Genomic DNA, 72,089 nt, shown 5'->3' on the forward strand with positions numbered 1-72,089 from the left:
AACTTGCTATCCTCTGCCTACCACTGTAAGTGAGCCAAACAGGGCACATGCTTACCAGGGCATATTTTTTATGCAATAAAGGAAGTAAAGCATCCCCTGTGAACTTAAACTGCAGGTTTTGGGAGATAGGATAAAAGTCTGGGAAAGTGAAATGAGAATATGCTTGAAACACAGAGTGAATATCCATACTGCAAAATGACTGTAGAATATATAATTAAAAGTTCTTGGCTGCTCAGTGTTTTGTCTCATCCCCCTTAAAAGCTGCATTGTGACACAGGAGCCAGCAGCAACTCTAATTTTGTCACCAGTTACAATGACAGTTATTATTATTTTTTATTATATGCAAATTCTCCATTTGTTCCTGCAGCTAATATGGCCTTTGGTACAGCATAGGTGAATTCTGTTTTTACTGGCAACAACATATTCCCTGCTGGGAAAATGTGACCCATCATGGAAAAGGCTTAATCTTGAAATTCATCTATTTTTTGTTTCTTGGTGGCCTCTAATTGCAAGCTTGAGGCAGTGCACAATAATTATCAGTCTGCAAGCATGAAAAGGAGTAAATGCCAGTCAGGCTATATGGTTGCTTTGTGCACACAACATGTAAAGAACTCTGCCATGTCAGTGGTGGGCTGGCAGCTTTCTTCTTCAGTGTAATGGCAGCGATTCAGCTGGTAAGTGGATGAAAAATTGCAGCAGGTTTCCCTGTTATGATTCTTTCATGTATCTCTGTCAATGACAGTTTACATTCTGGGATTGAGATCATTTGTTTCCTGTTTGCTCACAGCTTCAGGCTTTTCTTGTTTGCCACCATGGATTTACAGCCCTCCCCCCCAGCAAACCACATCTAAGGGGTTGAGGGATTACAAGGCTTAATACTTTACAGCTCAGCACATGTACAGAAAGTTGGAACTACTGTAAAAGGAATGATGACTAGATATTCCTGTGAAATAGATACATACATGTGTGCAAATATATATGTCTATGTAGAAAGAAGCCCACAGAGCAGCCACCAGAGTAGTGAGATTCTAGACTAAAAGGTTCATTAGCAGACTGTGTTCTCATTTTCTCATAAACTAACAGGCCAAACCTCAGAAAATAAAAAAAAAAAAAAATACAAATAATATTTTTAATATGTTTTTCCCCTAACACTACTTGGAAAATGATAGCAAAGTAAAATGCAACTTCAGAAGACTTCAAAAAGTCAGACCTTTCTGTAGTTTGATGAAAAAGACTTTGCTTTAGATCCATTAAAAAAAAAAGAGGGCATAGGCACAAGCATGAACACCTTGACACAGTGCTAATCATACCTGCCTAGTAGGAGAGCTTACACCCCATGTGCCACATCTGAAATATTTTACTCCCATGCTGCTCCACCACGGACCCTCCCACTGCCTAGCTGATGCAGGGAACTGCTGCTACCTACATGAACCAATGTGTAAATATGGGCACAGACAGGAATGCAAGTGTTTGCATTTAACTCCTGCTAAGATTAACTGGAGTTGATTTCAGCCTTGAAAAATGCAACCCTAAGATCTCAGAATAAAACATGAGGGTAAAGTAGTGAGACTAGAACAGAATGGTGCATGTGCAATTAAACGGGGACCTGAATACAAGTTGCCCAGTCTAGCATCTTTCATCTTTCCTTTTTCTTTATCTACGAAAGGAAGTATTATTTGTCTTTTTCAATCTTGTCATGGTCAGGAAAACTGGCTGAAATGAAGAGTTTATTTGGTAAATGCCACCTGTTTTTTGTTTTGTTGTTTTTTTTGTTTGGTTGGTTTTTTTTAATTCACTAGCTGCTCAGAAGCAGTTCAGCTTTTCCTTGAAAGAGTATTTGTACTCAGAGAATTATTTGTGATTGCCAGCTTATTCTCAAGCACCTCATTACAAGCGTTCACTCTGTAAGTACTTGGTTAATTTTGATTAGATAAATGGCTATAGGGTATGTTTCTGTCCCTAACTAAATCTCTAAGTGTTCAGTTTCTTGATTAAGTACTCTTTGTAAACTTAATGTTTACAAATTTACAACTCTGCTTCTAAGACTAAGATTATTAAATATTTAGTTAATATACACTCTTTCAAACATTACTGCCATAAGAAAATAAGCTTTGTTACAGCAGTTCAAGCAACAGCCTCTGGTGAGTGAAGTTTCAGAAGGGACATCACTTGTTTGAAAGAGTACAACTAATGTCATTCTACTTGAAAAGGCAAACATGATGTATTATACAGGCTAGCTGTAAGAAAACCAGTCTTATAGTCACAGTGTATTATATGAACCCCTCTGAACTCACTAGAATATTTTTAAATAAGATAGCATAGTCAGGTTTTTATAGATGTTTCTGGATATAGACCACAGAATCAAATCCACTGACCTGTCCTTGTTCCTTTGCATGGTTCCAGAGTTGCAAAACAGTTGTGAAACTGGGTTCATCAGCAAGTTTATTACAGCTTACGTCATCAGAATGGTTCAAAGAAGCTTTTTAGAAGTAGTCCTAGGGACCTAAACTGAGACAAACCACTGCTATATTAGCCCCTTGTGTCTATCAGATTCACCCACATTTACTGTCAGTTGTATATAGGAATTCTAAGAATGAAGATGTGACCTCTGGGAGGAAACAGTATTAAAAGATCTCAGGATCAAGTCCTGAATTAGACTGGACTTTAAATATCAGTTCTTTATGTCAGATGAAATTGAGAAGAAGAACCAAAAGGAGGCAAAGGCCACACTATAGCCTAGCAGAGGTGGGCCAGCCGAGGCAGCCAGGGAACACAAGTAGCAAGAAAAGAAACTAAACTCCTTCACAGCAACTGTGTTAAATTTCTGTTTGAAATTCCCACCCTGAGCAGATTCTCCTGAAAAGAAAGGCAGGAAAAGGATAACCCACTTTGCCAACTGAGTCAAGCCAGTCTCCATGCAAAACTGACACTAAGTATTTTACTCTTTACAAATAGTCTTTATAATTGGGATTTTTAAATAATCCTTCTTAAAAGGGATTGCAGCTGTAATCAATTTGTGGAGGGCTGTTTTAATAAGAAGCTGCTCGAATAGGATTAACTATGAGACCCTAGACCTCTTTCCTCCAGTCCTTAAACTCCTATTTGAAACATTTAGATACCCCATAAATTATTTATTGGTCTTACAAGGTGTCATCAAGCTAAGAAAATGATGCTTGACAAGTTGAAAACCGTAACCATTTCCACCAATTTGTTAACAGCCTCTCCCACATGGCATGTAATGTCTCACTTCTGCCTTGTCTTACAGAAACAGTAGTTACATTCACCCATTGCACCAAAAGCACATGTGGAGAGCTGTCAGACCTTGTGCATTCTGTTTATTTCAGGAAATGTTCCAGAAAATAATTTATAGATAGCTTGAAAATAGAATGTCAAAGTGGATTTCCTTTTCCTTGTAAGGTTCTTAAACAACAAGGGAACAGAAAAAACAGAGTTTTTCACTACCTCTGTCTACCAAAAATCTCCCTTTGTGATTTCTGAGCTGCACAGATCAACATACATATAGGTATGCTGTAGAAAGAAATACAGGGAAAATCTGTGAGGGCTTTGGCCAAGAAAAGAGGACTTATCCCTTCACATCTCTCAACAGTTCTGTCAGCTAAGGTTGGAAAAAGGCTACTAGAATTTTTTTTTTTTTTTTTTTTTTGCAGGGCTTCTCCAGCAACACTAGTTAGTGATGACTGTTAAAAAGAAAACGAGATGAGGACATATCTTTTCTGCAAGGGATCTGGCTTAAGGATCACTTCAAGCATGGGACAATCTGCATTTAGCAAATATAATTTAAACCAGTCTTTGTAATTCTGATTATCTGAGAAGGGTAGAAACTAGCACCTGAAAATAGGTTTTTGCTCATCACTGCTTATTGTGGGAATGTAATACAAGGTTTCATGCTTGCCTTCCTGTGTAGGGTCTTAAAACACTAACTCCCATGCTGGCAATGTTCAATCATTAGTTACAGCAGTTTTGTGGGGATCCTAGGCCATAAGCACTTTGTTTAAATAGTTTGTTAGTTTGTTTTACTTGTTTTTATTTATTTAGGTATTTACTTTTTACAACCAGCATGAGATTATAGATTTGATCCATGGTGCAACCAATCTTTGTACCATGAAGCCATCTGTGCCAGTGTATCACATAAAGCAATTTAAAAACTGGTTAAACAAAGACTTCAAAGTGAGAAGCTCTAATTTATTACATGCTGTTTATTTACTGTATTATTCCACTAATACCTGATCAGTCAGCCTTCCACAGCAATCATAAAACTGTCCATGGGACCAAGGCTCACGGGGGAGTGACCTGTAGTTTTGCAAGTGTACAATTTCCACAGACAGAATATCTGAAACTAAATCCACTTAAAAGCACAGAACTGGGGAAACTACAGATGCACACAAATAAGGTTTTGTCTGATCTACTTCCTGATATAATTTCAAGTTCACTGAGCTTCTTTGATGTTTGCTCATTTTAAGAGACAGTGACTGCTGAAAGCTTTTCTTCCGTTCAGTCGAGGTACATGGACACAAAGGACAGCAACAACTGCCACCATTACTTATGGACAGTCATGTACATCTGACTGTATCAGCTATGTAAACATTGGGAATGGTGTGGTCATTTAATAGAAAATCCCTCTGTGTCTTAAAAATGGAGAAAACTGAATATGAAGTGAAAAAAAATAGGAAAAAATTATTTTTACTTTCAAAAATATTTAAGCTGTTTGTTTCTGACTCCTTATAGACACCATGAGATTGTGGTTTGATTCTTTCTACAACCCATCTGTTTAGTATGAAGCAGTGTTAGTGTATCATGTAAAGCAATTAGACAAACTGGCTAAACAACGACTTCAAAATGTGAAGTGTCTGGCAGTCCTGGCTAAAATATTTAAAATACACTACAGTGCCTTTTCCACAAACTGCTCTATGAAATAGATAACTCCCAGCAGACTGAAAACATTAGCAGAGACGTCACTGAAAACACAAGCTTAGATTTAATGCAAGAAAATTGCTGCTGTCTTCCATCTGATTTTTAGATGCTTGTATATGATTTTTAAGCCACTTTAGTACTTTAAAAACATGTACTTCTACTTCATATTTACAAACTTGGACATAATTAACTGAGATTTTGGGTGAAAGCAAATAGTGTTTTCCCATTTTCCTTTGAAAATCTTGACTTTGACTGTTAAAGCACACTGTCAGCCATAAAGCTACTGTAAATCACAACAGGAAAACACAACTTTGTAAGGCTGCACTTTACAGGTGTGAAACATTTTATAAGAAATGCTTGAATATGCAAAAATATTTGAATATGAGTTTTTCCTTGTTCAAGGTAATTTGTAGAGCTTTTATGATTGTACAGCCCTGCTCATTCATGATCAAACTATGTTTGTAGTTTTAGGCAGACGCACAGAAGCAAATGAGTTTAAAAGACACATAATTTAGCAAAGGGAAAATGAAGAAATTCTTGAGCTGCTAATAGAAAAGAAGCATATTGCCCTAGAAACTCCTTTTTGTTTATAATTTCATAAACGGAGTCAGTAGCCTGAGACAAGCCTGTCACATCTTTGGCACTGAACAAGGGTCAGTGATGGATAACTGACCTCCTTTCTCACTTTTATCAACAAATGTCAAAAAAGGCAAACAACAGCAATGACATCCTGCCCAAACAGCCAAGAGTGTTTCATTTTCTTTGCACTTCTGTTTCCTCTGTGCCTTTAATCAGGGCTGGGGGATGTAATTGCTCTGTCTGGGCACAGCTTAAGGCATGCTGTGCAACTAACAATTAGTTTAGAGACTGAGATCTATAAATTTTGAGAAAAGAGTAAGAGGATTTGGTGTGCTTGAGCTATCCTTTCTAATGAAGAAAAATATCACACCGGAAGGGACCCAGAGTGTTATCAAAGCAACTTAATATCATCTGGTAGTGATTTGTAGGCCCTCATAATCTATTGTGATCATGTTGAAGGGGAGGAAAAAGTCCACGTGTTCCACCATTTATGAGATTTCCCAAACGATGGCCGCCATCTGTGCAAACGGCACTAATCTCAGCCACCGTCTTCATGGCAAATGGCAAATGGGATTGTCCGAGGGAAGGGAAACACTGCAGGAATGTTGGGCTATTTATTGTTTATAAAAATAAACCAAGGGGACTAAGACATATGCGAGGAATTTATATCAAACAGCTGCAAAAGCAAGTTGCCTCAATAGGCAGGGTGCATCGATGATGCAATCGGACCACACCGAAAGATTTTCCTATTAATCTTAGAATATACATGGCATGCTTGAGATACTGATTTGTCCCCATCTACACCCAAACTCACCTTACATGGATATTCTTAAAGTAATTTCTGAAAACAGTTTATGTAGACAGAAACTGTTTTATTATGTGAGTTTATTAACTAAATAAATATAAACAATGTCTAAGGACAGTCTGTCCCCATAGAATCTTACCTCTCTCAAACATTCCCTCATTACTCTCTCAGCTAAACAAGCACAATGCAGATACTAATACAGTGTTAGTGAACCATGCACACCAAGTTCCTAAGATTTGAAAATTCCTTGTTTTATGCTTAGCATAAAGCACTAAAGTCCTTTCCTAATTTCTTAATGAAGAAGACCAAATCCGTCACAATAAGAAACAACACTCAGTGAGCACAGAGTCAAGGAGTAACTAGATAACACCAAAATTACAAACGGTGTCACAACAACCCCACAAAGTACAATATTTTAGTGTTGAGCCTGCATGACAGCATCAGACAAAGGGGAAAAGAGAGTTGATCAGAGACAAGCTTCTTGCCTTTGTCAAGCTGGTTTAGCAGACATGCTTGACACTGGAGAGACTCTTACTTTTTTAACTGTTAATGCATTAGTATATGTACAGCAGCCTCTGGGAAATTATCTTTCTAGGTCTACATGCTTGAAAACAGCTATCTTCATTTTTCATTAAAACTGCATGCACTTTGAAACACCTGCCTTCAGGAAAACTCCCAAGCTGATTGACTTTAACATGAGAATTAATTCAGGCTGCTTCAGTGTGTGGAAAAGGCTACACAGAACAGTGCGTCAGAATTAGGCTTTTCCATAATACAAACTGGCAAGGATTGCTCTTTTGGGAGTCCTGCTCAGCTGGAATTCAAGCACTTTGTTTGACAACAGATTTTCAAGGTGTGTGTCCTTTTCTTTTAAACAAACACAAGATGCTTGAAAGCCAAGGTACAACAGTGCATATGTACAGATATATGAATGAGAAAAGGACAATTCCTAAGAAACCCTTTGGTCTAACTTGTGAGTGTTACTTACTCATGCTAATGCCAGACCTTTCCAGCTAGAAGAAAGGAAAAATGTTTTGTTTGATCAATTTTTTTCAAAAGAGTGATTATAAATGCCATTAGTAGATAACAATTGTACTTCCTGACTTCTGGAAGACTCTAGAATTTGGGGGGGGGGGGGGGGGAAACATCTCTGCATAGTCATAAGATGGTCTAGCTCAGACACTGTTAATGTATGAGGTACACACTTGAACTGGATGCTTTTTATCAAAAAACCAAAACTGGATGCTTTTTATCAAAAACCTCAAACCCCACTCTTTACTGCAAAACAAAAGGCTTTAATCACTCAAAGAACAGTTTCTTGCTACAGGCACACTGTGCATTGATAGCACTGTGTCAATGAGTGATTTTGCTGAAGCCCAGGCCCCAACAGCTGCACTGGTTAAGGTCCCAGTTTTCCTGCAGTTATAGCTGATCTATAAAACAGCATAAAGGCTGTTTAAAGTAATTAGTGAACCTGACAATAAACTCACTCTTTTACAGGCAAGAGACAGTTGAGAAACAAATTCAAATATATCTGTTGTCTTAATCATCACTGAAATGCAATCTTGGCATTGTTCAAGGTGTAATTACCTGACATTTTTCTCTGACAGTAAGGCATAGAAGTTCTTGTATTTTCTTTAAACACTGACTGTTCATTTCTGTTCCTGTGCTGCAGTTAATCCTCTTCTGTGCTGAAATCTACAGAGTGTGGCCTCACAAAAATCTGTGGAAACACAGTAAAGTCAGGGAACCTTCACAGTTCCCTCCACCTCTAGAGAAAATAGATACTAGAACTGCATCAACAACAGGCTTCATTTCTGATCAGATTTCAAACCAATTTTAGTTAGAGTACATGCAAAGTCCTAAAGCTTACTTTAGGAAAATTTCTGTTTCAAAGAATGCTAAATCTATCTTGTCCTGTAATACAGCCTGAAAAATTAAGCTGGGAACATTTGAATATGCCTCTCTTAGAACTGGACTGAGACATTTCACATGAGCATGTGAAATGATCAGTATTAAAACAATGTGCCTGGTAAAATTTCCTAGTGTCAATGTCTTGTCCTTGACAATTTCCTTGTCTCCCTCCTTGCCAGTATGTGATCATCTATTTGAATACAGAAATATAATTTTATGTTTATTACCAAACACAAAACTGTTCCTAACATAGGTAGGATTGGTATGCATGGACACTCGTGGTTGTCTAGCAGATCAACTAAAGATCAATGTGCATGAGAGAACCCATGTTCAGCCTGCAGGTAGGTGCTCTTATGCACCAGCCCATGATCCAACACTGCAGAAACACCTCCAGCAGCCTTCCTCTGTTTCTGCTGGCAGTGGAAGTAACCAACAGGATGAGTGGGAGCCCATCTTAGCTCAACCTCCTAAAAGGAAGTCTCCTGCACTGGGACACTGCTCCCATCTCCTGCTGCAATTTATTTCATTCTGGAACTGTTTATGAAGTCATACTTTAAAGTTTGTTGTAAACTGATCTGGGTTCAAAAGCTTTTATAAAACGCTGGTGGCAGATGTGAGGTTGGCAACAGTCTCCTCAATCAGTTGTGCTACATGAGAAATAGAGAAACTTTATCTAAGGTTTTCTTTTCCCCACCAGCTTTTGTGTATCTTATGTCACTAAAGTCACAATCATATCACAGAGGCTGATGGGAAGAGTTGCAGAGTTGAACCTTACCAGTGAACACTCTTTCCAGAAGGAAACTTTACACTGGCATTGGTTTGTAAAAATGTATGCAGATGACCGAGATAAACCTAAGTCCCTAGTTTTCAAAGACAGAAACAAAAATAATTTGTGTCCTTGTGTAATGCATGCAAGGAAAGTCCAGTCATGAAGACTGAAATGATGCCTGGCTTTTGCTCCTACTTTCTCAAACACAAAACAATCAGAAAATAAAATTCACTAACTGATTGCTTTTGAGGTTTCACTTAAAACATCTTTATAACTCCAGTGTACTTCCTACTCCTACTTACTCCTGCATCATCAGTCATGCACAGTACTGTAAAATACCATGTTTGTCACTCTTCTGAAATGTAAAGGTATATGCTACCTGAGAGATGTTGTTTGAGGCCTGCTGAGTGATTCATACTATGATGAAGTCTTACTATGATGGGAGGACAACAGGCTATTCAGTAACTAAGTTTTTTCACAAGTTATTTATCAATCTTTCAACACATTACCACATTTGTCCTATTAAAACACACAGAACTATCACCCAGGAGCTAGCAAAAATGGTGACATTTTGCTCCTGTTCACAAAATGTGTTCTAAAGTACCTGCGACCTACAAATATAAAATGCTTTTTACTGCACATAGTAAGCATAAAGGGTTTCAGACTGCAAGATGCACAATTGCTTCATCACAAAATGAGTAGAAACATTTCATTTCTGCAGAGCCTAATCATTATTTGTGAGCTGTGTAACATGAGGAGCCCTACACAGAATTTCCCCCTAATTAGCAGTTGCTATGTATGTCCAAGTCAATTGAGAAATAGGACTTAGAAAGCCTTAAAAACATATTATTTGCAGTGCTATCATTCCCCCTGTTTTAATCAGGAAAAGATTAGGCTGAGAGACACATGTGCACAATGGGGATCTTACCTTTTGCTTATCTGCCTGGATGCAGAATTTGAGAAGCCATCTGTCCTGTAAGACAACAAGCAAATATCTTCACTGGTTTTATGCTGACAATTTATTTTTGTGATCCTAGAGATCCTCTTTTTTTCATCAGGTATTAAATAAAGCACTTTCTGAGGAAGGTGAAGGTTCTAGTCCGGCTCTTAGAGGCTGAATAGGAATTGCAGTTTCAGCAGGGCAAAAGCAGAGCTTGAAGTTCTACATTTCTATTACACACTTCTATAAAAGAGGTACACTCTTCTATCTCTTTATAGAAGTATATCTATATATCTTTAGATATTCTGTACTTTTTAAACACATATGATTCACTCATGAAAAGAATAGTTTTCAAGCCCTGGAATCGGACTTGTTTCCTTTTTTTAAATCTGATATGTTACAAGCTAAGCTGTTGTAAGGAAGCATGAAGGAACTATATTTATTTGCACCAGCTAAATATCTAATTTGTCAGAATTCTGAACAGGAGCACTCTGCAGATCAGTGTCTTTCACCCCCATATTCACAAAATGGAAATTCAAAAAATGTCCCTCCCTCCAAGCCCTCTGTAGCATCACAAGCCAATGCTCCTCAAGGGCCATGTGAGTACCATCAACATAGGATGCAATTTAATTAAACACCATTGGACAAGATCTACATCTTCACAAAAAATCTCATGAGAAAGGAATTTATTTTTTATAAATTAAAGCACATAATTCAGCATTTTTTTATAAGCTACATGGTTTTCATTTTTTTAGTTATATAATTTTGCGTTATATGACTAGATAAAAGAAAGTCTATAATGAAGAAATAACCAGAAATAGACAAGAAAAAATTTTTTACTGTTTTGTATCAAAGCCAGTTGAATCCACTGGAAACTTGAGGATAAACCAAAAAATAGTCTAAACATTAGAGAGACTGAAATTTAAACATGATAAAACTTATGTTACCTGTAAAAGTCCTGCAATGGATAACAAAGGTATTTTTATGCACCTATCATCCTCAGGCTTTGCTTTGATCCTTAATATGCTCCCCTTGTTACTACAATCTGATACCTGAAAAACAACAAAATCTGTGGTGGGGAGGGAAGGGGAATTGCTGCCACAAACCTAAAAATTTAATAAATGCAAAAGCATTTTAAGATTTCAATAATCTTAAGCAGTATGACCGCAATATATATCAGCACATATAATGACAGACTAGACTCAGGGGTCTGTGTCACCCCAAAAGGGGAGAAGAGGATCCTGCAGGGCTGAGCTTTGCCCCAGGAGATGCTGCACTCCAGAGGATGTGGCTGTTCAGGCAGCTGCTCTGGTGTGGGGCTTCCTCAGAGTCCAAAAACTCTGTGGCATTTACCCCAAGACTGGTGAAGTGCAGCAAGAAGCCAAAGCTATTGAGGACATCTGAGGACATTTTCCCTTCTGAGGACATTATTTTCTGCTGGGTTTCACATTCACTGTGGAGAGGATTGCTTTACAAAATCACCTTTCCCTTATGTTGGTTTTCTTGTTGTTTTGCCTTCCTGAGGTTTTGTGGAGTAGAAGGGATCATGTAGTATTGAGCTTACAATAAACAAGACCTAGAAAAGGACTCTGTATGACATTAGGAGGAAGAACATTTTTTAGATCAGGCAGTAAAATTAAAAAAATAGCAGATTAGCCTGATGAAGTGTCTTTTTGTTCATATTTTCCTACTCTTAAAAAATAAAACTATTTTTCAGGTTTCAGAAAAGAAGGAAAAATATCAAAGTAAGGAATGTTCTCAGCATTCTTGAAATGAGTGATTCTTCATATTACTACTTTTTATGGGAGTGACTGTCAATCATCAATCTTCAAAACTGTCATAAACACCCACACATGCTATTCCAAAGATACCTAACGTAGGATATATAATACCATATTTCAAGCTGGATTCAAAGCTTTTCATCTATCTAATAGTTAGGAACAAGGAAAAACACAAACATCAAATGAAATGAAATGTATTTGTTGATGCTAACTGCAAATATTCATTTTATAAAAATTAAGTCTATTACACATCCATTTAAAAATAATTTTTCATGTCTGAATGATGATAGGGATCCTGAAATTACTGCATTCATAAACCACTGATCCAAGCAGCTGATCTGCCAGACAGGACCAATATTAAAGTGCATGCCATGGCTTACAAATTTCCTCATTTCTTAAAGAAATCAATAATCTTTCACAGATTTCATCCCATTGTGACCTGATCTCAGATACCTATTGAGAATTTATAATCAACAGAAGCGGGGAGGGAAAATTCCACAAACTTCTATTTGTGGAATGGACCCCTCCTCCAAAATAACAGAAATATTCATCACAGTTTCTAGATCTTTCCATATTCTGTTAGCTAGGTGTATTGAAGACAGAAAAGATGCACATGACAGATTTTTACCATTTTCAAATTATTAGGAAAAATCGTCAGCAATTATATATTTGGAGGTGCACAATGCAATAAATTATAGCTTGTTCATGCTGTAATTGAACCAATTGAGAAACACAACATCCAAGGGATGGTTGCAAGCAGGTCTATAAAATCCCAGGATGATTGCTTGGAAAGAACTGCAAAGGAACATGGGCAGAATGAAGTAAAGAGAAATTATTAGGACAGAAAAATCTTAAGTGCTTTGCTCCTTGATCGTCTTGGATGCTTAGATGCTTGGATGCTTTCAGCCAATCCAGAAACTTTACACAGTACTGCAGTGACTGTTGGTTGACAACCAAATGGACCACAGCTATGCGTGCAAAGTTCATCAAACAGCACAAGGACAGGGCCACAGGGCACTGAAAGTGTTCAGAGCTTCCCTAGAGGGACTGCTGATCCCTCACTGTGCTTTGCTCCAGCAGGCAAAGGACCTCACAGGATACAACCAAACCTGAGCCTGAGGCAAGCGTGGATACTAAATAAAAGGTGTTGCAGCAAATGCCACAGTCGAGATGGCCACAATACAAGAGCATCATCACACAATTTCAGAAAGCTTTAAGCATTCCCCCAAACAGAGTAACACCAGATAACATCAGAAGGCTGCAAGCATTTGTCCTTCTTGTTCTTTAGCCCAACCTTTTATACTCCTCATGCCCCTGTGTGCCCTCTGCTCCCTTTGGGATTGCTCAGTGCCCCTGGGCACTCCATGGCTCATTGCTGTCAGTGCTGCTCACCTGCTTCTCACAGCTGTGCCCACTGGGGATGAGGCTCAGCCCAGACCCACTCACAATTACCACAAACTGTGTACCTACAAAAAGAAAACACAGATTCAAATAAATTTTAACCTAACATTCTCTTTTTATCAAATCCCTTAGGTTGAAAAGTTCAACGATGGCCAGAGAGTGCAGGAATTGCCAACAAAAATGTGGGAGGAACAGCTGGGCTTGCCTCCCTGTGGCTGGGGCAGGTGGCAGGGCCACACTGGCATCAAGGGCATCTCCCTGCATGGCAGGGAGCTGGTACATTAATGGAATTTCAGGCCCACTAAAAATACTGGATATATTTCCGAGTCTCAACTCCAGCTTTCAAATGAGTGCATTATTAATTCATTAGTACTACATTCAAAGTGCTGTTTCCCTTGTTACTTGGTGAAATAAATGAAAGAATACTGATATCACTCTAAATCCCAATTTACAGCTCTTGCAAGCCCCAGATGACTGTATCATAAAATTCTCCTTACCCTCCCCCTCTCCACTCCTTTCTGTCTTGCTTCTGAGAGAAGAACTGCCCACTGCAAGGAGCTGAAGGCTGACCTGATGGCCTAACCTAAGCAGAGGAAGATATAATAATGATTAACAGATTCCAAATGGGAGTAAGGGCAGGCCTAGACTCAACACTTGGTTTAGAGGATTGGGTTCTACATGTAAGGTGCACCTGCAGATAAGATTTTTTCCTCTGGGGAAAGACTGGACAGAGAAAGTAGGGCGGACTGGACCTTACAGACAGAGTGCACATATGGAGACTATTTTAAATTCCTTGTTTGATCACTTATCTTATGAAAACCAAAATAAATATCTAAAATATGTAGACTTGATTAATTTCTAAATCTTGATTTTGATTTTTTCTTTGGGAGACACACCAAAATATCTTTGGTTCTTATGTGTTGAGCTCCTCATGACTGTATACTGGAGGTATGGGGGTGTAATTTTTCAAAGGGCTGTTGCTGTTAAGCACCCACTTCTGACCAATTTCCGTAGTCACTTAAACTCCAAGGAGCCCTGAGTGTCATGGGAGAGCAATACTTAAAGGCAATATTATCTATCACCTCTCACCTTTCAGTTCCCTTGGAGCTGCTGTTGACTGCTAAGACATTTGAGTTACTTTAGTACCAGGAAACTTAAATTTTTATCTCCCCAAGTATTCAGGCTCCCAGGAAACAGCAGATGCTTGTCCCACACAGATGTGTATGTGTGTAAGGGTATGGGAAAGAGGGAGTGAAGATTTGTGTAAGGGTGTGGCAGACTGGAGATGGCTCCTGCTGTTCACTGAGCTGTCTGAACACACCCAGCTACCTTCAAACAGGCAGGAAAATACCAGCACTGCCTGTTCAGGGGAGGCAGACACCTTACTGTGACTTCAGAGGGGGATCTAGTGGGACAAAAGCAAATTTAGTCCTTTCTGTTTGAAGAGGTAACTCAAAAGAAGCTAAAGTAGGAAGAGTTAAATTAAATCAAGGTCAGAATGTAACCATTCCTAAGACTAAGATTCAGGCAGCAAACCCCAGACTGCTTGAGGACACAAAACCTGGTACTTTATCTTGAAATCTAACATGCACTATCTGGCACAGCATTGTTTCAATTATGAAACAATTCACATCTCAGCTAACACACGTAATGAAGCTTGCTACTTGCCTAGTACATCATTTAAGGTAAAAGAAAATAGGGTATGTTTTATCATGGTCTTTCATATCTTTGTCTATTGTTCGGCAATCCATTTGCATACCTATAGGACCTTTTTAATTTCTTTCCCCTCTCCTAATCATCTGAGGCCTATTTAGAAGTGTTCTGTATCCTGTAATCAGGCAATTTATACAGTGTGCACCCTTAGGCTACAGCCATTACAAACAAGCTGAAAAACTCCTTTACAATAAATGATTTAGCATGGGAAGACACCATTCATAATTAATTTTTTTCAGTTTGCGTTGGCAGATGGTCTCAGACATTGAAACGTGGCCTATTGCCCACATCTTTATCCCAAAGAGAAAAGGGCAGCCTTAGAAGAAAAAGAGAAATGCCTGGAAGACTGCTTCACTTTGGGAATAAACATACTCCCCAGCTTTTCATGAATTTGTGCATGCTAAATACTGGATTCAAAGATTGTGGAAGTCAAAGGAAAATAAATCCCATTAGCTTCTGACCAGGACCTGAATTAAAACCACAAGGATAATATTGACCTGAAGGACTGTGTGACTGTTTTCATTATTTTCCATAAGGGCTATTTCTGAGGCAGCTTAAACAGATATATTGTGAGATGGATTTGAAAATTATCAGCTTTGGATTTCTGAAAACTGTGTACTCACTGAGGCTACTAGCCACATTTTTAAACTTGCATTTTTCTGCTTCCACAGAAGGACAGCTGATGACAACTTCTTTCTCCATTTACTCATGTATTTTCTCACTGTTTACATGTTGCTTTTCAGTACTTTAAAACAACTTCTGATGCTCTTCTGAGTTGCTGGCATCATTGCAAACTCCCCCAGACTGAGACCCAGCCAAGCAGACTGTCATTTTAGTGGCTGGTGCCAGTATTTTGTTGATGGTGATAGGATAGTCCAAACTACTACACAGCAAATCCCTAATTTAAGAGAAAATAGACCTTTCTGTGTCATGACTCAGAGTACAAAGTACTCTGACCCTCCCTTTTGCTCTGTAAAAAAAGAGCAAACTGCATTCCTATATGTGATCTCTAGAATGTGATCTAATCAAGTCTCACTGAAGTCTGCAGTGTGTTGAGTGCTGGTATCACCCCCAGATCCACTGACTGCCCATTCAGGATGGTCTGGCTCGATTTACACATGCACAAATGCAAATTCCTGCACGAGCTCAGAGCCATAGCACAGGGATTACAAGATGCTGTCTGAAAATGCAGTTAGCTTTAGCTGCATCTCATATTTGTATCTAGTCATGCCTTTGCTGCTGGGAAGACACATTTACCATAACCTTGGGCCAGCCCTGGATAACCCAGGAGAGCTGACCCGGCCAAGAAGAGATGGCATGATGGACTTCAGGCAGGGCACTGCAGGGAGCGACTGTACACAGCCAGAGTCTCCACAGGCCTGGTGAAGTTCTTGCTGTTGACCTCAGGAAATCTTCTTCTGAAAATGTAAGAATCAGCTGGTGTTCACACCTACAGGCATTACCTTTTTACCCATTACAGTTTACAAAGGAAAAATAAAATGGGAGCATCCCATCTCCAAACACTTTCCTGCCCTCTGGACGTGACCTCAGCACTGCCTGAGCTCGAGGGCAGAGCCAGGCCCAGGGATCCCCCGGGGTCCTGCACCTCCAGCAGCACCGCTGGGGGAAAGAAACCAATTCACACTTTCCACTGCGCTAAATCTTACTGACTTCTTCTTTAATAGGGTTTTGGGGATCACCAGAGTTGCTTAATGTTGCTTTGGTCTTCTCTTTTTCCCACTGTGCCAAAGCCAACTTGCCTGACAGATGTGTTAAAATGCCAACTCGAAAGCTGTTTTCACTCTAATTTCAACCTGGATCAAACCATCAGTTTTACCACCACACCACAAGGTTTTGTGAAAGTCAAAAGGTTTCATCTGATTTGTAAAAAACAAAGCCTTTGAGTTTTCAAGTTTTGTCATTTAACACGTATCCTATCAGTCCTATGTCAGCCAAGAACTGAGGAAGAAGCTCTCTGAAAATCTCCAAGTCTGAAGAAATAATCAACTGTTGTTAAAATGGCATTGTTCTCTCTGCAATGCAGAACCATCTGGATTCTAGCAGAGAACTAGGAGGCACTGGATATGCCACTGGCCCAGGGAAAAGTACTTTCATAAAACCAGTCTGCTTCCTTCACATGAACACATTGCTCTCACTGTTTCTTGTAGTTTATGCAATGCTTGTTTCTGCCCCTCTATGAAATTTCAGCAGTTTCATAATATTCATAATAATTGACTGCTGTATTCATAATAATTGACTGCTGCTGATCTTCAGAATGAAAACATATTTATTTTATTAATCAGACCAAGTCTTGAGGACATTAAAAGGTTGTTTCCTTAGCCCTTCATTATGTATTCAGTAGAGATGGTAGCCAAGGTGTACTTTTCTCTTTCTTTTCAGCCACAGAATAGGAGCTTTATCTTCTCCCTCTTTCCCTCACTGATAGACACTTAAAATTCAAATTACAATTATACTAGACCATAAAAATATACAGGTAAGGCAGATGTTGTAAGCAAGCTACTTGACAGAACCTCTTTATTTGTTTGGATGACTTAATAAACTGCAGAAGCTGAGGTCATCAAAAGCTCTCAATCATGTTGCAGTCTAGTGCCAACAGCTGTAACAAAAACTGATGATGTAAAACATGTTAAACATGCCAAACCCAAATTTCAGACAAGCCAGTCTGTAATAAGACTATTTTCTACTTGAACATTACATGGCAGTGTGCTCAGGTTTATTTATGCTGTTCTTAATAGGAATAACCAGAAACCCTGTTTCACTTGCTCAAGGCTGAATGCAAAGACTGTTTTGTCATGAAACAGCTTGAGATCTATATTGCTTTCAGATCCGGTTAGGCAGAACACAGGTATTAAAATTGGATTTTAGAAATTGAGTTTCATCATTTGTAGAAAAAATCTTTTCTTATTAAAAATCCTAATTGTTACAATACTGGGGTGAGAAAAAAAAAGTACATTTAGAGCCTTTGCCATTTTCTGCCTCTTACTTTAAAACCCTATTTCAATTAGTCAAGAATTCCATAAATAAAGCATGAATTGTACAAAGAAAAACAAAGATACGAAAATTGACTGATCAGATAAAATAAAAAGGTCTTAGGCAGGATTTCAGGTTGTAAAGAACAATCTACAGGCAGAACACATACAAATTGCTACATAGGTAAACTATATTGCAGAATATTAGGGAAAGAAAGAAAATAGAAAGGAGAGTAGAGGCAACTCTACATGGTTTTCCTGGGACACCACTGTGGCAAAGCCGAAGGGTCAGATTCCAACATCTAACGCACAGCACGTACTGCCACACAAGTTTAAAAAATTCTGCTGACACTCGTAAATTGCCACATGTTTGGATTTCCAACAAGATCGCACAACAAGCTGTGTTACTGCAAGTCATTATTTCCTTTGGGGGAAAAAACGTCTCTAGTGATGTTAAAAGTCGTGGCAGGATGTGCTGTAGTGTCAGGAGAGCTCACCGGGGAGCATTCCTGCCTCAAGGCCAGGAGGTTGGATATAAACTCTGCACCTGGTTATAGGGGCTGGGGGAAATGGGGTAAAGTTTATCTCAAAACTGTAGAGAGTCAGAGGTTGTGGACAATGCCCCACTGGCAAATCCAGAGAGTAAAGGCAGGAGCAGTGCGAGATTCCCATGGTTTATGCATTTCCAAACTCTCCTGTATGGAAAATTCATCTGAAAGATGCTCATGCAGCACTTGCCTTTTCAAAGGTACACACTAAGTTATAATGAGCTTTAGAGATTTTTCTGTCACAGTGAGACCCATGTTAATTAGCAGGTCTGCATTCACCAAAATTGGAGACCGAAGAACTGTTTCCCACAAATACATGTTTTGTATCTGTTGGGTTTTTCTGGAATAAGGAATCAGAGGAAAATGACCAGAAACAGAGTCAGATTGCTATTTTTTTTCCAAACTGATTCAAAAGATGCTTTATATTTTAAGATGTTAAACAAAAATATGATTCTTCCTATACAGAAAAAAATCCCAGTAAGGATTGGAATGGCTTAAAATGAAATATTGATGGCCTAAACAAAGTTAATATCTTGCCTGCTGTCTATGATATTGGCTTAAAAACACATGGATTTGAGACATATTTTTTTTTCATTTCCTGTTGATGTATTGTTTCAATGGCCTAAGGTTAGCAGGCAGCATACAAGACTGTTACTGAATTTTCCCAAGTTTGAACACAGAGAAAAGGGGGAAAGTTTGACTTTATCAACTTATCAGTACCTTTAATAGGTAAGAAGAGGCTGAGTTTCTTATCTGAAATGTTTTTTGAGTTCCTTAATAGAGTAGAAATTAAACATCTTACTCTCTTGAAGCGATTTTTGTCTCTGTAACTCTGCTGAGAGGCAGGAAAGTGCAGTCCCACAGTGGAAAGCTCACAGTCACCAAAGTCTCCTGCCATGGACCCATGGGCTGACCCAGCACTAAACCCAAGCAGATCTGAGTGCCAGCCCTGCAGCCCAAGTTCTGCCAACTTACACGAGGCATTGCTCACAACTGCAGGTGGGAACTGGCTCAAGGATGGGCAGGAACCACCGTAGACAGGTTTTGAGCAATCACTGCAACAGCCAGCAGCAGTCTGTGCACCAAAATCCATTGAAAGAGAGTTAAAAAGTCCCCAAATTGCACAGAGCTTCTCAAATAATGTCCATACATGAATCATCACAAATCAAATGAATAATGTCTTCCATCGCCCCAACACATCTTATTAAAATAAAGTTTTATACACTGACTTGTGACTTCAAGAGGAGGTAGAAGAAATAATATGAAAAAAATGCATTGATTCTCTAGATATATCTTAATTTCAACACTACTTCTTATTTCAGTCACATGATATTGTTGAAGTTTATAAAAAATATTGTCACAAAAATCCACTAAAAAGCAACAATAAAGTCATTAATGAAAAAACTAGAGAAATTTAAATTAATACTTTGTTTATGAATCATATGTTATCTTCTCATATAATGTCACAGTTGACATATATTTATGCGTAATATTTACCATGTAAAACTGAGTTGAACAAAGATTTGTACTAAAAATAAAGTCTTTGTTTCTTAAATTCTTAATTGTGCAACCCGGTAATGGGACATAATTTAACAGGACTGTCTCAGTACAAAAAACTAAAATTATATACTTGGCTAATAAAAACCAGTTTTCCCTAAACAGGCATTCAGAGGTTTGACCTTTAACAACATTGAAAGTAATCCAAAGTATTCTGAATTTATTGGACTTTGGAAGAGCAGTTAAGAGGTCCTGATTTAGAAAAGTCCATTTTAATCTTAATTTGAACCATGATACATGTTTAAACTTTAATCAGGCAAAAGTACAATGCAACCATCAATGGGGTTGAAAATAGGAGGATTTTTGACTCTTAGTGGCATGGCCTGCTCTTCACAACCTAATGCACCATGGTTACTCTGATTTAGTGGTATTTCACACATAGTTCCTCAGCAGATGGAAGTGATGAGAAGAAAAGACAAAGGACAGTCTAACATTTTATGAAGTAACCTTATGAAAGTCTTTAAGGACATTTTGGAAAATAAACATGCACTCTTTTTGTTTTCATAAAAGTGATAATGGCTTTGCAATGGGGAATTTTTTTTAAAGAGGATGGGAGGACACAGTAGATTAACAATATTGTGAAATAATCTGAAATAATACATACATAAATTCCTCAGTTTTTATGAAGACCATAAAATATTGTCGGCAAAATTTTGACTTGAGCCCTGCAGATGTAGATGACGACACTTGTAAAAAGAAGTTAAATAAGATCCTTATAGCTGTCTTATGTTCACAGGAACTAGTGACATGATTATACCATTGTTTGAATGCGGACTAATATAATTTCTTTAAGTTTGCTTGGCTTTTTTTATCTTCTTCAATTGAGAGGTGGAAAAAACCCATGCTTTTTAGCAATAATCCTTACACAAAACCACACACAACTTACATGCAGATATACATAGAACAAATATTATTATTTTTCAAAATGCACCAGACTTACAATCCTAGATCTCAGTCTTCCAGAAACTTGCAACATTAATTATGTTCATGAACTTAGTCAATTAAAGTAGTTATGTCTTTTTTAAAAAAGTAGATGCACAGAAGTAAGTAAGGACTTACTAAAATCAGTGGGGGGAACCCCAAAACCAGAAGCACATCTAATCTTAATTCACCTAATAGAAGTCATAATACAGTGAGTCAACCCCCTGCTCAGTATAAAACAGCACACCTTACTGATGTGAATGGAGCTATGCTGACTTACACCTACTGACACAGCAACCCAAGAAATGTGAAGGGAAATTCTGATCCTTGACACATTCCAGCAACTTCCATCACTCCAGCTCACTGTCATATTGTGATTTCTGAAAATTTAACCATCTGGGGGAGGAATGTGAAAATACTGATTATATTTTCTTGTCAGATGATTTGTTCAAAACACAGAAGTAAAATAAGTTGCAAAAAATTTCTCCATATCAAGGAAGTTCATTTTGGAGAAATTAAGAAAGAAATTATTAGGTACCTAAGGATTTTTACTCAATGATATTCTAAAAGTAACTTATGACTGCTTTTGTTCTTTTTTAGCAAATAACATTTAAATACCCCATACAAAAGAGAAGCCTAAGGATGTTTCATGACAAAGTAGCTGATGCTGTGGTGTAACACAGCTCTTTGATACATCAGAGTCCTCTGCTGAATTCAGGGCATGGGCAAAGATCTGGGCTCTTCTGGCATATGATTGAACCCCTGTGATGTGAGGATTCCTCTCTAGTCAGTGACATACAAGCTGACCATGCAAAGTGAAACATTTCAGGATAAGAATCAGAGCACACATCATCTGGTGGAAGGGCGACAGCACCCTTGGGAGGCAGGAAGACAGGTGTGATTGAGCCAAGGCATCTCCTGACGTTTATTTGGTAAGAGCCCTCAAGTAGCTGGGTGAACTTAGCCTTTTATTTCCTCAGCTTCCATTACAATGCACAAGCCCAAAACATTTTGAAATATCAAACCAGTTCATTTGACATTTTCAAAATGAAGCATTTCAACATTGCGTTGAAAACATTTGTGAATTTTTTTTCTACTCTGACTCTGACTATTCGTCAAATAGTTTCAACCACTCATAACCTTTTCTCAGCAAAAAATGTTACCCTGATTTCCCTCCACTCCTTAGCTTTGTTTTTCAAATGGCTAAGCCACAGTCCTACTGATAGTTGGTAAAATTTTTGTTCTGTTTTATTTCAAATGGTAATTTTCAGTACAAGGCTTCCTGTAATCTGCAATGCAACAGCCTGCTTAGTCAAGACCTGTGAATGCTTAGGAGACCCTATGGTGTTTAGAAGGAAACAGGATATGTAACATTCTGCTAATTAAATAGGACAGCTTTTATTACTAAGCAGCGTCTTTCCATTTCCCACTGAAGTCAAGATATTTACATACACCTAATACTTCAATTTACAGGCTATAAACAGCCAAGTCATTGCAATGCAATTATTAATTGTTAGTGTATTTGCATGGAAATTATTAAGCAGTTAATATTTTAAAGGAAAGAGCAACAGCTAATTTTGGCCTCACAAGACAATTTATCCAATGACATATTTCCTAGACCTCAGAAATAACAGACATAAAAAGACAGGCTTACACTGGTATAAGATGACTAAAACCCAGAATTTTCAATAAGTTATTTCTATATGTTTAGATGTGTAATTTATGTGAACCTTAGCTGTAGGTTTGAATGGACAGTAGAAAAGCATGCTGAAATGAAATGCCTGGATCATTTACACCCACTGAAATGGGCAATACAATTTTCAAGGAATCTGTGATCTTTTAGTCAGTGTTTTCATTTAGAGACCTAGCAGGAAGGCCAGTGTTGTACCATAAAACAGCAGGCAAATTTCTCTAAAATATATATTTTGGGTTATTATCCTGCTTTGAATGTGTTGAAGATGTAATGATATCAAAATATATCTTCCAAGCTTTACTGAAATCTTAGAATGCTATGTAAAAATAAAAAAGGCAGAATCAATATAAATGATGACTTAGGAGTATATATATTTAGGCCACGTAACTATCTGGAAAGACAAATTAAAACTTATCGCGACTTGAATGTTCTCCTGAGTTTAAGGAGAAAGTTTTGGCTAAGCTCAAACACCTGCTTCTAAACACAGAGCTGACTATTTCTGCCTTTTGCCAAAATTAAACATTGTACCATGCACTAACTGTAGTAGAATTGAAAGTGCATTTATTTTTGACTTGTAAACAGAAATGGCATTGATAGCTCTTTAAAGAAATAATGCATGTAAAACTATGAACATTTTAAACCAAAAACTGTCTTCCTAGGGAATAAAGTAAATAATAACTAAAAAGAGGTCATCATTACCTGTCATCATAGGTGTGTGCTAAAGCCAAGTGAAATCAAAAGGCAATTTCACAGTGTTCAAAAGAACTGGGTATTTCAAATCCTACACTTAAGTAACAGTGGCAATTCCCTATCGTCTACCAAAGCCTGAGTGCTTCACGGGGTAAGGAAAATACATTTAATCATATTTACTTTGTTAGTTACCATGCATTTTATTGACTTTTTTCATGCTCAAATCCTATCACCACCCAGCTGTGATGATCTATCCTGTAAGTAAATATTGCAAATATGAGTTGTGCCTGGAAGTCACTGAAGAATACATGAGAAAGGGTAATAAAATCTGATTCTACAGAGGCTCAGCCCCAAGTTGCAGACAACAGGCTTGGAGACCTCACCAGGAACTGCAAATGGGGAGGAAGACATTTTTATGGCTGAATTGTACAGAAACATTGTGATTCTCAAGGTCAGTGTGATTACTCCAGAATTTCAGTGAGACACACACTTTTAGCTGTTTGTGGGATCAGGATCTGACATTGCCATTGGCATTTTCTCCAGAAATTTACACTGCTATGGGTCCTCTAAAGTAATTATTCAGAATATGCACTTTGAAAATAAAATTCAATTTGCTAACAAATTTCAAGGGTCTGTTAGATACTCTCCTAAAGTTTCTATCTTCAAAGAAAATAACTAAAAAGTTCAAAGATTACAAAGAAAGGAAACAAGTTATATTTCAAACGACTTGTGAATGAAATTTAAAGCTTGTTGTTTTTAAATTTTTCTTGTCATCATTCATTAACTCATTTGCTCATTCAAACCCTCAAGAGAGTAAAACTCAAATCTTGACAAAGTCACCACACCAAACATTATTTTAAATTTTGCATGTGCTGCTCAAAGCCTTGTGCTCAGAGCTACAGGAATATGTCTAATCTCAGAGTCAGCCACAGTGCAGCTCCTACCTTGACTGGTAACTGTTAGTAATACGAGTAAAAGACATTGCACTGCTGGTGCCAAAGCTTTGAACAAAATTACTTCCTTTAACACACCACCACCTTAATTATGTGCTGGGGAACATAAAGCAGGTCAGACAATTTGTACTGGGACATCATAATTCCATCAGTATAATGCTGACATTGCTAAAGATTTATGAACGGAATGTCGCAATTATTTTTTTAGTAAACATATCAGGTTTCACTAATGGGGGGGCTGGAAGTACTAATTAGTTTTTGTTTTGGGTGGGTTTTTTTTGCAGTGTATCATATAAGATGTGGGGAGCAGAGGGTGGAAGGGAAGGATCTGTGACAAAAACAAGCACACACAATTTATGTATGGCCTGTAATTCAAGCAGATGTTCTTACATAGGGGCTGCAGGGATTAAAGCCTTTCTGCACATAATTCTATTTGCTAACTACCTTCTTTCTGCACAAACCTTCCAGCCTAGGACAGAATTTTGTTAAGCCACATTTCTTTAAATGCGAAAAGAAACAGTAGACAAACAATATTAAAAAATTCTGTTGTTAAGTCTTAGGGTTTGGCAGTTTGACTACCTTTAAGCAGTTTGACTGGCTTTAAGCTTTAAGCAGCTGCATGATTCCATTGGAATTATTATAACTGCATCCAGCAACAATGACCTTTGTTGGCAGAGTTTCCTTTGGATACCCATTCAAACCAGCACTTAGCTACTGTTAGCACATATGCATTGGTACTGCAGGAAGAAATTATACTCATGCTAAATCTGAAGAATTGATATTTAAATAATATCTAGACAACCCCCCACCCTTAGTGACCATGCTCAAAGGTTTGTCAAGATAAATAGATAGCTCTAGAGAGACAGAGGTAAAACCAGTTGAGTGTTCAGTATTGTACTTCTATAATATGGCAATATCAAAATATGATGGCAATACTGCAAGCTGGGATCAGAACATTGCAAAATGAATGGTTTAACACTTGCCTGGACACACTGCCTCCAGAATAAAAGAACATTGAAGAATCCTAAACTTTCACTGACAATTATTTACCTGTATCTAAACAAAACATTTGCCCAAGCCCATTTTCTCAGACACATCAGTGCAATTCCATCCTGACACCACTGTGGCGACTCAGCATTTGCACCAAGCAATATCCAAGCATGTCTTCAGGAAACATCTTTTCTGCAAGGAAATATAATAGACAAGGATAATTTTTGTAGCAAGTAACTTTTCATAAGCAGATCTCTGTCTTCCTGCTCCTTCTTGAAAACCTGTGTGGTTCATCTCTAGCCAGACTTAAAACCATAACACAAATATGGAAGGAGAAACAGCCATTAACTAATTATTCTTATACTCTATCATTCTTCACAAATGTAAAGACTGTAATGGTCTCTTTTAAACAAATGCTTTTAAATAAAGCTGTATTTATGTGGAAACAGGCAAAAAGGAAGTGGAACAGGATTCAGTTAATGATCTGGAGCTGGAACTGAATTTTCACTGTCCTCTCTGTCATATTTTTAAGTAGCTTAATATCTTTAAAAATGAGAAAAGATTATCCAAAACTTATCTTTTATTTTATAATATAGCTGGTGTAAATTGTGGTTTTGGTGGATTTCATTAAAAATCTAAATTCTGCCCCATCACCCTCTGCAAGTAACTGAAAACATTTAAAATATATCATTTCAAGGACATCTTTACCTATATTTACATGTAACAGACTGACACAATCTAATTCAGGAATATTTTGTATAAACATCTTTTACTGTCTTACAGCTTCATGAAAAGGTTGTTGATTCACAAATGCTGTGGATCCTTAACAGGATGCATGTCAGTGCATTCCACTGTTTCTCAAATTATCTTTGAAATAAAGAACATAAGTCAAGAACATGATCCTATAAATGTGACGGCTAAACATACAATCCTTAAGGCTGTAAAAGACCTGTAGGATCATTGAGTCCAGTTGTAAACCCAGCACCATGTTCAACATTAAACTATATTCCCAAGTGTCACATCCACACACCTTTTGAGCTCTGTAAAGTGGTAGGATGAATTTCTGATCTCAGAATAAAGATAAACATTAAATCTTTATCAAGAGATTTACTTTCAATTATTCTCATGTTAGAGTGCTTCCAAAGAAATTTGGATAGCATCCAAATAGTTTGGGATCACTTATTTTCTTTGAAAAGGCTTTTAATATGATGTTGATCATAGACACTCCCATCTTCTTGTGCTTCAAATATGTGACAGCAATGAAACCTTTTTTTTAATGCCAGCCAGCTGCAGCACCTGCTCTTGTGTTCACTTTTCATATTTCATTCGAGATTTGAAGCTTTGTATAACAGGGCACATTAACTAATTGTAGTCTTCTTATTTAAGCTTTCGTCTTCTCGACACTGAATATAAAATGGAGAATGTTACTGAATCCTCTACTCAGGAGTATCAGTGTGAGTGCTGCACATATAGGAGGGTTTTGTCCCATATCACTCTGGAAGTGCCTTAGAGATTTTGCATACAAAAGATGGGGGAACCCCAACAAATTATTCTATAAACAAAAAGACAAATCATACTTGTCACTGGGTAATATCATACATACTGATTCACTAATTTTTTTCAGCATGTCTCAAATAACTGATCCTCAGAAGTTGTGCTTAGTAAAAAAAGTAACATCATCAGGACCTGACAGTGGAAGCTCCTGAAAACAAGACAGATGTTCAGAGATCACCACTGAGCTGTGACATGTTCTTCAGTGACAAGTGGTGTCCAAGTAAAACCCTGGATAGGAGCTTTCTTCATGATCTTGAGGGAGAAAACAATCCTCAGAGTAATTTAAAAATGAAACAATGTAGTCTGAATACTTTTTATCTTATTCATGTTTCTATTTTTGTTTCTAATCTTTGCATGCTTTTGCATCAGATATTAGAAGGATTATTTTTTTTTTTTGTGCAAAAGCTACACGGAAAATTACATTAAGGTGAAACTACAAGCCCATCTATTTTTGGTAATATAAGACAGAAATTGCTTCCTTATTCATTTTCAGTCTGAAATCTGCACTGAATCCAGTTGTGCCTACACAAAGCATTAGAAAATTTCATATGGCATTTTTGTAGCATTTTCATAATTCTTTCATAATTATTTTTAAGCACATGCTTTAAAAATCTGCACATCTTCACTGAAAGAAAATGAGTGGGAGAAACAGATTTCTTCCTTTTTATATCATAGACTAATATTTTCCTCACACCATTTTAAACACTTCATTGGTGAAGAGCACGTCATTGGTGAAGAGAGATTAAAACATAGGATAAAGACACAATCTGACATGGTGGAAGAGGGAACAGATGGTGACATGCCAACATTGCTGGTAGGAATCAGAAGTGTAAGAGGAAGCAACAATGCAGGGCACAAGAACAGCACCAAATGAAACTTTTCTTCTGTGCAGCTTTAAAGACTATTACATGCCTGGATCAAGGACTTGTGCCACCAGTGGCCTTGATAAGAAACATATGGATGCATTTTATAATGGTGTGAGGATGCGATTCTGGTATTATTAGATCAGTCGGCAGCACTCCCCCAGGCAGTGGGCATATTGTGAGCATAATGGTATTAATTCTACTTCATTTGCTACAGCTTAGTTGTTTCCTTTGCATCAAAATCCTCATAATGAAAGGAGAGAGGTCAAAACATTTTCCAGTGTACTGAAGGTCCACTGTAAGCCTTTTGGATGCACATTCCTAAATCACTGTTACAAAGGAGAAGTTATTAAAACCCAACAGGTAACACACTGGCTTGTGAATATTTTTGCAGTTGAAAGATTGCTCATGAATGGAAGGTTGAATGGGAAGAATCCAATCACATACATGGAGCATGAAGGATTGGTTTCGTGACAAAATCAAATCTCATTCTAAAAATCACATATGTGAAAACCAGATATTTCACCCATTTATAGTTGCTAGACAAAAGGATTCTGAACTTGCTTCAACCTTTCCCATTCTCAGCTACCTCTTTTTCTTAACTGAAAGGATTTTTGCACTCAAAAAATCTATAATGCCTGCTGTGTACAGAGTTTGCAAAGATTTCTAATGAGCACAAACTCTTAAAACCTCTCTTCTTTTTTTAGATAAACATATTTGATCTTTCCAGTCATTATCATTTTAACTTGCAAAGTGACATTATGCCAAAAAGAAGGAATTCATAAATTAGTTCCAATTTAGAAAGTTTTCTTGTCATTGTATAAATGACAGATCTTTAAAAAGACGACTTAAAATGAAATGCAATAAAAAAAAATTCACTTTTGTGTCAGGTTTTTCTTTTCTCTTTCTCTTTTTTTTAAGACTGAAAGAATAAAACAATGTGCTATCAAAAAAAGAAATGAGTGATACAAAAAATCACAAACGTGCATGGACAGGAAGCTCATTTAAATTCTCAGATTGTTTAGGAAAGTTAAATTTAGTTGGGACAGTAAAAAAAATAAAATGTGAGCAGAAAACACTTTGCAAAGTTAAATTCATTTTTCAGCAGAAATTAATAAAGCAGGATTCACATCCGGCTTCTTATTTCCAGCCCTGCTGGTGGCTGGAGCTATTGATATTGATGTTTGGCATCAAATCCATTCTCCTGAAGTCAACTAGAAGTTTGCTAATTATGTAACTGAGCCAACATCACACCTATGCATTTAGTTTTTATTCTCTTTAGGGACTGCAAAATTTAGATGCAGAATTGGATTTGGCCTTCAAATAGCTTTAATGTTTGGGAGCACGAATTCTTTGAGCAGAGTGTATTACTGTAATGAATTGATGATATGTGCAGAAAAAGATCATGAGCACAAGTGATGCCAAGGTGAGAAACAGACCAGAAGCTAATGGAAGACTTCACTCAGTGAAGGGAAGAAAACAAATTTAGGGTTGTGTGTGAAGATTTTCCATACCAGGAAAGGAAAACATCCAAGTGAGACACCACTCCAGGCAGTAACCACAAAAAATTCCTGGGGCTCCTGTAAGCAATTCTTCAGTGGATTCATTACTTCATCTCGTTCTCAACCTAAAATGGGATTTATCAGGGTCCCATGTGCCCGTTCTGGACTTATGGTTGGAAAATAAATCAAAATACTTATCAATGTACTTCAATGGAGTAACTTAACCACACAGTCATTGACCTATAGGAAATAATTTCCTGACATCATCTTGTTTCCTGCTAACTGTCCAGAATTACACACAATTCTTTCACTCTAAGATATACCTGTCATCATAACATTTACTTTCCTTTTTAGTAAGTACATGTTTGTACTTGTTTGTACAGTATTACTCTGTAATACTGAGATTTTACTGCCCTGTTCTTTCATTTCTAGGTGTCTTTGCTGAAAGTTTGGTAACTTCCAAACAAATAATTAAAAGTAAGTTAATGGGAGTTCTGTTTAACACCTCAGGTTTGAGTATTCACTTCTTAGTGAGATTCTATTGCTATTTTTAGCTTCAAGTTTTAGGCAAAAGAATTTTAGATAAGAGATAGCTACTTTTTCTCACTCAAGAAATCACAGCACTGTCTTATATTGTTTGCATCACCACACTCTGTGAAAGGCAAATAAATTAATTTCTGAGGCATTTTCACCTTTGGAAGTTTTGTAGAAGCTTCAGTTGAAAAGCAAGTCTTTAGGCAGCTTAATGATAGCAATGTGCAGGTAGGTATCAAAATACAATAAAAGACTCTGGTGTTTGTATCACAAATAGGAACACAGAGCTCAGAGAAGAACACTTGTGTGCAGATCTACTGCGCTAGTGCTGGTCATTTTAACAGAATCTATTATTTCTATTTGAGACAATAGTGATTGTAGGACACAACTTACAAACCTTCTTCCCTAGTGGGGCATAATTTGTTTTTCAATACCTTTTTTTTTGTAAAAGAAAGTTGAACATACACATTTTCTGGATATAGTGCCAAACTGTATTTCAGAAGGAATTGTTGATTCCTGAGGTGCACTTCTCCCAAGTGGTTCTTGGCTACAAGCAGGTTCCCTGGTTAATTTGACCAAATTTGATCGTGGCAATCATGGCCTTGAGGCACACATTCCCCTTTCAGCATTGCATGTGAAGGGAAGACAGGAATGCCACGGCACTATGAGATCAGCTTCCAGTAAGAGTCAATTCAGTTATTTGAACATTAACAACAGCCAAAATATAAAGAGTTCAAAGCCTTTCATGGGTTGTAACTTCATTCTTCTGTAGGAATACATTCAGAGTATGTCTGACATCTCAAGCAACCAACCTTATTTTGGGGGGGAAATCTGTATCTGAGCCTATCCAGTACAATTTCAAGCTACTGTAACTGCAGCTGATAGAACTCAGCATGATTAGAATGATCACTATCCCCACATGCAACTTTTCTGTTTTTCATTTTTACTTTTGTAGTAGATCTCCTTTTACTACTTTAATGCCTACATTTAAGACAGAAAGTGAAATGATATTTAGGATAATGTTTTAGCGTCTGTTTCACAATGGTTTTTATTGAAGCCGTAAAGCACTTGCATGCATAGAGAAAAGAAGATGCATTTTAGAAATAAAACTATTAAGTAACATTATCTTGCCATGGTTCATTCCCACTGGGATAGAAGAACCATTTGAAAAGCATAACTGAATTCAGTTGAAATATAATAAATTTTTATTTCTATCATACCCACCTTTCCAGCACTGCATGCTGATCAAGAAAGTAATTAACCATGAGTATGTTTAGAAGCTTTTGTATGATCATATGTTGTACAATACCTTTATATTTTCCCCCTACTATGTAGAGCAGAGAATAACTTGAGCATAACAGCTTTCTCCTAGACAGGAGGATGGATATGGATATATGGATATATGTTTCCATATCTAATTTCCAATATACAGTCCACTGGCAGCAATCAATGTCACAAATGGGTGAAGATATGAGGAGAAATGAAAATACGTCTTTACATGTCATGGCAAGAACAAATGGTCTCCAAGCAGCAGAATTAAATGGTTGCTTGTATCCAGCAGAAATACACAAAATACATATCCAAAGTAAAATTTACAGAGACAACTTCATTGTCATTTTCTGGGGGCCAAACCCTAAGTACTGTACATAGCTTGTTTTGGGAAAGCAGACACTTACAGGAACCATAGAGATATGCCTATTAATTATCTTGAAAAGATTCTTTCCAAAGAAGATGGAAACTGTCTTCTTTAATGACTAAATATAGCTATAATAAATTCAATAAAAACATAAATGCGATACTATTAATAAAAATTATCAAATAGTTAATTGAGAATTAAATTAGTATATACTTTGAAATAGGCCCCATATCCATTTTTTAAGTCACTGGATCCATGAGTGAGCTGCAGACTCACTCATCAGTGACTCTGGTCACTGATGATCAAAGATGCCTTTTGAAGTATATTGGTTCTCCTATCACCCTTATGAACACTGCCTCATATAGAAAAGTAATATTAAAACCTGAGTACACAGTAGGGAAGCACCATTTCTGCTTTGCAGATGGCCAGCTGAGACATGAAGAAATTAAGTGATTTTTCCAATGTCAAACAAGAAACCTGCATCAGAATGGAGAAAATCTAGGCCTTCTGAGTCTTGGCTGATTTCCTGAACAATCAAACTATTCTTCTTTTCTGGCATGAATAAACCTCTGGTTGCAGATTGGATTGGTGAAAGCATCAGTTCATCATGGAATGAAAAACAAAAAAGAGAAGAACTATCTGACACAGTACAATATAATCTGTACAGCAGTTTTCTTCTCCAAAATTATACCCCGAAATCTCAAAGTTAAATAACACAGTAATTAAAAAAAAGAAAAAAGAAAGGCAAAAGAAAAATTAAGTATCTTAGACAAAGAGAAAAAGATGTTTCAACTGAGGCATGAAAATAAATGTAGATAATAATTACCACTCATGCAATGCTTTTTATCTTCAAAATGCTGTATAAATATTACTTTAAAAATCCTCACAACACCTCAGGAGGTGGGAAAATATTAAGCATAATGTAATAAGTTATATCCTCATATGATTTAAACCAATTTTCATTCTGGAAAACCAAGCTAAAAGAAGGTTGGGAGGCTAAAAGAGTTTGTTTAAAGCACCTGAGCTGCCCACATTCTACAGAAAAACCTCCAGTACCACCTAAGAGGATTGTGGTTCTCACAGGCATACATGAGTCAGCTTTAATGAATGCAGTTCAGACTCAGCACAGGCTCGGCAGCCAGGGTTCAGCAAGACTTCACAGCCCAGCCCAGACTCCAGGCCAATGCTGCAGGATAGTCAGCCTGGATTGCAGGCAGTGGGATGGGGTCACTCACAGGATATGAGCTGGCTCATTAAAAACCCAGCACTTTGTACAAGAGGCCATCCTATGTGGCACAGGCACACCCAAGGCTGGGGCTGTGCAGCTGCCTCTCAAGTTTTCTGTTTTGGCTCAAAGGCAACCAAGCAGGCACACACAGAGGCTGTTTCACACAGGATGGAACTGCAGTGATGGAGCTTTTCCACCTGCAGAGCCTGTCAAAATAATGCAAAAGGCCAAAAGGGGAGGTGGTAAGTCTAATCAAAGACAATGTTTTGAGCTGAATAAAACACTTAACTGCATGGAAAATTCCATTAGGTTGATTAGATACTTGCCTTAGGGCCCTCTTAAAACACCTGTTAAAAAAAAATAAGATAGCTATTGCAATGCGGCTTAAAAATATTGGGAAAGAAGGAAATGGAGCTTATTAGAGCTCAAATTAGATCCAAGATTTATGTGAAGAACACTTGGCCTCTTTAAAAGGCCTGCTTAATCCCTAGATGCTTTTTATTGTTTCTATTATTATTATTTATTTATACAGTGCCACAGGTATACATGGCACTTTACAGACAAATAAAAGAAAACATGGGTTCTCCCCCAGAGAGTTTACAATACCTGATCCAGCAAAGAGTTAAGTACACAAGTAACTTCATTTGCAGGAGTAACCTCCCTTGAAACCAATGAGATTTTTCCAAGAATCAATTTATTGACATTATTATCTCTTCCAGGTCAGACCCTCTCATCTCAGACATTCAGTCTGAAGCCACAGGTGAAGGGCCCAGTTCACGGGATTACTACTTGAGTTGGGCACTAACTTCTGCTGAGCAAACCTTACAGTAAGATTTAGTTCCAGGTAAAGATATTGTTCCATGATAAAAATAAGCCAAAGCAAGGAACGAGGGAAACTAAGCAGGTTTTGTACTGGTAAATTGGCTTCAGTGAAAGTCTTTTACTGGTATTTGTAATATCTTCTCAATTGAGAGAGAAAAATTAGTCAGTGATTGAGGAATAGCTTCACGACGTGGCTTGGTGCACCCCAGGAAAATGGGATGTTGTGCTCCTTCTTCCTCACCCCGGTGTGACAGGGCTGAGAGGGACAGAGCTCTCCATCTGCACTCTGGGGCTGCTGAATGGGAACTTCACAGCATGTGCATCAGGTGTAAACTCTAATGGCATTCTATGGAAATGTGTTCTTTCTTTGCAAAAGAAGCACTTCTGGCTCCTGTTAAAACCCCACTATTCTGTTGTGTTTTGTCTGGAAGATGAGGGGATCCTGCTCTGCTCTTTACTGTATGATGCCCCTTTTGCTGTGAATGGAAAGCTGGAGCTACCTCAAGCCACTTCTCTTTTGGAGGGTAGTAATGACTACTTCAAATGTGCAACCCTATTTGCCTGCATATAAACTTTTAATAATGTTCATTAAACTTTATTAGAATTGTTCGTGCAGCCAGATCAGGGTTACAAATTAAAACCTCAATCCTGCAAACACTTATGGAGCTTTATTCATGTAACCAAAAGGCAAAATTTCTCTTTCTATAGTCACACACTTAAACTGAATCTGAAATGTAAATACAGTGCTATTTATTTTCTTATCCTCTGGCATTAAGGCTAAAACCATGCAGGCAGGAACGAAATTATATGTTACTGGTGTTTAAAAAAAGAAAATATCTCCACAACCTTTTTGTAACTGCATTTAAAAAAATACCACGTGGAAAAAAAAATTCTATTGCAACAGACTTGGAAAAGTCAATGAAAAAAGTGAACTATGACTGTAGGTACATAATGATACACAAAAGTGCTGGCCAGAAGAGACACTGAAGTCTCTAGAAGTGTTGCAAGGAACTTTATGGGCAAAAAGATCAGATCAAATCAGAGCCTGATACAAGAACCCAGTGAAGCTGGAAAGAATTTTCCCATTGCTATGCTTTGAATCAGATGTAGTGACCAACAAACTGCAGGACTGCAGGTATAGGAGCAGCCATAAAACCCAGACAGAGTTTTTAAAGAAAACAGAAATGAGTGTCATAAAGTCAAGGTCAAATTCCATCACCAGCATAAGTATATGTGTGAGAGAATTATACCTCTTTTAATGCTAAGTACAGTATTTATGATTATTTATTTATCTTGGAACAAAAGGTAGATTAATCCATTTATTTTAAAAAGGGTATTTTTATTCCATTGAGTAATTTCCTTTGAAAAAGAAAAATGTTTCCTAAACCCATTAGCAGTTAAATCTGATTTTTTTTTTTTGCTGTTTCTGAGATGAGGCTGCATATAATTATTCATGCATAATCTGATTTCAACAGATTCATTTTCACAATTTTTTTTGTGCATTTTCTTATATAAGCAAGAATTAATATAGTCAGGCATGAAAGAAATATGCTCTATTGTCTTTTTTTACAATTGTTTGGAATGTGCCATACATCATCTTTAACTCCCAATGGCGTTCAAAACAGCCTGAGGAAAACACAAATAAATAAAGATATAAACAAGGAGAAATACACTAATAGGAAAATCATTTAAGGCTTGCACAGAGGTACATTAAGTATGTGTAATATAAGCAATGCAAATCATGAGCTGAGCCAAATTTTTTGAATAAGCACAAAAAATTACTGAAAGTTCACCCAGCCAGGCTGATAAGTGAAGTCAGAGCAGTGCCCAGAGTCACTGCCTGCTCCCCGACTGCAGCCAGATGCCAAAAGCTCAGCCCTTCATTCGCTGCCTGCCTGCGGGAGTGCCCCAGCACAGGGAGCTCCCTCTTCTCTAAATTCGAGCACCCTCCAGTGTGCACACCCAGTAACATCCACACACCAGCACCAACATCCCCACACCAGTACCTACATCCCCACACCAGCACCAACATCCCCACACCAGTACCAACATCCTACACCAGCACCAACATCCCCACACCAGCACCAACATCCCCACACCAGTACCAACATCCTACACCAGCACCAACATCCCCACACCAGCGCCAACATCCCCACACCGGCACCAACATCCCCACACCAGCACCATCCTCACACCAGCACCAACATCCCCACACCAGCACCATCCTCACACCAGCACCAACATCCCCACACCAGCACCAACATCCCCACACCAGTACCTACATCCCCACACCAGTACCAACATCCTACACCAGCACCAACATCCCCACACCAGCACCAACATCCCCACAGCAGTACCATCATCCCCACACCAGTACCAACATCCTACACCAGCACCAACATCCCCACACCAGCACCAACATCCCCACAGCAGTACCATCATCCCCACACCAGTACCAACATCCTACACCAGCACCAACATCCCCACACCAGCACCAACATCCCCACAGCAGTACCATCATCCCCACACCAGTACCAACATCCTACACCAGCACCAACATCCCCACACCAGCACCAACATCCCCACAGCAGTACCATCATCCCCACACCAGTACCAACATCCTACACCAGCACCAACATCCCCACACCGGCACCAACATCCCCACACCAGCAACAACATCCCCACACCAGTACCTACATCCCCACACCAGCACCAACATCCCCACACCAGTACCTACATCCTCACACCAGCACCAACATCCTCACACCAGCACCAACATCCCCACACCAGCACCAACATCCCCACACCAGCACCAACATCCCCACACCAGTACCTACATCCCCACACCAGCACCAACATCCCCACACCAGTACCTACATCCTCACACCAGCACCAACATCCCCACACCAGCACCAACATCCCCACACCAGCACCAACATCCCCACACCAGCAACAACATCCCCACAGCAGTACCAACATCCCCACACCAGTACCTACATCCCCTCAGCAGTGATGTGCAGTCCATCCCTGGGCACTGAGCCCGGCCCACGCCGAGGGCTGGCAGTGCCCGGGGACCAGAGGCTGTCGCTGCTCCCTGCCAGGGTTCAGGAAACCACAGACCCCTAGAGAGATCTGCTAATCCCGAGAGGATAATTCACAGGAGAAATATGGTGAAATTTTGAGGCTTATCTGCAGATCCATCCTTTCTAACTCTACGGGGTTTCTTGTCCTCACCCTAATTCCCTCCTGCTATTTCTCACACACTTTTCATGGTTCTGTACCAGTGAAGGTCTCAGAACACCTTGAATCAATACAACCTGTTTGATTCTTTTCCTTGTGTCTTTTAATACTTTTTGATCATGGGGAATCACAAAGCCTGCAGCCTTTCACCATGTGTGGGCAGGCAGCTCCCCTGATATGTTAATTATGAGGAAAAAAGGACAAAAACACTTCTCCCTGCTCAAGTACAGAAAAATGTAAGTGAATATGGAGTACAGTAGGACTCAAAAGGCTATGTCCCACGTAACCCATCAACATTTATTCCTGAGCTTCTTATTACAATATAATTTTCTGCTTCTATTTTGAATTTTCTGTACATGGAATGACAGGCAAAAAAAATTAATGTTCAGAATGCTGGGACTATTTATCCTGCAGTAGTTAATAATACTCTTTCTTTCTTGTTTATCCTTCATAATAATTGTCTTCTTCCCAGCAGTTAGATTGCTTTTTATTTATATTTACAATTTAAAAAAAGTTTGCAGTTTTCATTAATTTTTGCCTACATACAATAGTATGTTTTGTGGCATTTTAACAAATTAAATTTCACATGGTCAGTTTTACCAAACTGTAATTCTACAAGAGTAGTTCTCATATTCATGTACTGGAAAGATGAAAGAGATATAATAACTCTGGAGGTAGTGACTAGGTTGTAAAGTTTGACCTTATGAAAGAAGTAATGTGAGGACCATTTAAAACTAAACTGTTGGAGGTCTGTAGTATTTTAGGGCCTGTCACAGTGTCCCTCTCACAAATATAAAAGCTATCTAACCTGTTTTGCAACTAAAATTAAAGTTTATTCCAACTAGTTTGTTCACAGAGCCAGATTCTAAGGGCAACAGTGAGTTGGCAAAACCCAGGTCAAATCCATCTTTTCCATTTAAGAATTTCTCTTTCAATCCAAGGTTTAACAAGAAATAAAAGGTTTCATAGTAAATTTGTTTATAATTTAGAGGATATACTTGCCATCTAAATGTCTGATTTCCATCACTATAGGCTTTGCCAGGAGCACCTCCCAGTGTGCTGAAACTAGTCCTACTTCCCAGTAAATACTCCAGAATTTCAAAGGTATCTGTGTGGCCAGCTTCTGCAGAGTTGCCACCTAACATCCTTCATAATGTTGGCTGAAATCTCAAAAACTGATTTTTTACTAATGAATTAGTTTTGATGCACAGAGCCTCAAGTAGTGCAGCTGCTTTGCAATCTGAACCATGTACTCCATCAAGAACAATGATGTTGACCACACCTTGCAGCCAAATCTAGCCCTGCAGGTGAATCTGAGAGATACAGTGTCTCTGGAGGCAAATCAGTCATATAAAAATCAATATAACCCCACAAAAAGTGTAAGAAGAATATACGCCCAGTGAGCTTATTAATAGGTTTCTGCAACCTGTCTTTTACATTTAGATAATCAATAAATTAAGAAACATCACTGTCATTGTTTAGGCATATAAGCTTGAAGGCTCTATTTCTCAATTACACAATTTTCTTGGATATTATCTCTAATCAAAATACCCTACTTGCTAATTCATGTCCTAAAGAGACATTTTGAAAGAGGGAGTTGGATTCCCTGACTGGTTTAGAATATAATGAAAACTGAATGTTCATGTTTTAACATATTTTCAAAAGGAAAACTCAGCTTACTTTTAACCCTAGAATTGTGACCTGGTCCCTGGTTCACTAAGCCCCTGGCAGGCATTGGGGCTGTTGAGAGCTCCCACCAAAGCCTTGTCCTTTCCAAGTTGAGAAGACCCAAAACCTAAGGCACTCATGGTGGCCCTTTGCTGAACCCTCTCCAGGCTTTCAGTGTCTTACTTATTTTTTTTGCTGTTTACTAATACATTACAGCAGCTCTCCCAAGGTGATTGGCAAAACAGAATCACAGAAGCCAGTGCTGTCTTTTGATTAAAAAGATGTTTTCTGCTGGTAGATTCTAGCCTGAAGTCTATCGGTGACATACTGTATTTATGAATTTTCTCATTCTTACCTTTGATATTTATAGTGTCTCCCCCTCTTCTAGGCATGTAATAACTTATTTACTCACAAGTCACCTGAGAAAAGAAGTTGACATAGTAGTATTGCTGTACTTAGAATTAGTAGAAATAATGGAGAAATGGTCTGTATTAAAATATGATCACTGACTTGAGCTGCATAGAATAATTTCCATTCTTTTTCTCCCAGGAGCAAAGTTGCATATTCACTTTTAGTTTCAGATCCAAATTGCAGGAATGTTCAACTGAATAATGCACCTATTTCCAATTATGGAACTCTTCTGTGCTCCTGACTGCTCTTTTCCTGTGGTTTAACTTAACAGCAGCAGAGAGAGGCTGGATGGGAGCAGTGAGAGATTACATCACATCTGTCTGAATTAAGGTTACAAACAGCTACACTAAATTGAGCTGAATGGATAAACAAATAAGCAGAACTTTCCCATTGCTTCCCAACATAAGTCACAAGAGCTCCAGCCTGTGGCAATTTCTCCTTTAAAGCAAGACTAATTAATTTCACTTTTTTTTTTTTTTTTTTGTACATATTAATACCTTTTATAGGTCCTTAACCTGAACAGTCATTTAACTTTAAGTTTTAATGTGTCATATGTCTTCAATAAATAACTTCTAGTGTTGTTTCTTCCACCTTATTTTTCTCCTCTGCACACCATATATACTTCTACATATACAAATGCTGTGCCTTCTCTCTTTATAAATTATAAAGGATTGTCTATATTAAAGATATTCTACTCTGTTTTATTTAGTTTCACTGATTAATTCTTTTGTTCACTGACCATGCAAATACTTTGAATGCAACCAATGGAAATAATCTCACAACAGAACAACAATTATTTCAGTTTTACATGTACAATGAAAACATTTTCTTAGTATACATCACAAGAAACTGAGTCTGGAAAAATAAGTTCCATCCCTCACTTGGTTAACAACTTATTTTTTTTTGATATTGACTGTATAAAAGACATCAAGCTAAAACTTGATGCTCAGGGTTCTTCACTATTTGGTTCCAATCTGCTGTGTGAGGAACTGAAGCTGCCCTTCAGGGATCCTTAGCCCAGCAATGTGACAATGGCAGAGTGCTTTGCCTCCTGCCTTTGGAGGAGAGGAACTGGAGAAGAGATTTATCCACACTATGCTAAAGAGCCACTGAGGACAGTTAAGAAGCATATTTTCCAGTGTTGAGGTTAAGGAGTTAGCTGGATAAGAGCCAGGATTAAAAGAGCTGCAATAACTCAGGGTTGTAGGTCTCAACTGATTGTCCACAGGTTTGGCTTAGTTCAAAACCACCCTGAATTTTGGCAATACTGAGATTCTGCCTCTTCAAACCTCATTAACAGTGACCTGACTGCTACAGAAACATCACCAAAGCAGCATGAACGAGGAAGGAAATGTGATGTGAGGAAAGATAAAGGACTTTTGACAGATGAGTTTCTTGATCAAGCATATACAAGTAATAAAGGGTAGTTTCAAGACTTGTGTGACCTGGTCTGACAAGAGTTATTGAGTAAATCTCACTGGCATCTCTGAGAGAGGAAACTGTAAGAAACCCCTTATCTGAGATTCGTGGTACTGGGCTGGACGTTTTGAAAGTAGACTAAAAAACTTGTCACAGTCTCAGTTTCTAGCACTAACAAAAAATAAAGAACTTGACCTGCTCCCTGTAGTGTTTTCCTACTTCATTAATTTTCCTTCCAAAGGCTTGGGCTTCAGCTTCCCTCTTTAGACAAACCATAGCAAAACCAGGTGGGAGGACAGATTGCAACAGCAGAGTGCAAACTTGTAGCTACTTTCTGGAGAGAACGGGGTATCAACCATGCTCAGTGCTAAAACCTGGAACATCTCGTTGGACACTCTGGCTTTTGCAAGCCCCTCTGAGGCTACAACATCAGAGGGGAAAGATTTAACATTTACTGATTGATATTTAGTAATTCTTTACCAAATTTAGGTGCAAGTCTGCCAAATCCTCCAGACCATACTTTTCCCTACACTTGTTGCTAAGAAAACTGCACCAGATCTTTGGCTGATACAAATGAAAATAGCATTCATGTCTCCAAGGCAAAGCTACAAATTGAAATTATGGAATAATTAGTTCACAATATTGTGATGGCTCATAAAGAATTCTTACAAATGAAATGAAATCACAAGTTTTCTTACTGCTTCTTTTAATTTTCAAATATTTTTAACAAATTCAATTCCCCAACACTCCTTCTAGGTGCCTTTCCTTGTCCTTAGAATTCCAGTGGATTGTATCAAAAGGGAAAAACTGCAGTAATTTTTCAATGATGTGGTAATAAATCTTGGTATATCTAATGGTGATAACAAGAAATGATGAAACTGAAGGGTATTTTCAGTATTAGTCAATCTAGGACTCAAATTCTATTTTCTACCGCTAATTTTCACAGTTCCACATTGAAGAATGTAGAGAATAGGATTCTTATAAAAACACTTTAGCACATATTGGTATATAATTAATCACACAGTATTTTCATAACTGACCTCTAGGAAAACAGGAACAGATTTTTCATTATTTTTCATTTCTAACAGGCAAACTGAATAAGACAGAATAAAATACTTTTTCCAAGAGTCATAGACTAAACTGGACCAAGAGCAGGGGTTCTTGGATCTGTTATTTCCTTATTTCCTTTAGCTCATATTGCTAAACCTTTTTTTCTGAAGCCAGAGCTGTTGAGTTATTGTGGACTGCTTATTCTGCTTTTTGGCAGCGCTGCTAATCCTGTGCAAAGTGGTAGGATTTAAGTGTATGACTTTCACCACTGCTGCCCATATTTGAAGTCCTTCTTTTCATTTAATATTAGATAACTGAAGATAGCATTCATAAAATCAGCAATACCACATAAAATTACCCCTCTTTGAGAAAAGACTTGTTCTACTAAAATACACAAATGGACTCTAATGACATAATTTTGTTAAAGAGCCCTCTCAGTGTTAGAGTGCAAATGACCAAGAAATTAGAATTCTTTAATACAAACCTTTCTGTGCTTTACTGGTGCCATTAATGCCCCCCTCTGTTCTCAGAGGTGACAGAGAGAGGGGAGGGAGAGAGTGGCACATCCTGGTCCTGTGGCACTCAGGTCCTCGAGCTGGCCCCACACTGAGCACCTCCAGCACCTGCTTCAGAGACACCTTCTACCAAGGATGGATTTTCTGGGGCTAGCCTGAAAAACACATTCACCATTTTTGTATGAGACTGATTGCTGCTGCCCAGACTGCTCCTGTGTAATTTGGAGGATAATCTGAGCCAAATGAGGAAGATATTTGCATTTTGCAAATGACTGGCAGTAGTCTAAACAAGAGATTAAGATGACTATATAATTTCTTTGCTCCTTCACCAGAAACAACTGTGTTTATATTCACTAGAATTCTCTTATGTGAACATTCATTTCCAACTAAATCTGTTCTACCATATGGATCAGCTATTTTTATTTCTCAAAAAAATAAAAAAGGTTTGTTTATGATGGAATATTTCTTTGACTATTTCTATAGGATGATGGGAGACATGGGTAACCATGAGGTTCTATCTGTACAAAGAGAAAATGTCAATATCTGCAAAGTCATGAGCTTTTCACTTCAACTGTCTTGTCGTTCTATTCATGAGCTATAAGTTAACAGACATTTAGAAAGAGCTAAGAGATTGTTACTTACGATAACTAGCATTAATATAATGAGGAAAAAAATCCCAATTTAGATACAGAACCAACAGACATGAGAGGCACAATGAAATGGGTCTATTTGTAACACCCTAAACCCTTTACCATTGTCTTATCGATATGGTGATTAACTTTATCTGCCATACAGCAATTTTTGCTCTTGTTTATTTTTTGTGTTGTCAAAAGTTTTCAAATGCAAAAATGTAAAAGTCACAATAAGTAAAGAAAATGGTGAAAGTTCATCTCTGCTAAAATTAAAATTAAAAAATGGGAAAAAAAAGGAAGGAAGGAAAGAAGGAAGGAAGGAGTTTAAAACCTAGATGTTTAGACAGTCCTGCAAGCCCCCTTGTGACCTTACTCTGATATTTAACAAAACATTAATCTTCTTGCCAGCAATTATAAAGAATACAGTGATGTAGCTGGGCTCAGTGAGTGAGTAATAGTAATTCCATTGTTCTCTTTTATTTATGCCTTGGCTGTACCAGGCAGATGAGGTAAGTTGGGGCTTTTTATATGTTATTATTCTGAACTGGCAATACATAAAGGCTGATTACACAAATATCTGTCTGTTTCTGAAGCACTGTTTCACACCTCCTTCCAGCTCATGATCAAAGCGTTTCAACATTTTATTATGAAATCATGAATCCCTGCTTAGTTTGCATATGAATTATAGCCTTTAAAAAAAACCACACTGGTGTACAACAGTGACAGTGCCTTTTGAACCAAGTAACAAAACAAGGTGTTACACATTACTTCTGGAAGGCAATGACTTGCTGATTAATTCTGTTTGCTGGAGTACAGTCCAACCTCCCTAGTGAATACATAAGCCTTGAGACCAACGATTTTTTCTTTTTTTGTGAACAGGCCAGTGATTTTTTTCCTCTTGTAAGAAACTGAGCTCTATTAGAAGTAGAGAAAATGTTGTCATGTAGCTGTAACCAAAGCAAAACTACAAGAGCTTCCCTCTGCCCTTCTGAAATGCAGTAGCTATTCTAAAAATGGAAAATAATCCAATTGTCTGGTTACTAGCATCCCATGTACAAACCTTGCATTCTGAAAGTTGCTGAGTGGGCTCCACCCATGTGAATAAAGCACATTGAAAGAAGACAGTGAAGGAGAGCTCCCTAAGCCATACACAGATTATGTTCCAGCAGCTCTTAGGAGAACTGCTGCAGTGCTTTAAGATTCACACTTACTAAATTTCAAGGATCAAAAAAACCCTTGATGTTCAAACTTTCTACTTCAGAAAGAGGAGCGGTCAAGGTATCCACTCTGACTTTTTACCTCCTGAGAAACTTGCATTTCACAGAGTCACAGGGCTGTGACATAACACTGAGTTTTGTAAGAACAGCATTCAGTTGCTGATGCTTGTGCCAAGATGTGGCATTCCTGTATGACCTATACACCTAATAGAATGCCAGTAGTTGATAATTTACATATACCTTGTTTTCCTTACAGTGGTCTGAAAAAGTGCAATTCCTATAAAATATGCTAAGGATTTTTCAAGTTTGTTTTGCATAATACATATATGAACTGTGAACAATCTGATGAATAGAAATAAAATTTTATAAGGTTTTACTGTCAGTAATTTGCAACTATTAATTTTGTTAAAAGCCATACCATTTCTGTCACTCTAGTCAAAGCAGGATTTGACCCATAATTATTGACTTTTATTTTGGCAATGAAATCTTTCCCCTCTGTTCACTTCTCCATATTGGCAGATGGAGATCGTTTTTATAAATCTTATAAGTATTTTTGCAGATCATCTTTATAAATCTTCACTAAATCAAAATTTAAGGTAGGAGGGGAAAGAGAAACTACTTCTGTTTCATGACCTGCCAAAAGAATAATCTAAACTCTGATTGCTGCACTTCCCCACAGCTGTACAGTGAAAGATCATGTGGCCAAGGCAACAGCCAAGCTGAGAACACTTGGTTTGTTAAAAGATTTTTCAGATCATCAGTAGGTGGCTGAAGTAATTAAACTTAATACAGCATTTGTTTTCTGAACAGCTAAAGGCTTAGCTTGTCACACTGAATCGTATTTTCCTCTTGGAGTAAACGCATGGAGGTTATCCAAAAGCAGATTCAACTGAATGGCATCTGTGTAACCTGGCTCTGTCTCGCTGCTGGGCTCTGGGGCCGTGAGCACTCACACATCTTTTGTCATTATATCAGCCAAGGAGTTATTTTGCTGGCCAATTCAACACATCTGAAACATTCTGTAAAACTAGCTACCGCTTCAGATGTTCTCCGTGAAATAACTCTGAATGTGCATCTTTGACCTTATAGCCATTTCTTCAGCATAGTCTAAAATTGGGTGGGTTTAGATTCTGTGCATTAAAGTAATTGCATTTTTTACCCTAGCACATTTTAAAGCAGAGCAGAACAGCATTTCACTGTGTGAGACTAGCAATTATGCTTTTATCAGTATAAATACATTATTATTGAAATGAATGAATTAATATATAAAACCCCCATGTGCAGACTTAATAAAAGTGCCAGACCAAAGAAGGAGAGATCCCTGTCTGAATGTCAAACTTCAGAAAATAATCCATCTGGTTCTATTCACAGACAGACAGGCCACATCTCAGAGTACCTTGCAAAATCACTGCTCTCCATGCATGAGACACAAACTCACAAAGGCAAGAATTCAGAGTTGAGCCTTAAGCCCTGTTCATAATTTGTTTCATTGTTCCAGCACATATGAGATATGTAAGACCCCCAGCAGCTTTGAGGCTCCTGTTCTGTTCCTGCACAATAGGGGTGAGTTAAGGATTGCATTGTGTTTCTCTCCCCTCAGTTCTGGTGCCTGTGTAAGCTTTAAAGGAGATATTTAGAATTATCTGAATGAGGTTTTATGGTAATGTTGAAACAACAAAATAATATTTGGGAAAAGAAATAAAATCCTCTCTCAAACTAAGATACATTAAAAGTCGCTCAGTATATCATGCAACTCATTACATGGAATTGCACAATTCCTCTGAGCTATGAATTTACATAGTACTGGAAACCATAAGAGATAAGAAAAGATACTTGTAGCCAGTGCTGTAAGAAAAATATTTTTAATATGAGAAAATATACTTTTTCATATACTTTATATGCTCAGCCTAGTAAATTTCTACTTCAAAAACCAATTTTATGTAACAAAATTTTATCAAAGCTAATGTCACATAATTTGATTTTATCAATTTTTTGCACTATGTCTTAATAATTATTTTGTAGTCTCATGAATCCCTGACTTTAGCTAGACTCTAATGGATCACAATGACAACTACTTTTAGAAACACTCCTGTGTCACATGCACAGAACTCATCAGCATGGAGAATTTAAATATTAAATGCATACAGAAAAGTATCATAATTAGATACAGTTACCACAATAAGATGCATTCAAAAGGCTTAGAAATACTCATTCTTTACCTATTTTCTACTTAAGTGCATAGAACATAAGAATCTTTCTGTAAAATTTGTAAAAAACTATACTTTTAATATTATCAATACAGAATTGAGCTGCAGGTTGCACAAAAATTTAGTGTGCACCTTGAGGCACTCAGAATTAAAAAGGCTACCCAGGTACACAATGGGATTGAATTATGCTTATGCAATTAGGATATTATACCATTTGCCACTTTGCTGGCCCATGGAGACTTGTATTCTCTGCCTGGAAATATCTGATGGTTTTGCAGGTTAACTAGAGATAAGATTGTTCACAGTTCTAGAGCTCCAGGTCAAGATGACTTCTAGGTCTCCCAAATCTGGAACATGATGTAGAGAATTTTAGTTAAGTATTGCTGGCTTGAGGACATCTTTAAGAATGAGAAAGGAGCCATAGGCTCGGCACAACCAGTAGAAGTCATAGAGCCCAAGTTATTTTCATTTCAGATTTCTGAATTATGAAGGCAAAAAGACTATAATGAGATTTTATTATCCAGAAGCAAAGCTGTAATTAGCAATGCTTTAAGAAAAATCCTGAAGAAACATAAGGTGGAATATGCTCTTCTTGGAGTAAAACAACCTTCAGCTTCTTTAGGGTAGGTGGATGCTGCTTTCTGAGAGCTCTGGCTGCACATGGCTGAACTTCTCAGAAAAGCAGTTGTACTTCTCTTTTGAGTACCCCTGCCAGAATGCTGAGGGTACCCTTCTAATTCGGGAAAGTGGACAGGGAAGAACAAAGGAGGAGGATATAAACACTGTCTGATTAACACAAGTGTATCTTACCTTTAAATTTTCTGAGAAATGTTTCGTTTCCTCTTGTTCTCCAGCTGCAGTTGGAGTTGCAGTTACTAAATTTCTGCAAAAGTGAATGAGGAAAAACTTATTTTGGGGCTCTAACTTGGCATTCAACACTTGAGACTTCTGTTGGTGAGGTAATCTTAGCTTGCTCACAGTTGTTGTTGCCATATGGAATTTAGAGCAATCTTTGACTTTGATTTCTTCTCTTTCCCGTTCTGAGCTATAATTTCCATTATCAATTGCATTTAATACAAATTTCCAAACTGTGCTTACGGTGGCAGCAGTATATCTAGGTCAACTTCTAATCAATTACTGTAAGAGTCTTCCTGATAAACTTGCTACACTTTTGCTCTGGAGACACATGGGAATCAGATAGCTCAAGAGATTTTCTATTTTTCCCAAATTTTCTCATTACTGTGATGCTTGTTACATTTCTTGAATTCATTCATGTATATCACACTGAAGGTCACAGCACAGCCATTCTGCAATACAGCTGAAAAATGCAGCTATTACTATGATCACAGAAGCATTTGATGATTTTGTAACTTTAAAACAAACTATTGTGGTAAGACAATTCAGAGTCTCATGCAAGAATGTACAAAACCAAAAGGTCAGAAGCTCTCTCATGGTACTCAGAGGCATGTAAAAGATCAAACACACATAGTCAAAAAAAGGTTTTCACTTAGTATTTGAGGTTCTGCTCTTGGGCACACTTGGATCATCATTCACAGAACCCACAATATCTTTCTCCTACACCCCATGGTTTGAATGAACTTGGATTCTCCAAGCACAGCTGGTCACTCCTCCAGTGGCTTCACCTCTTTTGCCCAGTATATGAGGGATCTGGAACCATTCCTAGAGTAATTTTAACATATTTTTGCTACGTTCTGAATTATTTTGAAAGGAAAAATTGTCTTTTACTGAGATTACATTAGCATAAGGAACTTTGGGATTGCCTCACAAAACTTTTAACAAAGTAACAAGCAACTTTTGTTCAGATAAATAAGCACTTAAAATTGGGTACAAAGGTACCAAGGTCCCTAATTCCAGTCCCATTCAATGAGATTCTGGTACTTAATTCCCATGTTTTGCACCTTAGAGATTTTGGCACAAAGGAAATGGGACAAAAATTGGTTTCCCATGAAACTTCAAGTCACACTTGGTACAGGAATGGTTTGACAAACATCCAGGCAAAGACACCCGATTGCCACAGGCAGGGAGGTGATCATTAGTTCTGCAGCTTCTGCATCAGCCATGTTGTACTGCTGAGCAGAACAATTGTCAAATACTTTTAAAATCTAGACTCCAAATGCACAGAAAATGGCTATGGGATTAAGCCATATATGATTTTTAAAGGTATCTTTTGTCTCTGTAGTATCTGTTCTCGTTATGAACTCATTTTCTTATCTATGCTTGGGTCAATTTCTTAAATCTGAACACAGGACAAATATTTCCACTGGCTTACATGGGTGATTGAGTCTGAAAAGAATACTTTCAATATGGTTAATTCATCAGGAAAATAAAAAATACATTTGCTCAATTTTAGTACATCTCTTCCTTTAGTACTTAACTGTAAATGTAAATTTACATTACTTTGTAAATTATGCTTATAATTATCTATGTAATCTCAGCATCTTTAACAAATTAACAATAAGAAGTATCAATGAAAAACAAGTTACATCCACTTGAAATAAATTAAGCTGCTATTTATATCTGATACACATTCTTCCCATTCACGATGTGACTGATGTAAGACCATCACTTCAGTCAGATATTCCTGTCTCTCAGACATTTCCTCACTCTCTCTTGCCAAAGTCTCTTGTTAACTGTTCATGAAAGGTCTTCCTAGAGACTGATCTGCTGCATGAGGTCCTTGGCATGACTCTCTTTATTCATGCTGAGATCATATCTACTGATTTTCTAGCTCTTCTCCTCCAGGTTCTGTGCTGCAGTCCTTTCTTTTTGAAGTTTCTATTTTCATAGATGACCATTACTTTCTTATATTTAATTCCTCCTAAGTGCTGTAATTTCCCAAATGTTTTTAATTCCATAAGCTGTTTCCTGTGATCTTCTCCAGACTACTTCTCAGCATGGTTTTCAGCTTTCTCTGGGGCTATATTTTTTTTATCCACCTCTTCCTCTCCTCTCTCTTCCCTCAGTGTACAACAGCACTGGCCTCCTTCAGCCATAGCTCATTTGTCTGTTTAGCATCTGTTTGTCATTCATACCCCTTGATGTTAGAACACTCATCTTTTTCATATTCCCATCTACAGCCCACTGTGAACAGTTGCACAATGCCTTAGAGTCACCGTAAGCATTTAGTGCTATTTCTTCCATTAGGATATTTGTATGCTTATCTCCAATGCTCTCCTTTTTCCCCCGGGGAAGTTTTAATATTGTCACCACTGGTTTAAATTTACTGTTTCCTGCAGCTGATCTTTAATTAGAAAGCAGTAATGGGACAGTGTACTTGCAGAAGCCTCATTTGTCCAGACTCCATGTATAAGAATCTGTTCCTAAATACAGAGTTTGTCAAAATGCAGGTCTTCCATTGCTTTTATTACAGATAAGGGAGCCCAATGAAAATGTCCTAATTTGTCTCAATACTCAGAATTCACAAACACCACAAATAAACTGGCATCACTTCATTAAAATAACATTGTAGAATTTACTTTGGAGACAACAGTTGCTTAAATTGGTAGTAGCCATGTTCTTCTAAGCATGGGTAAATTCTGTTGTTTTTCTCTATGCAGGCGTGAATCAGTGCATGCTAAACAAGGTAGAATTTTTACAGAATATTCTATCCTGAGTCTAAATTACTTTTCCCCCCCATTGCCCTGAAACTATTGTAATCAGTATTTATTCTTGAAAAAACTTGAAGGCCATAATCATATATCAAGGACCTGTTGTGACATGTAAATACACCCATTTTTTATACAACATAAGAGAGCTTGCAAGCCATGCATGTGAGTGATACAGTGAATACAAAACAGATGAGGAAAGCCCAAGGTAACAGTGAGATGATAATGACTGGTGTAATAAGCAGTGCTACTGCACCTCAACTGCTTGGCTATGATTAAAGTAATGTAATAACTGCTACCATGCTAAGAAAATAGCAGAATGGTGGTTTATTGTCTGCTCTCTTCTGAAATTTACTCAGCACCAAAGTATTTATTAGAAACATATTTTTTGTGTACTCACTTTTGGATGTGCCATATGTTCCTCTGCTGATGATGTAATAATTTGTGTTTATTTTTTCTTAAGTGCTGTATAAAAAGACTAAAGATGAAACTGGAACAAGTCATTAGATATCAGTCCTGAATGTGAGATCAGTTTCATAGGAAGACAGTCATGCCTCCAACAAGAAGTTTGCTCTAATGAAATGAAGGAGATCAAAGATGATAGAAAGCAAAGCTATGTAATGAAACAGTGATTTAAGAAGCCTGGGACATTTATTTTATTTTCATTGTAAAATAGGTTACTTGCCTTACAGTTTGGTATTGTTTATTCTGGTGTCTGTACATGGTTTTGATTATATTAATTACGTTATTGGCCAAATTCTAAACTGTTGTAAATCAAAATTACTATTCTGACTCCAGTGAATGACAGTGACTTATACCAGCTGATAATCTATCCTTCAATGCCTTACAAATGCAGGATAAAGACTTTGCAAACCTTCTAAAAAGTTTGTTTGTTTGTGAAAATGTTACAATTTATTGTCATTTTACAAATGGATAGAATTTCTTGCTGTAAATACTTTAATTACTATTATAAAATGAATCGAAATTTAATTTAAAGATGAAAAAAAGCACAGTGGAAATTTTTAAAAGGATAAACCCAGCGAGAAACACTCCCAGATTTGAATGTCATTTTAACAGTAATTTGAACCAACATCTGAAACGTGTTATATAATTTTAAACATATACTAAAAATTATTTTCTTCCAGCTTAGAGCAAGTGCAGACTCAATAGTTGTTCCAAAGCTTTTAGCTATTTCCCCCCCTCAATCTCTAGACATAAACAAACAAGAATGTTAATTAAAAAAGTTACTTCAGGCAATAATCTTGTCAAAGTAGTTAAAGAGGGTTAGACTCAATCATCAGAAGGTAGGGCTACATCTAGAGAAAGCATTCATCATATAAACACATTGCATTTATTTAATCAGTGATTCTCCAACAGTTTGAAACAAATGTCTTGGATATTATTGAAAAATCTTACTTTTTATCTTAATGAGAGAATCAAAGGTGTGCTTGATTCTCTTGAGGTATAAAACGAACATGACACTGTTCCAAAAGGCATTTATTATACTAAATAGGTGGGCAGGTTTTACTGAAGATTGTTGAACCCTAAATTCCCTAAACCATCCTTGTTTCTCAGAGGCTGTCACCAGTGGCATCAACATGCTATTTCTGTACTGTGACAGAAATTTTACTGGGCTTTATTGAGGGCCCAGTACAAGTGGGGAAAGCTTTCTGAAAGGACGTCAGACTTGTGTGCAGGCACTGTCAGCGTGTCAACAACTCAGCTGTGGCTTCCTTGGAAAAGGAATGTGAACTCGGCAGGTTTTACTGGGTACAGTTGAAGGGTTGGACACCAAATGCACCTCTCTGGGTTTAAGCAGGACACACACATCTGGAGTGCCCTTGAAGAAGGTGAGCAAGGCCCTTGAGCGAGCAGAGCTGTGGTGGGGCCATGGACCAGCGATGACCACACAATGAGGATTTGTATTGATGGTGTAGCTCAATATGCCAGTCCAAATGAACTTAGTGGTCCGTAATTTATGCCTTTCTTTTTAAGACAACATGTCCTCATGCTTTTCCAAGAATGGATGTATAACTTAGTATTTTGGGCACTGATCCACTTTACACATTTCCTGATCTGCCCTTGTATTATTGGAAAACATTTGCCAGGATGAAAGCTCATCCAGGTTTGTGCAAGCAATAAAATCAATTCAATTGAACAGAGATGATGGTGGCATAAATGTGTATGTTGTGTTGAACACAAATGTTGACATTTATCAATATGATTTAGAACCAACTAGATAAATTTCTTCTAGTAGACCAAACTTTTAATAGGATATTTGTGTAACACTTGGATTGAACTTAGAACAGCCTGTGTTCTGCATAATGTTTCAAATAGGAGCACTAAAATGGTACATTTCTTTCCCATTGAACAAAGATTTTATGTTTCTGGCAATAATTTTCTAAGATAATGTACTTGTTAGCCAGAAAAACCACTCAGAAAATAACCTTACTCCTACTTTGATGTACAACTATAACAGCAAGTTTTTAAGATATGGATATGACCCATCTTATTTTTTACACATTATATTATTTCATTTTCTCAAATGTCAAAGATACTTATCTTAGTGAAGGGCTTCTTCATGGATCATGTTTCCCTATTTTTTTCTAGGCTACCCTCAAGATGAATGAACTTTATCTTTCCAGGAAGTTAACTTTTTTTATTTAAAATGTAAAATCTTGTTGAGTTCCAGGGTTAAGTGCATGGTTTCAAAACATATGGCTCGCTTATTTCTAGTTATATTTAACATTCTTCTATCTTGAAACATTTTACTCAATTTCTCAGAAATGCCATTTGTTTAAAAATAAAAATAAATTTCTGAGAATAAAGTCTCCAGCAGGACCTCTATTTGCATACAGGACACAACCCTGGCAACAATTTCATTCCAGCTAGTTGGAGAAATTCCACCTGGACTAAGTGTCCCACAATCAAACTGGTGTGTGTTCCAGAAGATGGTTCACTATCAGATGACAACTGAGAGTTTGTTGCATTTCTCTTTGCATCAAGAGAAATATAATCATTTATGCAGGAATTTTACATAGGCAAGTGGGCCTAAATTATTCCACTTTGTGCTGGGCCTTGCTGTCAGAGCACTTCATGGGGCAACTTTTACAGAGCCCCAGGTCAGACTGGGATTCCCACTGAATCTGGCAAGAGTGCAGAGTCTAGATTCTAGACTATATACATTTTATTAATAAACCACTCCCAGATGTTTCCCTGTTAAATATTTCAGCTACGGAATCAGGACCTCCAAGATATAAAACTAAATAAACAGAAAGTATTCGAGTGTTTCAGAGTTACCCATACGAGAAAAGATAAGACATGCTTTTGGGAGCTATGCTACTTCTATGATCATTAGGAAAGAGCCAGTCCTGAATAAACACAAAGAATTTGAGAGCTACAATAATTAATACACGAATACAGCTGACTTTATAATGGCCAGCACTGTTCCATTAATGAAAGTGTTCTGTTAAACAATCTGGATAAGATCCAGAATGTTCCCACCACAGAATAAGTGATACCTCTTGCAATACCTTGCATCAGGTGCATAGCAATGGTATTACACAGCAAGATAAGGCTATTTGATCTATCAAAATTGCAAGAAAAAAACAATTACTGATGATACTTACAATTAGCATACTCTTTGAAAGGCAGAATTGAGTGCCACTTCCCTCTTATCCGCTGTGTCTCACATCAAATCAGTTCTGCCTTTATACCTGCACAAGAGATAAAGGAATGGTTTAAGGTTTTGATGAAAAAACAACTATCTAATATGGCCTAATCAGTCATAGATATATGACAGCATCCTCCTGCCTTGAAGAGTCTCAGTGAATATTCTAACCCTCTACTAGACACCTTCTGTATCAATTTTCTCAACTACTCTATTAAGATTTTAATGTAGAATTTCTACAGTTATGCAGAGATAACATAACATAACATTATAATATAACATAATAATTATATTCTGCAATAGAATTATTGCAGAAATATTACTACAGTACTGTAGAAATATTTACTGGAGCTGAAATTCAAAATGTGCTTTCACACAGGAGGACACAATCCCAGCATTTCATATTCTAGTGCAGAAGCAGCTCCATTAGACCAATCACCATAATCTAGATGCAACTATCTTTGTTTTTCCTCAAAATTCTATTTTTATAACTTAAGAGTGTTGTATGAACCTTTCTGCTTTTAATGTGATTTTATTTTCTGTCAAAAGACTTTTTTTTCTCAAATGATTCTTAATATTGCCTTACAAAACATAGATTTGTCATGAGAAAAGGTAGCTAAAGTGCATTGCACAGCCTCTTGTTTCCCGTAATGTTCCACTGAATTTCATAGAAATAATCTACTGGAGAACTACTACTCAATGTGAATAATTGTGAGACTCTGCCTGCCACTTATCTATCATGATCATCTAATATAGCTATAGTCCACAGTATTCAAACTGTGGGAAATGGCATAAAACTGCACAACAGCTACAAAAAATCAACCAAGATTGATTTTCTAGTACCATTAGGTCTATTGCATGTATGCTAAAAGTGAATAATAATAATCTTTAAAAATACAAATAAAAGTTTAACTAAGACTACGAGGACATAAAAAGCAATGATGACAGACTACTGTGAGGACAGTTCAAAAGGGATATAATGTATTTGTGAGATTTAAGTATGTGCTACTAATACTTTTATTAAATGGTAAACCTATACTTTGGAGATTTTTGATTATGATATATATTGGAATTTACATTAAGGAGAGATGGCTACTCATAGACATTACTGTTTATAAATAATATCTCTTTTATGTAATATGTAAACTACCGGAATTATTTAAAGAAGTGCTGATACTGAAAAATGAGTATTGATTAAAAGACAAAAACAATCCCCAAGAAAATTAAGCATTGAAATCAGACAAAAACATTAAATAAAAGAATGAGCAGTGCCCGTAACTTGGAGTGCCACTTCCTAAGAAACACATACAGTAGCAAAATCTATTTTAATTGCATATGGGGACTTTGCCTGGATTATGCCCAGGCACATGACAAACCATTACCAAGTCCCCTGTTGGGAGTAAAGGACAAAAAGGGCTTTTACTTGGCTTGTTGCCACTCTTCTCAGGAACAATAAGTCAGTCACTAGTCACAAAACAAGAGTCCCCTGCATCAAGCCAGCCACCCCCAGGGAGGCTCTGGCTGGCAGCAGTTCCAGGCAGCTCCAGTTTCCCAGTGCCCAGTGTTGGGGGCTGCCAGCCCCTCTCCTTGGCACCAGCTAAACTGGGCTCTCCAGGCACCCCCTCTCTTTACAACTCTTCCTTGTTGCTCTGGATCACATTCTTTTCAAAAGCTATTGCACAGCAAAGAGAGGCAGGTTAAGACTCCAAGCCATGAAATATTCTCCTGATTAAGGAGTAGTCACATTCTGTATTTCCAAATGGGATGAGTTTCACTGCCTCTGGCAAGAGCAATATGTACAGGGTTACTGCATCATGAGTAGGCTCACAGTATTCAATGGTTAACTGGCCAAACAAAGGACAAACACTACCACTGGGGACCCAGCAAGGGTCATGATAAAGGATCTAGAAGGCTTCTGATTCCTTAAGAGCCTAGAAGGCACAGAAGTCCTCTGGAAAGTGAGTTACATAGTCCATGTAAGCACCCAAAAGTGCACTTTGAGCACCTCACAGATGTCAGCAAAGGCTGACCACAAAATCAAGGGATCTTCTCAGTCTGGTGAAACAATCTCAGCCATCCAGAAGCTCTGTTTTAATGAAAAATGGGGGAAGAATATACAAAAAGAGCTCATTTGCAGTACACATTTTTAAAAAATATTTTTGTAAGTATCTTTAAAGAAAAGGGAAGGAGTCCCTTGTCTTTCCCATTGTGTCATTTGTTATCATGGTACTACCATAAGGACTTAGTCTCCCTCCACCTTCTGAATTCTTAATCCGGTGATGCTATTGCTCAAAATGACATTTTATTTCCCCAAGAATTGCACACTAGTTGAACTAATGCCTGATAAGGAAGAGTCATTGTGACTTTATTCAACATTTTAAATCATTGCACTAGAATTTGTTCTTTTATTTTCCAGTGCAAATCTAAATATTTTTTTCATGGAACAGATAATCTTATCTGTGGATTGGTATTGTAGGTGTATATTTTTCCATTAATACTTTATAAATTTTTCAGCTAATCTCAGAACAATCATATTTGCTTTTCTTATAGCATGATATCAGTTTTATATCTTTTAGGATTTATAATTCTCCATCAGATATAGTAAGATCATCTTACTATAGATATAAAGATCTAAAAAGGAAAATTATTATATGACTTCTAGATACATCAGAAAAAAAACATATCAAGACCATAAAAATTCTCATGTTTATGATTTCCCTATTTTTATAATAGTATGTAAAATTTTTTACATTTTAAATACCATTGCACAATGAGAAAAGAGCTAAAGTGTTACTTTCTCTTTTAATTATATCTGAAATGTAAATGTAAATGTAAATAGTTGATTCCTACCTTTTCAAAGTCCCTTGAAAATGCAATGTGCATTAGTTAGTACACAATGCACTAATTATCACAATGAATGCTGGTTTATATTTGTAATCCTACCTAGAATCCATCTCTGAATTAGTTTCAGGTCAGAAAAGATGCTAAATGCAGTATTTTCATAACTGCAAGAAACAGATAATAGACAAGCTGTACACTGGATTTTTCTGCTGAGGTTAATAACACAACAACAACACACAACAATATAAGCAATTTAACTCCTTTAAGCAACTTTGATCCCACCATTGTGTTTCATGCCTTTGTTAAAAAGTGACAACAACAATTTCAGTACCAATAATAAAACATAAAAACAAAAGTTAGGAATAAAACCAGACATCCCAAGTGCTAAGTCTTTCTTGGAATGAAGGATGAGGAACCAAGGAAAGGACCCCCACATTTGCCCAAACACTGCCTGCTAAATTGTTTTTCACACAACTTCAGAGTAAATATTCTTTGGCAATGAATTAGTTCCACTCTTATGCAGAAATGTTAATGCAACATATCTCAGATATGTGCATTTAATTGTTTTTTTTATTTATATATTCTGATACTGACAAGAACACTAGGTCCAAATAAATGTGTGCACTTTTGGGTGGTTACTTTTGGAGAACTTCTTTGTTTTGCCTGTTTCTCTAATTTTGTATTTTAAATGGTATCCATTCCCAAAGGCAACTTTGTCAAAGTCAATGAAATTATACAGGTAGAAGGGACAAAAATGCAGTTCTCTGGATTTCAAATTGTGACAACACCAGTCTCACCATTAAGCCTGACACAAGAACCTTTTAATTTAAATGCAATTTCCAAAAGACCAAATTACCAGCAACATGTTCTCATTAATTCCTGTAAGGGATGCTCAAGATTTGACCCCGCATTGTTCTCCTTATCGAGAAGTGGCTGAGTCATAGTATTAATAAGCCATCACTCCTTTAAGTGGTCATTCACTGCTGGGCGGGGAAAAGATAGGCTCATCCTTTTGAAGTGGGAATGGGCAAGCAAGGCTGCTGTAATAGGCTGTGATTATTTTCACTATGAATGCTCTCCCAGCTTTCAAAAATTAAAAGGAGCACTCATTTTCCTGCTTGAGTATTTCTCACACTGGCAAAAAAATGAACCCTTTGAAATGTAAATGATTTAATCTTTGCAAACCCCTGCTTCAGAGGGAGGTACAGCTTCATTTACAAAATGAAGACATTTTAGGAAATGATTATCATTGTAAAATTGAGGTCAGCAGGGAGTCCGAGTTCAAACTCTTAGAATATCAGCAGTGTAACAAGTTTGATCTTCCTTACTGCATTGCTTGCATTTGCTTCTCTGGGTTCCAGCAGAGAGCCATTGTCAGTCGGAACTTGTTCCCACTCATTTCCCCTGGTTAAATAAAATAGTTATGCTTATTACATAGAGTTAGTCAGTCCAATAAAATTTAGGGCAAAACTAAAAATAAAAAAGGGAAGTTGAAATTTATTTTGATTAATGTATGCACTATGTGCATATTCAATTTAGAACATTTAAAGGCTGAAGATATTTTTTAAAATGCTTTGTTCAGGCAGCAGTGTTGGGCAGTGTTACTATACTGTAACTGAAGGAGACCACCCATAATGGTGAGAGACTATTTCATTTAAAATGTAAACATTAAATCCTTAATCTCTCTTCTACAACATCCAAGTAGAATGACAATTATTGTTGCTGGCATTAAAGGGTTTTATGGTATCAGTCAGGCTTATTATGAACTGATGGAGATGATAAATTTGTATAACAAAGTGCAAATGATAACAGCTGCCATATGACAACAGCCATTATGGAGAGCTTCCCTACACTGGTGGGCATTTCAGCTGGAAGGGAAATCTGTCAGAAACCAGGATGAATCTGAGCAAAACATAAAGTGGGAAGTGCCAGACTTTTATTGGTGAGCTTGAGATATAGGTTCATAATCTTTTAATCAGTGTTAGATATTTATTTCCATGGAATTACTTATCTTTCTGCCATTCCTGAAGAACCATTTCTGTCTCCCAGCCTGCTAGCTGAAAGGGATAGCTAAAATTAGAATGTCAAAATGTCATCTGCCTTACAAAGACCCTTGATGTTACACCCTTGAAGTTACACTTCAATAGGACCAATGAAATGATGTTACTGTATGAAAGAAATACACCCATATCTCTACAACATGCAGGAGAAAAATACCAAATTAAGCAGAATTCAGCACCTGACCAATACCTTGAAAAAGGATAGGTAAGAATGAAAGGCTGCCTGTACTCAAGTTAAAGTGATACAGTTTTGAAGTAAGTCTAAAAAGCTGGATAGCCAGGCTTGCAGGACACTTACCCAAACCAAACTTAAAGAGGTTTGTCTTTGCTAATGACAAAATCCAAAATATTAGCAGTGCTTTTTAACATATTTCAAAAAGAGAAGAAAGAATTGATTCTATAAACAAAACTGCACAATTTTTCAAAATTACCACAGTGTTGAAAAATATGTAATAACATTTCCAAAGAGATAAAAGAGAAAGTCTGAACACCATCCACCACATATCCAGTCTCAGTGCTTACTGGTTTTTCTGGTTCGAGCAGGTGTTTTGTTTGTGTGCACTGGAGTGTGAGGCAGCTGTAGCTGTTCTCCCGAGGTATGAAGGGCTCCATTATGAGCACCACCCCTCTCCCTTTCCAAGGCAAGTTCACAAGCTGGGCAATTACTGCAGTGGAGAAAGCTCCACACCCTGGCTTTTGGGCAGGACTTCTTAGAGGAACTATATACCTGACAAGTCATGCAGGTGCAAAATAAAGGAGTGTGATCAGAAACAAACATGAAAAAAGTCATGCAGAGTAAATTGAGGTTTCAAAGCATATGGCCAAGTGTGTCTTGCTGACTCCTGGAAACTTTACATGAGCTCTGGACAGCGCTGGCCTGAGATACAGCTGTTCAGCAGAAGACTGACTTCTTTCTGCCAGTATTACTCCTTTAACTATTTAAAGTATCTAGGAAGTTTTAGGCTTGATGCTTGTAACAGAAGTCAGAATCCAAGAGGCTCTAGTGCTGGATGAACTTAAACTTTAGAATATCTAAGTTTGGATGAACTGATGGTGTAACAGATAATTAAAAGCTGTTCCAGACTGTAAACTCCCTGGGAGAAAGACTACTCCTTTTGTTTGTATAAAAACATCCACACACAGCATGGTGGGCAGTGAGATCCCTCAGCCTTCCCCCATCTCACCCTCTCCAGCAGAGGAGTCAGGTCACAGCAGGGAGAAGGATTCAATGTGGGCAAACTTTACTGAGCTGGAAATGAAATCCAGGAAATTCACAAATATTCTAAAATCAGAATTCTAGGTAGACTATGACTTTAACCAGAAAATTTCTTTTTTTTTTTTTTCTCAATTATTATTATGAACTTTTTTTTATTGCCAACAATGATTGATATTGTCCCTCCCACTTATTTTTTTCAGAATGTTCAGATCAAAGGTAGAAGCATGAATACTGCATTAACTCAGGGCAAGATATACCAGTGGAACCCTTTAGATTATGCTTCTTTAGCTCCACATTCTGGGCAACTGATGCAATATTTTATACAATATTTTACTTTGGAGAAGTTGAAATCCATTCTGTATGACATCTGAAATTATGAAGCAGTGAGCTTAGCTACTTGCCTGGATCTCTTTAGGAATGATCTGCACTGAACTTTTTAAACAAATGCTGTGCTTCATCATTAACTCACGTAATGAGCCCCCAAGTAATTTTCTTAATATTCTCTTCAGTGACAAACATGTTACACATTAAATCTATTTTTCATGTTAGCCCAATGATCAAGAAGGCTGGTGTAATCCACTGGGGGAACATATATTCCAGTTTTCATTCATGCTTTAGAGTATTGTCACAGCCCAGCACAAAGGAATAATCTGATTGTTTCTCATAAAGCAAGAACAAATCATGATGGAAGGATTTCTTCTATTTAAAGCTATGCTTTGCAAAGACTATTGAACTTGCTGGAAGAGTCATCTCCGATGCCTACGCTAACTACACAAAGCTGCTGCACAGTTGCCATTCAAGGGCTAATTTAGTACCAAAAGGCCAATATTGCTGATTTGCAGATTACAAATATCACGAGATATTAATTTATTTATATTTAAATTAGGCTAAAAGATTAAGAGAACTTCCAGTAGATCCATTTACAATTAAAATGAGCGTACGTTTCAGTTACTTTTTTATAATCTGGCTACAGCTGGCCTTTGAAAGAGTTGCCGCCAGAACGATGCGAGGCATTCCCCTTTGACAAAGCACCGCAAAATTTGTGTAAGTGGGTGAAAGATTAGATGATATCACCTCGCAGGTCAGCTGGCAAATACAATATGTATTCTGGTTATGAGAAAACAGAGCGAGGGGCAGGCCGCAGGTGCCGAGGCCCGGCGCTGCGCCCGGCAGGGACAGCGCGGCCCCGCTCGCATCCAAACCTCGGCCAGAAAATGCAAACCCAGCACAGAGCGCTGCTTTGGAGGTCTGCCACTGGCATTCAGGCAACCATTTGTACTTTTGCAGGCGTAATCAATCTCCTGTTGCTATCAGCGGGGAGTGGGGCTTTGCTGCTTTATGGCTTAAAAGTAGTTTTGTGCGAATTCTGCTTCCCTCCCCCCTCGCTTTAGCTCCACTACTCACAGGATTTCCAGGGACATGGGCTAGAGCTGAGAAAAGAAGCTTGTTTGATTTAAGCACAGAGGGGTTTTTTGTGTGTGTGTTTATATTTTCTCTGCATCTATTAAGGGGTGAGGGGGAGAGACTTCATTTATATGTTAATATTAGCCGGCACCCTGACTAAACTGACAGAACTATTTCATGGGAAGCTGACAAATTTTGTCAGCTAGGCTATCTTTCCACATCTCAATAGTGGCAATAATCTTGATTAGCAAAACAATTGGGGGCCAAAGAAGTCCTGCTGTTCCAAAGACCCTCTTCTCAGGTTACAGTTTGCTAATGTGATGAATCCAGAGAGTCCTTCAAGCTTGAAAAAATTCCCCAAAGCAGCTGAATTTAGGCAAATGAAGGGAACCATTTTGGAGGCTGGACAAAAGGGGTTAATTTGATCGACCATGTCTCCATAGTCTTATAACAATCATTTACTTAACAAGCATATAGAGAGTCATTCCATGGAAACTGGTGGAGTTAACAGAGGAAGTTCGAATAGAATATCTGTTTATCCCAGATGTGTGGGAATTTTAGCCAAAAAACAACGCCACATAATTGTTGCCTGTGGTATTGATTCTTACACAGGAACAACAGCAGAACTAAAGGGCTCTGAGCACGTCAGGAAGGCCTTGGCTATGAAGTAGTACAAGCTTCCATTTTCATTAGCTTGTTGCATTGCTAATAAAATAATTAGAAATTAACTCTTTCAGGGAAACTAAATGAATTCAAAAGGTTTGTGAAGTCCTGTTAGCAGTGCAATTTAAGGCAACCACTTCTGTTTGTAAAAATAAATGGCTTTTCTAATATTTTTGATGCATATTCATTCATCTTCTTAAATGTTAATGTATTGTTGCTTGTTATTGTATTATTACATAACAAGCTGTGTTCTGAATTATATTTATGCAGCTCAAATCCAGTGTATTTTTTCTAGAGCAATCAGGCTGCATTTGTCTCAAGAACAGGACCAAATAGTTACTAGAACTGTAAGCAGATGGAAATATACTTGGTCCAGGTCAGCATAAATATATAATCACCACATAAAATAGCCCTCTTATTTTGGGTCCTATTTCCTACTTATTTATGCATGCTATTAATTTGCAAATCTGTCCTAAGTTGATCTAAAATAATGAGATTCTGTTTAACTCTCTGATGCAATTTTTAAACATACATTGAAAATTTTATTGTAAAACTACTAACTAAAGCTTCCTCTCTTTTCACACACTTGTTCCCCCCTGCCTAGCAACATCTCTGGAATAATTTCCAATTCTGTTACTGAAATAAAAATTACCATTCATATCATGTTTTGTAAGACTTAGGGATTTGACCTGATGTGTACACACTGGAGAATATGAACGTAAATATACATTTTTCCAGACATCAAATACAGGGTTCTTAAAAACTGCTGAACTCATCTGTCTTCAATGAGTTTCAGAACCAAATCTTACTTATAAATTATGCAAGTATGAAAGAAGAGAGGAAGAGAAACTTTTTTTTCCTTTTTTTCTTCTTGTTCTTTTGCATATTTGTGGTGCTGTACACACCATCTAGAAGGAGTCCACTCTTTAAAAGGTGCCAGTTATGATTAGGAAGATTTTGATGCAGCCATCAAACTTCCTCTTTTCAAGTTATTTTCTTGGTAACTTACAATGAAGGAAATCTCCAACTTTTTTAATTTTAATGTGAGCAAGAAAATTTTTTAAATTTTCCTTCAAATTTGTGATAGGATATGAATGGGTACATTTTAAAAAAACTGATTGCTTATACACTTGAAGATAAATACATGGAGAGAAAGATTTATCCAAACAGAATTGGTCCACAGTGTTTCACGTGACAAAGATTGGGGAAAAGTATGTGCAGAATTTCTACCCATAGAGAACCTTCAACATTTACATTGGCATAGATTAATGCTCATTTATAGTTAATTTATAGGATGGGTATCTGAACTGTATCATCAGAAATGCCTCACTTCCTTTCAATGTAATGCCTTTAAAGATCACGTAACACAGATTACTCAGAAAAACTTTGCTTGATGGCAGGTGAAATTTTGCCCAAGATAAAAAGGTTACCAATAAGCACGACACACTTGCAGCCAATGAAACAGACATACAAGAATGTATGTATCCCCACAACTGTTTGAAAACTCTGCACAAAGCATCTATTTTTTCAGCATTCTCTGCTTCCAGATGTTCGAAAGTGGATTAATTTTTTAGGAAGCTGAGGTGCTCTGTTTTATACCATCTGCCACACACTATCATAGTGAAAAAGAGAAGGGAAACACAGTATGCCACTAACATCAAACTGTTTCATGATCATTAAGAATCCCATATTTTTTCATCATATAGATCTCTACCTATACATAAAAACCCGTCCTGTAACTGTCTCATTTGTGGCTGCTTTTAACAACTCAGGTTGCAATGACTGTACCAGCAGAGAAGCTATGCAGCTCTCATGACATAAAGCTGACAGGGAACTCAATCCACCTCTGGTGAGAATTTTTTCATGTTCATTTGTTCAGAACATCTAAATCTGAAGTTTTGACCCAAACAAAAGCTTCCTTATGGCCTTAAGCTTAGTTTGTTTCCTTTTAGGTTAAGGTTTAGGTTAGGTTAGATTAGGTTTTGTTTTACGTTAAGGTTAAACTTTCACACAACCCCTAAGACTGAAATTTTTTGTACTACTCGAGTGGATCAAGCCTGTGATCCTGACCATGCACAACTTAGACGCTAGCAGTGGCTCTAGGGGAGGTTTTCCCTGGAAGAAGGATTTTCTCCCTCCAGCCAGCCATCAGCACAGGCACTGGAAGGCAAAGTGCTCCAGGCTGTGTGACTGCACTGAAGTGCCTCCTCTGCAGACCTGGACATGGCACAGTGCCTTTGGGTCACTTCCCAGCAGTTCCCCTGGGACAGGATGTTTCCTTAGGAATGTTTGTTGGTATTTACACAATGAGATCAGACAGTGACTGGCCATAGCTCCTGTTAAACCATAATTGTTCAAATGACAGTTCAGATCCTCTGCCTGATACGCTGCCATTAAGAGACATGGAATTCCCATTGAGGCTTGGTTTAGGCAGGATATCTGAAGCCTCTGGCTGTAAAAAGGTGGAACTAGCATAGGTATTAATACTACTCTGTGCTAATATTTCCCCCTTGTGATCCTTTAATCCCCAAAAAATGATAAGTGAAGAAGAAAGTGACAATAAATATGCTTTGCACAATTTAAGGAAAAGAGCTTTGGTCTGATTCCAGTTATCGTCAGCAGGATGAACACAAAGGACAACATTTAGTTATAGATTAATAATCCAAGTACAAATAGTTCTGAACAAAGAGAAAAAACATAAACCCACAATATTAAGCAAACCACGGGACAAAGATCACTCAATTCTCAGAGCTATATTATTTTTAAGTGGGGAAACAAACCATACAGAAGGCATTGAACCCGTGTGATGTCAATATCAAGGTGAACCAGCCTGAATGAAATGTGCCACAAAGAGTTATGAAATGTAAAATCCAAGTAAAGCATGTGGAGTTTACATGAACAGCAGTGCACTCACTGAAACAGAAAACAGACATTTTTTTCATAAGTTCTCAAACTTGTTTAAGTTGGAAAGTATAATGCAAAGTTATACATCAAATAATCAAGAAAATTTCACAGGAGAGCAAATTAACATTCTTATGTTACTGTAATATATTAATGCCACTAGAATAAATTTGACTTATACAATCCTCTGCTTACAAGACTTTACCTAAAATAAAAAATTAATTGTCCACTTTTCTATCAGTAAATGAAGAAAACAAGAGACAGAAATATTTCTTCCACCAGGAAAACAGGAGCACTTTTCTCTAGAGTGACACATTTTGAGCCATTGCATAGACTTCCACTCAACTTGCACAGTTTGGTTTTGCATTGTGTTTTTCAGCTGGTCATCCTGTAGCTCATGCATCACTACCAACAAAGAATTATTCTAAGAAAGTTAAATGCAGTACAGGCCAGAACTAACATGTAAAGCCTCCTCACTCGCTCTTCCTTAGAGAGCTAGAGATAAATATGAATTGAGAGTTGAATTTTGCCATGAATTTTGCAGTAATACTTGGACAATAGTTCTGTTATGTCACTATTCTAGGGCATGAACCATTTTCTGTCATCCAGTGATAACAGCAGAATTGTCATCTGTCGGTCACTGTGATAAAACCATTTTGTCAGAAAAGTTTGTTAGATGCCATGAATGTTAGGCTATCAAACTAACCATTATCTATCCACCCCAGACAAGCTTCAGACTGTGTTTTTCCTTTAAAAATTATAAGATACAACATTGTAGATCTCAGGTCACTGGCACATGAAACCTTCCCATTATATCAGGTTTTTATAAATAATTCTTCCTGCAAATTTACCTGCTCACACTCCAGTATGGATCTTTACAAAATAATTCTTATTTTGTGAGTAGAAAAAACCCATCACATTAAGATTGATAACTTATAACATAGAGACAAATAATTTTGTGCTCTGGACTTAAACAGAGATACTTTCCTTAGTGTTGGAGTTTACTTCGGATTTTTCCTAAAATCTGTTACCTAGTAATATTTTATGTAGGTGAAGTGTCACAGAAATGGCTATACCCCTAGTGAAATATAAACTGAAACTTGCACAATTGTGCATTTTCTTTTGACAAAAGAAACTTGGTCACATTTCTAGCTGTTTTTCTTTATGAATGTATTTCATTTTGCCTTATAAATACATTGAAAATAAACTGAAAAATTTCACATTTAAATTTTTAGTACAGATGCATAAGTCAACATTTATGATAAAACACAGTAGAGGAAAAAAATAAGGATTTAAATAATTCAAATTTATACATGAAGATTTCCTGAACAGTCTGAGGTCTTATAACACTTGTCATAACTGAGATTTTCCCATGTACTGTCAGCTTCAATTCTCAGTATTTGGTTAAATTTCTAGTACTGGGTAAGACACAAAGCAGCTTTCTTTCATTTTCTAAACAGATGATTTCTTAATGAGATATGAATCAAACTTTGATCTTCAAGGTGAATCATTCATTAATCATAAACAAAACATGATTAAATCAGGGACACATCAGCACATATTGTAAAAATAAAAGCTTGCACAAGCCTTTTATTTAATATTAACTTCATTATGTTTTTATGTGAATTCTTGGAAGTTGGTTATCCCAGCTTAAAGTTAATATTTCCTTAGGGAAAAAACTGTATCATGTGATTATATTCTTCATGTAGTTAGATGGCTTATACATGTTAATGGTTAAACCACTTCAGAAATTACATTAAACCAGAGAGGAGTACAGAGAGTTTTCACTGATTCTGTTGTGTCTTTGAATTACTCTGACACATAATACAGACCAAAGTACATGATAGGAAGCATGAAGGAAATACATTCAGAGAAGCATGTACTAATTTATGGAATTGCACATGATAAAGAAGGAAAAGAGAGAACTATTTGATGTTCTGTTAGGAAGATCTGTTAGCCAGTCTAGTTCTTGCTCACAATTTAGAGTAATTCTGTAAATAGATCATATTTCTTTTTTTGCTGCTTAGTCTGTTTTTAATAAATTTACTAATCTGTTAAAAAATATTCAAGCTTCAACTATTCATGAGAAAGGAGGATGAGTTCTACCTTTGATAGCTATCACCATTTTCACTAATAGCCAGTAGGATTTTTTTGCAGGGGGCAGGAAAAAAAATAAAGGAATTCATCAGTAAAGAAAAAGGTTGTATTCTGAGAACAGAACCTATTGGTAGTACCTATCTCCTTCATACCTATTTTATATTCACTTTAAATTTAATAAACTTCAAGTTCTCACACTTGGAGGATTTCCCTCCCACCAGAACAATAAAGTCTAGTAAAGTATAACGCAGCTTTGAGAGGAGTTCCCTCATCTATCTGGAAAAACAACAGCTGAAATGTGAATACATTAGCAGGAAAACTTCAGCTGACAGAAGCCAGCATCCAACCCCAGGAATGCACCAAAGTAACAAACCTGACATTTGGACAGTAATGTCTTTCCTTTTCTTTATTCTTTGAAGGAGCTATAGTTTAAAAGTTTGGAAAGTACATACAGAAAACCACAGAGCATAATCTCAGCACCTGTATCTCTGTGAGCACTTAACCTTTCAGGAAACTCTGACAGTCATAGCTACTAATGAAATATAGTTCATTGATTTTTTTTTTCCTGCAAGGATATGTATATTATGTATTACATACATGCAACAGTAGGTCTTCCCCTGCTATCAACAGGTCATGCATACAACAAAGAGCCATGGATTGTGTCTAATTCTGGCAGAGACATCGCATCTGTAAGAACCTCAGAGGCTGCAGGAGATGCTGTCAGGCTCAGGAGAAACAAAACATCAGCCTGAGGAAGCACCTGAGTCCCCCAGCACCATAGACTCCTGTTTCAGGAAAAGCATACAGGAAAATAGAAAAGAATAGAATAAATGGGAAAAGCTTCAAGTGGATGGATAATAAAAATCAGTAAAACCAGATAAAACTCACTGTTTTATCACCCAGGTATTGTACACCAAGTGTCATGCAGTGATTAGTTATGCTGAAAGGTAACATCCAGCAGTCACAAAATCTTCCTCAGCAAAGAAGCTCCTAGATTAAAAAAAAACAGTGAGAATACTTAGGTTTGCAAGCAGGAAGGCAGGTTTTAAGGAAACATCCTGGCTCATCATATAGGAAAGAGCAGAACTGAAAATCCAAACCAAAAAAGCGATCTGCACTCACAGGAAAGTTTGGTCCCAGGTGGCCACAAAAGAGTCGAGACAATCATGTCTTACTTTCAAGGGTTTCTAAGAACTGCTCCAGTGAAACACATGAATGAACTGGAATGGAAAAAAACCCAGAACTTCAAAAGACATTGTCACTTTGTGTCACAAAATTAATGTCCAAGTTTTCTACAATTTACCTGAAGAAGTGACACAAGTCCTGGAGGGCTGCTACAGTGCTTTTCCCCATCTTCTCCCCTCAACCTCAATAATGAGCTATGTAATCCATGTGTCATGTGATACAGTCATCAAAAAGTGATGTACCTGCACATAACACATACAAAACAATATGAGAAGATATTTTTAAGGAGAAGAGAGAACCTTAAACATTAATAAGTAGCAAATCTGTGAAATCAAAGCATTTTCTTCCTTTTTTTATAATGGCCTTTCATTCTTTTTATGATTTGTCTTTGAAAGCTCTTAAGCTCTTCCTGTGGATGACAGTTGATATTGTTCTTCCATCCTGCTGCAGACAGCACAAGGGAGGGAGGGAAAAGGAAAAAAAACCCTATTGTACAGCTTTTCGTCTCTGAAACATGATTTTTATAATTAATATATACAACTGAGAAGAGAAAGGTACGTTATAATGAAGTGCAATTAAGAGGTGTTTGTTCCTGTCCCACACATAAGATGACTATAATTTCCTTGGCTGTTTAGAAGTCAACCATTATCATTACGTTTCACACATCTTTTCTACTTTTTTTTGCAATTCTGATTTTGTTTATTTTCAATTAAAAACTCCAAATAAACATACATACAGAAAATCTGATATTCAAGTAACATCATCTTTTAATTATATTGTGCAGTGATCATTAAACCTAGTGCTTATACTAACCTTTTTGGATTTAATTTCATAGGCATGAATGGATCTGTCAATTTTGCATTAGATTTAAATTCATGCAAGGGAGAATAGAATGCGCATTTACGTAGCCTATATTGTGTGTAACCACAGATGTATTATTAGAGGAGTAATTTAAAGCTATTCTTTTGGCATATTTGTTTTTAAATTCCCCAAATCCATATCACAGCATAGTTTTCTACTTAAAATTTTACATTAATATTAATTGTATTACTGCAGTAACTACCCTTTTAAATCTCACATACACCCACAGAAAGAAAACAATCACTGCCTGGGAGACCTTGCAGAGTGAAGACATTAAAGGGACAAACCATGAAGAACAAGACATATTCTCACTGATGTGATGGTGACATTTTTGTTAGCTTTAAATGCAGCTTCCTTGAGAGGGTTCCTTCCCATTTATGTCCTGGCTGAAGTTGGGACTAGTCCAGCTGAAGCCACAGTAGATCAAAGCTGGGAGTCTTGGCTGCCCTAACCCAGCAAAGAGCCCTGAAATGACTGGGGAAGTTCAGACTGACAGCTGAGTCTGTGTTTTGAGCTGAACTGCCATTAAACAAATGCTTTCTTTCCAGTTTAGATTTGTAAAACCTTTATAAAGTGAGCCCAGAAGGAGTTACAAAGGACTGGTTGCTGACAGACAAACAGATGCAGACAGACAAATTGAAAACTCAGGCCTGATTGAAGCCCATAGAAACATATGGAAAGATTAATAGTGAGCACAGTGGGCTCCTGCACAGAAGCAATTTGCCTCAATTGGAAGTAGGTGTTAACTTATCTTGAAATAAGAAAATAGTTTTTCTGTTTAAATACTTCTATTGCTAAAAACCTTATTTGACACTAAAATTACTTGATTTTTTCCCCAGTTTTGCTCATGTGCTACTATTTCTGCTGAAATTTTTTGATAGACATAATTGTATTTCTTTATGTGCACGTGTGCCAATTAAGCTAAATAACTCAATTGTTCTTGCAACAAGTATGAACTCATTTAACAGAGCAAATATTTTCTTTCAATTGTTTTTGTATGTTTTTATTTCTGCAGAATACTTCCTGAGAAAAATAGTTCAGCTTTAGTTGTAATAGACTACTTCCACTCTATGTAAGCCATGGTTTTGGTTGTTACTGCTGTTGTTGGCTTTTTCTTTTTTGTGGCCCTAGTTCTAAAAATATCTGAAGAGATAAATGTATTATATTTCCATATTGGAAAAATACACATAGTTCTTTTACCACTTTTAGTTTATTAGCTTATCTTCACGTTTGTGCATTTTCCCGCTCTTAATATACTGCTCAACAAGTGATCAGCCTCATTTGATTGACATGGAGTTGAATAAGTTAGGAGATGTATTCCTATATATTACATTCTTCAGAAAAATTTACCTACATTATGTCCATTTGCTGTCTATATTAAGTGCACTGACTTATAGTTGACATTTTCTTGACTTTAATACTGCTTTCTTCAAATATAAATTGATGGGAAGGCATTTTGAATAGTCTGAAACTATTCAATAGAATACACTATCACGTTAAAATTATCTGCCATCAATACATTATTTTGTATAGTTTCCCCTTTATCTTCTGTTTTATATTAGAAGAAGTCATAAAAGCTTGTATTGCAAAAAGCCAACAATTCAATAGACTCTATTCCAGCAGTTAAAAAACTCCAGTTTGCCAAAGCACGGAGCATATCCCAGCTGCTCTCTGGTAAGATGTGTTAGAGTGACCATACAGATTTCTCACTTGCTTGATGAAAGACAGACTTGGTGGTATTTGTACTTTATTCACTGATTAGAAGCAAGGAGCCAGCCAGAGCCACATCTTTCAACAGCTACAGAAGATTAAAAGTTATATTCTAAATTTAAGAATAAAGCACCAGTTGAAAAAGTTTCCAATCTTGCTAATTTTATCCTTTGGGTTGCATAAAAGTTGTAAAAATTAAAAAAAAAATCCTTCCTATCTTGGTCTCCTTTCTAGGCTTCCTAACCCCCTTATTAGCCCTTCCTTCCATCTCCTTTCCCATTTTATTGGGAATAATCTATAAAGCATCTAGCAGCTGTTGAAAGGAAAAAACTGAGGCTGCATGAGCTAACCAGCAGCTGCCCAGTGAAGCTGCATGCAGCCTGTACACAAAACTTCAATTACTAACTCTGCTGAGTTCAAAGGATTATTTCTGGGAATAAATGTTCTGGTGTTCTATCATGGACACATCCTGATCTATATGGAGCAGTGAAAGGGGCTGTTCGCCTCCTCTCTCTTGCCCTTTTTGGTAAAATATCTTTGAACATTTACATTCTACCAGATTATTTCCCTACTTCTCTTAAATCCCACTCACTTTTATAACAGTATGGTTTAGACTTCCATTATCCTGTTAATCAGCCTTATAACATCTTAACACTTGTGCTATAATGACAGAAAATACTGAAAATTTAACATTTCAGGATGATGAGCAGTGTAAATCATACAATTCCAATGAAATTCATAGTTTGAAATGTTCTACTGGTATAATCATATTGTTCTAAAGGAGGGATTTCACACTCCTCCTCCTTCCAAGGTAGTCTTTAAATTCAGGCACAACCCACAGCTCAAGTTTGCTTTGCTCAGAAAGGCTCTGAATGTTCCCTGCAGCACAGCAGGAGGCTGCTCTAAGGCAGTTGAGATTGGTGGGTGGAGAGAGAAGGTATGAGACCACAATTACACCCCATTCCAGTGATGCGTCTGGAGCTGCAGTGACTCCAGACAAAGAATTTGAAGTGTATGGGAGCTGATATCACTTCAAGACAGACTTAAAATACCTGTCAGGGCTGCAGATTTGAAGCAATTACCAGGAGCAATTCAGAGTTTCCCTGCTGGGAGCCAAAGATGCTGCAGAATCATTTAGAGCAGGCTGTGTGGAGTATCTGGTTGTGAGAGAAGTGAAACACAAATGTTTCTGAAGTGCACTGGAGGGAATTCATCAGCACCAAGACAAGATCTGAAAGTCCAGAATAGTATTTAGAAGTGGACAGAATCTGACCCACTCAGGATACCCAACATGTAAACTCAAAGTAGCTGAACTCTGCCATTTCCATGAAGCTAGGAAAAGTCTCTAAAATTCACATACCAGCCTCCTGGGAAGAGAAAAAGCATAGTCATGTCCTAGTCACCACAAAAGGAATTTGCTTTTATGCCCTAGGAGTTATTTCGACTCTTCTGAAACTAAGCATCATTGAGATTAGCTCAACAAATCAAGACAAACAGGAAGTTTATTAGATGCACACCATTAATTTATGGTTTTGGCTAAAGCACTAGGTACAAAATTAATCTGTTATATAGAACAACTGAGTCAAAACAACAATCTAAACTACTGAGTTCCTGAAACTGCTTCTTGCTCCCACTTTTTTTCCTAGTGGAAAAGTCAAAGACAAGATCTTGCAAAGGACACGAGAGAAAGATTTATTGAGAAATCATCTCTGGCTAAGCACAAATTAAAAACTCAGTCCTTTCCCTGAATTGAAAGGGACTCCAGTTTCTACTAGCAAAAGGGCATAAGACCAAGGGCTCAGTCCTGGAAACAGAAAAAAAAAAATCGCATTTGACTTCCCCATATTTATTTCTTGATCAAAATATGAAACATGTTAAACCCCAGAAAAAACATCTCAGAACACATGATATTATTATGCAAACATGATAGGCACACTGGAACATATGGACATGCCATGTGATGGACATGAGTTTATCAGCTTACCCCTGAAAGACATAAGTGAAGTATTGATTTGAGCACTATTTGAACTACCCTGATGTTTAGAGAAAATTCTCTGTTATTCCTAAATAATAACAAAAAATCCTTTCCATTTTTTCTTCACATTAAGGCTCAGTATAGATCTAACTATTCAACAAAATGTGTCCATGTGTCCCAGATGTTGCATTATTTTCTGAAGTGTA

General features: G+C 37.3%; 1 long non-coding RNA gene across 1 annotated transcript; it reads right to left on the reverse strand.

The window, feature by feature from the left end:
• Positions 1-9,942: 9,942 nt before the first annotated feature.
• On the reverse strand, positions 9,943-41,618 carry LOC110484419 (uncharacterized). The gene is made up of 3 exons (XR_002467751.1): positions 41,588-41,618; positions 38,579-38,642; positions 9,943-9,972 (listed from the first exon to the last, which is right to left on the reverse strand). It is a non-coding gene; the product is annotated as an uncharacterized LOC110484419 (long non-coding RNA).
• Positions 41,619-72,089: the final 30,471 nt, after the last annotated feature.

This window comes from Lonchura striata, chromosome 13 (genome assembly GCF_046129695.1).
Source record: "Lonchura striata isolate bLonStr1 chromosome 13, bLonStr1.mat, whole genome shotgun sequence".
Lineage (NCBI taxonomy): Eukaryota > Metazoa > Chordata > Aves > Passeriformes > Estrildidae > Lonchura > Lonchura striata.